The 61613-nt window shown below is 35.5% G+C and overlaps 1 protein-coding gene and 1 pseudogene across 3 annotated transcripts; one reads left to right on the forward strand and one right to left on the reverse strand.

Moving 5' to 3' along the window:
* Positions 1 to 17529: 17529 nt before the first annotated feature.
* On the forward strand, positions 17530 to 35559 carry LOC110106190 (annotated as a pseudogene).
* A 2253-nt stretch (positions 35560 to 37812) lies between these two features.
* Positions 37813 to 60399, reverse strand: LOC110106191 (SNARE-interacting protein KEULE). 3 transcript variants are annotated; one of them, XM_020835974.2, is made up of 6 exons: positions 60259 to 60399; positions 60081 to 60158; positions 38998 to 39194; positions 38813 to 38903; positions 38652 to 38741; positions 37813 to 38227 (listed from the first exon to the last, which is right to left on the reverse strand). In XM_020835974.2, exons 1-6 carry the CDS (start codon positions 60346 to 60348, stop codon positions 38174 to 38176), a joined length of 600 nt encoding a protein of 199 aa, XP_020691633.1. In that variant the 5' UTR covers positions 60349 to 60399; the 3' UTR covers positions 37813 to 38173. The 3 variants fall into 3 exon arrangements, with proteins under 3 accessions (XP_020691633.1, XP_020691634.1, XP_028556085.1); XM_020835975.2 differs by having other exon boundaries at positions 60081 to 60155; positions 60259 to 60393; XM_028700252.1 differs by lacking the exon at positions 37813 to 38227 and having other exon boundaries at positions 38652 to 38751.
* Positions 60400 to 61613: the final 1214 nt, after the last annotated feature.

Genomic DNA, 61613 nt, shown 5'->3' on the forward strand with positions numbered 1-61613 from the left:
GTCTCTAGGGCATCTGCGATAATCTGTCTTAGAAGTACGAGATCTTCGCCGTTGATCTTTTGATCAACGACCGAGATCTCGTTGTTCCACCGTTGATCATAACTGTGTGGCTTGTGTAAATCTTTCGCACCGCCATACGACGACATCACAGTCGTCCGTCCCGGACAGTGGAAGATCGGACGGTTGCCCCAACACGCTGACTCGGATTAGTAGAAAGTGAGTGGGACTGCCACCATTAATCATATGCTAATGATTGCGGTGCGGTGCAATCATTGACAATGATTGCCCACCGCCTCTGCATTTTTTTCCCGCCAACTCGACGATGCCATGTGTCCCACTCAATTGACGTCGACGATTTTAATTTAAATTAATTTTAAATTATTTTTTAAATCATATTTTATTTAAATAATTATTATAATTTTTTTATTAAAAATATAGGTATTATATATCAAAGCTTTTAGAAAATTATTTCCTTTTATTTAAAAATAATTTACTTTAAATTTATAATTAATTTATCATTTTAATTTATTATTATTTTATTATTAATATATTATTTTATATTATATGTCATTTATTTTAAAAATTAGAGTATTATTTTAATTAGCTAATTTAAATTAATAAATATATTCCCTATTCTAAACTATTTAATTAATATATAATTAAATTATTTAATTAATAATTAATTAATTAAATTTATTATTTTTAAAGTTATAAATAAATTTTTTTAATTATTTTAAAAATCAGGAAACTATTTTATTAACTTAAAATAATAATTATTTCCTATTTGAATTATTCTAATTTATTAATTACTTAATATGCTTAATTAATAATTTATTCAATATTTTCCTAAATTATAAAAATTATATTTTAAATTATTCAAAGTTTCAGAAGCTTTAAATTTATTTTAAACCGATTAATATTTTTATCATATTTTTAATAAATTTTTTTTAATATATTAAATTTCAAAAATTCATAGTAATTTTATTTTAAATCTGATTTTGACGTATAATACCTTGTTCTTTTTAGAAAATTATGAATTTTAATTTAAAGATATTTTTAGATATAAAATGTTTTTTCTATCATATTTTTTACATTATTTAAATAATTAATTATTTAGTTATTATTTAAATAATTATTATATTAATTAATTTGAAATTATAAATTATTTTAAAATTATTTTGTAACTCCTTTGGGTGGCTAGTGGATCTTCCATAAATATAAATATGAAATTTTTTTTTAATTATCATATTTTAAACTTATACATTTATTTATTAATAATATATGTATTTTAAGTAGTTTTAAAATTACGTATATTATTAAATCCCTAATTTTGGGAGATTCACTTTATAAAATTTTAAGCATTGATCACACATGAATAACATTCATGGGGGAAAGATTATTGGATGGTTGAGTACCAATCATCCACCAATCACACCGATAAACTTGTTTTATTGGTGTTGTTATTATCTTTTGCATGTTTAGGACACATGAGCATCTAGTTTAGGCCCTCCTAGATCCTGTGAATTGGTGTATTTTCTGTTCTATGTACTCCTTGCATTTTTCTTAAGGGTTGGTCTAAAACACTTGATTTTAAACCCTCTTAACGTAGCGACACTCTAAGGACAATAATTAAGGATCCATCTAATGAATTTAAAAAAATTCTAGGAGCTAGGATACATAACTTATTGATATGAAACTTTCAAAACTTAAACTTAGTGACATCTTAAACCTCCCAAAAGTTTTTAGAAAATTTTAGGATCTTTTAAACCCTTAATTAACAAACCCTAATTTAACCCATTAATTAGGCCCCAAAAACTTTAGAAAATTACCTATAATACCTCAAACTCTTCAAAATTTAGCCCTTAACCTTAGATAATTAGGGCTCTTTAATTGAACTTTAATATGAGCCTTAAATTAACTTTAATTAAAAATCACCTTTTTACCCTTAATAAATAATTAAAAATTATTAAAAATTCAAAATTTTCTCCAAACACTTGGGGATACTATTTTAGGTCATTTATGACCTTTGAGGGTGATTCTAATCAGTTTTGATTTGATTTGGAGCAAAACCCTAAAATGCCCCTTTATTAAACAATTTTAATAATTCAGTAATTGCCTAAAACTTCAAAAATTTATATCTTTGCCTAGAAAACTCCAAATCCAACAAATTCAAAGCCTAAATACTCCTTGTAAGCCCTAATATTTAACTAAAATATTAGAACTCCAAAATCTAACATGTTTCTAATAGTGACCTTTTGGACTCCCTTAACCTAGCACATAGGAGGATTCAGTACCTTCCAAAATATACTAATATAATTTAAACTTCTAAGATGACTACTCTAAGCATTAAAATAGACCCACAAACTAAACAAACTAAAACTTATCCTAATTCATTAATATTTAAACTTTAATTAAAATTTTTTTGGCCTACAACAAACTCTAACCTTAGGCAACTTGAATTAATTATCCTATTTAGGACCTATCCAAAGCCACACAAGTGTGTTACACACGCATAAAATTATTTTCTAGGGCATCACTTCTAGCTCTAGGATTATGGTCGGTGCTTTACTTTCCTTTTCTGCTTTCTATATTGTGATGCTTCATGTGTGGCACATGTGATTATTTGACTTGCTCTAGTTTGATTTATTGTGATTGCTGTGATATTTTATTATTGTATTTATTTCTTATGATGTAATGTGTGTGTTACACTACACATAGGTTAAGGCCACTTTTATACTAATCCAATCTTATATATGTGGCCACGCTCATGCAGTACTAAAATAAACGGGGCATTAATAATTAAAAACTTCAAAACTAACACTGCTTTCTACAGATGCTCCAAAGATTGCTTAGCCCCCTTTAAAATTAAAAGAGCATGGCCAAGTGTGTTTATCTTTTCTACATATATATAAATGCTTGTGATGTGATGCATGAATTGCTAAGATGATTTTTATTAGGAAAATCATGCAGGAGTCCGGGTCTAGATTTTCTTTTTTCAAATGTAATATAATTTGTAATTATTATTGAGTTGTGAAAGTCTTAAAAAGTCTAGCATTTCAAACACTCGGTATCCAAAGAGAATAAGAAAGGCCCCCTCTCGGGGAATATCTTAGTCATTTGGATACCCTTCCGGAGGACGAACCAAACAAACCTCAAGGTGATGATCCGAAGGGAGATGATCTGGAGAAGGACAATCCACCCGAAGACGAAGACTTGAAGATGAAATGCCCAATTTTTAAGACTTATGTCATTTATTAGGATTAGAATCCAAGATATTATTGGTGGGGCCTGACAACCATTACTTTTCTGTAGATTCTGGGTTGTACTTATACAACACTTGCCGTGGACTTTCTTATTTTACTTTTTCTAGATTTATATTAATGTGTTTACGTTGGGTGTGCTTTAGAAATTGTCTTTTTTTCTTAGGTTTGTTTATTGCATGTGCTTGGCCTGATTTTTTATTAGGCACTTTAGAATAAAATTATTTTTCTACTCGTAATTAAATCCTAAAATTTTAATAATTAAATAACATAAAAACTTAAGGACCTAGTGAATAGCCAGAATCATCCAGGGTCGTATGTATATCAATGCATTTTCTCTCTCCTTCTAATAAGACACCTCCCTGCCTCCAGGTAGTCTCGATAATCTAGCCTATGAGGATGAAGTGTCGGACTTGGGGAGGTTGAGACTTTTTTAAAAATTATTTTCTATAAGCCTATTTTTAAAATCTTATGTATACATGATTCAAACCTTTCAACTAGCACGCCTTGCATTAAAAAATAATTAAATTAAAACTTTAATTATATTAGCTTTATGAGCATTAATCCTACATAAGTCCAGGGCTAATTAGAAAACTCTCTAGACATTAGACCTACTTCCAAAAACTAAACTACTTATCCATCATTCATAAAGATTGGACTATTTAGATTTTAAGCTCTTAGGTGGTTAGTTGACTTTTCTTTTCAAGAAGGATATAATCTCAGATGTATTAGCTAGGACACGTGTGTTAATGTTGGGTAGAACACTAAACCCACTTTAGATCTAGGGTCTCGTAGTACGCCTAAATAGTGGGTAAGTTCATTTTCTTCAGGGACTATAAATCCTTCCTATCTACGTCATGTGGATGAAGCCACCTCAATCCTTTCTCTCAGTATGCTTTGAGTGTTTGAGTTTCTCTTCCTTTTCAATTACCTTAGTCCCTCCGGATGTTAGTGTGAACCATGGATGTTGACTAAAGCCACTTAAACCCCTTACTTTTCTTTTGAGTAGAATTTCCTAGTCTCCCCTTTATGTGCCAATCATCTTTTTGGGAAGAATAATATCAGATACTTATTTGAGAGTTTTCTCAGGCACTAGGTTCGAGATGTAATTAACCATGAGAAATGGAGATCCACCATCAAATAAACCTCACTCGAGCTAATGTATTGGGTGGGGGAAACATGTTGTTTTGATTAGGTTAGATATATTACTACCCATTGTGGTGCGCTGGCGAGAGCAGCTATCCTCAATGATTAGTCGTATGTGTGATTTAATCTGCCCTTTGATCGGCCCGATTACGAAGAGCATGGAGGCTTGCGATCATTTCTATCCCTTGGGGTGGTGCGGTCGTATACCCTCTGCACTCGACATCCCAGCGGTTTCCTTTCGAAGGTCCACATATGCTTTTTAAAAAATGCACCAAATCATTTGGCACATTCCTTAAAATATGAAATGAACCTAATCATTTGACTCATTCTTTAGAACACACCAATTAATTTGGCTTGTTTGCTTCATTTTAAATTTTAAAACTTACGTGCTCCTACTGCTAAAATTGTATATTATGTCCGCTCCTTATTAAAAACAATCATTTGTCGAAGGAGCATAATCCAAAAAAAATTAGAAAGGGGGCAAGATGCCAAATCATTTGGCAAAAGTTGTAAAATAAGAGAAAATGCCATTGATTCCGGTGCACTCTTCACACATGCATAAGTCGCCAAATGATTTAGCGTGTATATTTCGATCGACCCTGCATACATGCATCAAGAAGATGTTACAATTCAGGAGCTAGACCATGTATTTTTATGATTATAAATATTATTAGATTTTTATTTAATTTTTCATGCTCTATATATTGCATATTTGTTTGTGTGCAGCACTAACATTTCAGGTTCAACATACACAAGATCATCAGAGAATCAGAACTCAAAAATGGGTTATATATGTTAGGTTTGTTTAAAGGAGTATGTAATTTTATTCTTTCTTGAGTCAAATATGTTATTTTAGCAATCATGTACACTCAGGGGAGTAAAAAATAAATATTTTACTTTTTCTGTTAATTGTACTATATGATGAGTTAAAATAGAAATTAATAAAAAATTTTAATTTAAATAAAAAAAATAAATTTGAATTATAACTATCAAACGTTATGAATTCTACATCATATTGGATGATTAGCTATAACCATAAACCTCACCATGAATATAACTTGCCTAAAATAGATAAATTTGAATTTTAAAATTTTAACTATTCGTATTGTACGAAAGAAATTCGTACTGCACGTTTTTTTAAATTATTGTCTAATTTATGTTAGTTAACTAATGAACCAAATCAGATCAGAATTGATTATATATCATACTGTATGAATCACTCGAAGACACTCTGAATGATATTTGGTTCATTCTATATGATCTGATATTTAATTTGATCTAATCATAATATACCACTGTTCATTTGTTGTATTGTTTTACTATTCATCATACAATACTAACAATGGAAAATTTATACTAATCATACTATATGAATTGGTTTTTTATTGTATGAATAGAGTTTATAGAATTTAAAAATTAAGATTTTTGAAGCCCATTATTTAAGATTTCTTAATAGACTTTGTAAGCATCTTTGACAGTCTAAGGATGTGAGACTTTTATAAGTGATAGTTTGAAGAGAGGGTCTTGAGCAAAGGAGAAAGAGGTGAAGTTGTGAGAGAGGGAGAGGATCCTTGTGGGTTTAAGAGAGTATGAGAGGGAGCCTTCACATGGTTGCTCCGACTAATATCAACCTTTGTTCCTCATTGAGTCACAGTTTGTCTTGAGAGAAACTTCATGTGGGATTACCGTCGGAGCTTCCGGCGGATTTAAATACGTCGATATCTACTACATTTTTACCTGCGTCATTTGAGATGGAATTGTTACAGCTTACTTTCCTATGGAATAGGCGCCGGTAATGTTTCGATGCTTTGTACGCAGTTTATGCGTTGGAATATGTAAGCATATCGTATAATACGGCGCATTTTATTCCAAAAATATGCGGCATATTTACCAGCGTATTATATGCTGGTAATTTTAAACACAACGAAATATTATCGTCGTAAAAGACGTCGGAAATACTTCCGACGTCTTATCCGCCAAAAATTCCGCCGGCAAAAGCCCTATTTCCAACTCGAGCCCGTCTAGCTTACTATTTTATTCCGCTGTTTTATTTGAAGTCTCCACTCGGCTTCATCGCCCCACCATAGATCACCGCTGCAAAGCCTTTCGGACTTCCACGAGAGGTCGCCGCCGTTCACCGCCTCCGTCACTGGTGAAAGGAATCAATTTTCGGGAAAATCCACCGTGCGTTTTGAATTTTTTCCTTGTTTTTCTTAATATAAATTTGCATAGAATGGATGTGCCATGGTGTTTGCTTTTTGCTGATGATATTATTCATGTTGATACGAGTAGAGAGAGAGAGAGATGATGGAGTAGACCTAGTGAGGGGATTGTGACTTTGGGCAAGCAAGTCGTTAATAAGACTACATGTTTTAGATAGTTCCGAAATGAGTATATACGTGATAAGGTTGGAGTAGCTCTCCATTAGAAGATAAGATTAGATGAAAAATATTTTAGAAATTCCAAAACTTTTATAGATAGTTCCAAAATGAGCATATACGTGATAAGGTTGGAATATATACGTGATAAGATAGTTTCATAATCGTAGGTCACAATCGTCATAAATCGCAAGCTCTCAAGACCCAAGAATTGAAAAATAGAGCTAGGGCATCTAGGAGAGTCACTATATTGGAGGCTTGGGATTGGACAATGGAATGACTAAAGGCAGTTTGCATTTTTAATCAATCGAGCTGCTCGATGAATCTTCAAGTTGATTCAGGCTCAACTTGAAATTGAACTCATATATTATACAAGCTCGATTAAAAAGCTCAAACTCGAAACTCAATATGATTCAGGCTCAACTTGTAATGTTTATGTTTATATTTTTGAGTATTTGCTGATGTTGTTGAAGTCTGTGTTGTGTAAATCTGTGTTGTGGAGTAGTATTTGCTAGAAATATTTGTAATTGTTTGCAGGTGTGGAAATTTGATTGCTGCCTGGGAAGAATTTTTTTTGTTTATGCTACAGGTTTTAGGCGGATAAATGGCCGATAATCCACTAGAAATGACGATACAATGAATTCCTTACTCGGTTCCGCCGTCTGTATTATGCTGGTATTTTCAGTGGATATTGCGCTGGTTAAATCCGTTGTTCATGTTTCGGCGTTTATTCTGTCGGTATTTCCGGTGGAATGTTACGCCGATAATTTTGGCGTATTTAACTTCAGAATAAACTAATGAAAATCGACATAACGGGCGTCTATTGTTTCGCCGGTAAAGCACCAGAACGTACGCCAGAACGATTTCCGGCTTATTATTTACGCTGGAAGAGTTTTTCTGACGCGTGCCAAACCAGCGCATGAAGTTCCGTCAAAAATTCGACGGAAACATTCTCTTTCAATCCAATTTCCATCTCACCGGTGTTTTGTCCACCGATAATGGTTGGTTTTCATGTAGTGTACTTTGCATCAACAAGAGGGTGAAAGTGATTTGGGCTACTTTGCCTCACTGGGATGGTGAAATGGATTCAGCTACTATGTCGCACCAAATTGGTGAAAAGGATTCTGCTTCTCCATCGTACTAAGTTGATGGAAGTGATTGTGTAAGGGTTTCTCTGCATTTCTGTGGGAGGCTGGGAACTAAAGGAGAATCACCAACTTATTATTGCAATACCCAAAGAGGACTCTTAGAAGTGGATGTAGGTCAAGTTGATTGAACAAGTATAAAATATTGGTGTGCATCTACTTTTTCTTTCCGTCATTTACTTTCTTGTGTTGTACTTCTCACAATTTTAATTTTCACAAATATGGGTTAAGCACTGTTATCTTTGAGATACAAAATCTTTGTGTTTGTTTTAATATTTAGTCTTTGTTAGAAAATGAAATAAAAATAAAAAATATTTATTTTTCTATAAAAATCAAAATAAAGAAATTATTATTTATTCTTACTATCAGCTTCCACGTTTTAAAGTTTGAATTTGGTTGTTTAAATTTCAAAAGAGATTTTTGAAAAAAAAATTTAAAATACCATTTCACCCCCTCTTGTTGTGCCATTTCATAGTTCAAATGGTTTCACAACTATCCATTGAACTTTCAAAAGAAGCAAAATATTTTGGTGTAATCTTCAAGTGAAGAAGAATATGCCAAAGCCGTTGGTGTAGTCCTCATAGCATCTCGACCCTCCACACTCGTAGAACTGTGCATGACTCGAGCTTTGGTCGGCCGTAATGGGGAATCTAGTAGGCTAATTTGGATGGTTGGCGTTAGTTATGCCAAAATTAAGGGAGAATTATTTAGGCGATGAACGGTTGATTCAATGCTATGAAGAGAGGGAATTTTAGGGATCAGAAGAACTCAGATATGCAAAGAAGATTCAGAAAAGGCAACAAGGTTTAGCTTATGTTAGTAGGTTAGTTTAAGTATTTTGTTTAGTTTTTGTTAGAATGTTTTGTAGATTTTTTTTTTTTGAAAGTTAACAATATTTAATGAGATAATGTGCATTTAATGATGTAAAACTTTGAGAATAAATAGTATGTCTCTTTTTAGAAAGTTCATAATATTTCTCATTTTTTAGTAAATAATATTTCCACAATTGTATGAGTATTTAAAAATTTCAAATGTATTTGCACATTTTATTCTGAAATATCCTTATGTTGTCCAAAAACTTTTTTTTTTATAAATTTTCATTTTATTCTTTGAGATTTAAACGTAAAATTTTGAATACTAAAGTATTCAAAATTTTAATTTGTTTTTGTAAATTTAAAATTTCTTGATGGCTAAATGTATTTATTTATTTACATAATATTTAATATTCTAGCTCGAGTGTTTTAATATGTGCATTTAACAGTACTTAACATTTGGATTAAAATAATTTATAATAATATACAATAATAAACGAATGTGTGCTATTATATGAACTTCATCATTCATTAGTTTGGTTAAATATTAGGTTTGATAATGAATGTTTTAACTGATGGTTGAATATAGTAGGGGTTCAAATATAGCCTTTTTTTTACATGTGTCGACATGTAATCTAAAGTATACACTTTCGTAGAATGCTGTGTTTCCTTCTTCTTTTTGGGTGGAGAACTGCAAATTTTGTCCAACTCCACTCCTACTTACATCGGTGGAAGGAACCATCCAATTGAAATAAACATGATTTTAGTTCTAGAAGAGCTTAATCTTAGAACTATTCGTGCACTACGTCTCAATCACACCTACCATATAGTTAATATTGTATGTTGGTTGCAAAATAACAGTGAATATTCTGCCATGTATGTTACTGATGATTACATTTGTGAGGAGGACTATAATTATTTATGTCGAGCCTGAAGAGATACCCACCATCCATACAAACATGGAGGACTTCGCTTTACTCAATCTCCATGAAGTGGGACTCAATCACTATGAAGTGGGACCATCTTCTAAAAATTTATAGATTAGTATCAATGACGAAAAGTCATATTAATTTCCATAAATTGGTCCACAAAATAACTTCTGCCAACAAATAATTTGTTATCCTTGCCTAGGCTTATCCCCTTGTCCCACCGAGGTGTATTATAGATGAATGTTCAACATTAGCGACAACTTAATGCCCATTAAGCCAGACTTTCAAGGTCGACTAAGCTTAAGTGAGCACCAATTGCATGCTATAACTTTTTGAAGAGGTCATTTCAGTGATAGAGATCAGCCAACCTTTGACTTAACTATAAGTGACTACTTCTCTGGCGCCATATCATTTCAGCGATATGTTGTTGAGGATGTGCATGTGCAAATTGAAGAACATGATAAGGTAGAAATGTTGATGATCACAACTATCAAACAATGAATAGTGGAATAAGTGATACCCCGACCAGTGGTCCAAGTGGGGATGACACTACCCCTACAACTAATGATCACAACATTGCGATGCCTTTCCATCAATAGGTTCATGACCATGCAATCCAAAATCTAGAATTTTTGGATGCTATGGCTGCAAATAACAAATTTAAAGCATAATTAACACTCAAATGTGGATTTTCATTAACTTAAAATCAACTCATTACAAAATTCATGAATTATTGCACAAGAAGTCATTATAGCTATCATTGGTGTATTTTGGTAAACATAGGATAAAAGCTTGGGCTATCTCATATTTGAGGAGGATAGGTGCATAAAGGGACTACTATAAGGGATAATGAATCTAGAGAGAGAAAAGTTTAGGGGGATGGTTTTTAATCAAAGAAGGAGGAAGAAAGAAAATATGAAGCTTTTTATTTAGTGGTTGTAATCTGGTAAAAAATTTTTGAGAGAGAGACAAAGAGACAAGAGGGAAGGAAAGGTTATCAGATGGGAGAGAGAAGAGAATGGAAAATATGATATATGCTCTAGGTTCCCATCACTTTAAATTGTGCGGAAGGTAGAAGAATCATACAAAAGTCATGATCATGATTAGATTCAAGGCAATGTTGAACAAATTCATTTGAAAGGGGGTCAGATATGGGTCGATCGCATATTGGTGTTGATCTGGTTTATGGAAGTCAATTTAGTTATTACACCTAATGCCTTGGACTATTTTACAGGGTAGTATGGTAAGGCCGCATGTAGCAACATATTGGAATGTTGATGTTGACTAGGTAGAGATCATGGGGTAGGATTTTAAGTAGTTCCCAAAAGAATGATGCCTTAGAGATTATTCAGAAGAATAGTACTATCTTGGATTATGGCATGAATGTGGGTTACCAAGATGTGACATGTTATTTATCCTCTAGCATTGTTAGATGAATGACCAATATCATACAAAAATTGATCTTGGTTAGGTAGATGCTATGACTAGTTTCAAGTAGAGGACCATATAGCTAAAGTTTTCCTGGGATGGCCAACATTATATTGAAGCTGAGGAGATGGTCAATTAAGGTTACCTGGTATTCTCTCTAGGTAGACAAGGAGATGGGAGTCAGATGATAACAATTATAATTGATGCCATATGTAGAGTCGTGATGATTCCATGGATAATGTAGGATTTTTAGGGTTATAAATGGTAAGAGGATCATAAAGAGAAGGCAGACATTATTGATGTGATGGATTATGATGGCATGGTGGAAGCCTTAGACTGGTGAAGTGGTAATTAGAGTTCAATATTGTGGGGTTATTGGATGAAGCCATGAGGTGAGTATAGGGACGAGATTATTTGGTAGGGATATATGGAAATGAGAAAATACGTATGGAATCAAAAGTCCTTGGCTAAGAGGGTTTGTCTGGAAATATGAGGGGTTGGGATGAAATAATGCTTCATGAGAGGTAGGCTAGTAGTTATGGAAGGTTTTGGATGGTGTTCTAGGGTTGACAAGAGATTTTATATGGCCTATTAGTGTTGGGGTAAAAAGGAAAACTGAGAGCTAGAGAGATAGGGAGTGAAAAACACAAATAAATAAAATTTTGGCTGACCAATATCTAAGAGGTTGGATTTATCACCAAGATCTATGGGACACCTCATAAGCAATACTTAAAAAATCAATACTGAATCAAATATACTACATGATGCCCTTATGTTTAGAGAAATAAGTACAATTTATATTAATTATTCTCTTTAGATATTTGGTCACTAAGAAAAAAATGAGTGTTCCTGAAAGCCATTTGATCATGTGTTTGTGTTGCAATACCAAAATTTCCATAATATTTCATGTACAAATAAGCAACAAATAGTTTGACTTTTAATGGAATAACCTTCTTTGTTGTATTATTGTTCATCTTATGAAAGCTTTCATATTGATATAGATTGCTGAGATGATATTATTCACTACAGAAATGGATATTTTGGAATATGCAACTAAATATGATATCAATGATTTCAAATTAGATATTATTATAAATATTTATTTCATTCTGACTAGGCCATCACAAACTATTTATTGTATATATAATATATTTAACCTCTAATCATGATAGAAATTGATTAAAACTTTTTTTTAAGTCTACATTCCAATTCAAAAAAGAAATATAAACTTCATAGCTAGTATTTTTATCTTTCTAATCATTTCATCATGAAATAAATAGTTTTTACACTTATTTATTGAATAAAGTTAAACATCTCCATTTATTTGATGGGCATTTTTATGTACGTAGGAGTTTGAAACTATAGAGGAGATGGTTTAAGCGATGTTCGAACATGGTTTAAATCATATTTGAATATGTTTTGAACCTTGTTTATGACATTTGAACTTTAGTTGAGGACCGCCTTGAACCATGGCTTTGAAACATATGTTTTTGTCCTAATAATGCTCAAACGCTAAATATGGTGTTTGAAACTTGTTCATTTTTTAGACCTTGAATTTCCTTAAAAAATTTTAACACTTATAATATATGGTCATTTAAAGAAGCTCTCCATGAAGCCTTATGACACATGCTCATTTTTATGCGAAGAAAAAGATGTTAATTGAATGAGAGATATGTCGATAACTATTGCTTTAAAGCTTTCACAAAATCAATAAAAATCTATTCTTTATATTGACATCACAAATATTTGATCATAGTGACAGGATGTCATCTCTCTAATACAACAACAGTCTGACACCGCACACATGTGTGACAAACACCACCTGCTGCTAATGGCATCACCACACTCAAATCAACCATATTCTACATTCCTATATAAGAATGTTAAAACAGTGTAATAAGATGATGAATGAATATACAAAACCTCAATTATTGAACCATCTACTTCTCTCTGTTTTTTTAAAACTAGTCCAAGTCTTCTCTCTTGGTGTGAGAGCTTTAAGCTCCACATTCCTTATATCCTAGGTCTGCTATGGAAAATTAGGAGTCCTCAACCATATAGTTAACTCCTCTCTCTGCTTCCTTGGTTGAATTCACCATACATTCTCCACTCAGATTCCTCATGTCTAACATCAAGCTCATAGTTAATATTCATCTCAACAATAAAAATTGTACAATTTGGAGACTTCAGGTCTACAACGTTTTTTGATAAATGGATTTGAAGGGTATCTAATTGGCAACCAAACTTGCCCTTTCGATCCAAATCCTTCCTCCACCAACACCACATCAGCTACTTCAGATTACCATCAATGGCATCAATTGATTAGAACTTGGTATCTTCCCTCTTCTCCACCATATCTCCCTTGATTCTACTTATATCCTCAATCTTAATCTCGTTCACAAAATCTGGATTACCCAAGAGAAAAGATTGCAACTAACAAATAGTTCTGATGTCATACAACTCAAGAATGAACTTCATCACATCCAAATGGGAGATAACACCATGAATCAGTATATGGCTCAAATCAAAGCTTTGGTGGATAACATTATAGTAGTTGGTTCTCAATTAGATTCTAAAGGCGTCATCGTATACATACTAAATGATTTACCTTACACGTACAATTCATTCAAGATAGCCATTCATACTTCCCTCAATCCCATTAACCTAGAGGTCCTATACTCCTTGCCCTGCAGTGAGGATATCAATATTCAGACTGAATTATTGAAAGACACTTCAGCTCCAAAAGACAACCTAGCCTTATATTCATCCAAATCTTAATCAAATTGAGGCAGATCCTACCACCTCAACCAGCTTCGCTTTTCTCGAGGACATGGAACTTCCTCCAAACGTTCACTACCCTCTGATTGTGGATCAGTTCATCCCACCACTCCAAAACAAACTTGCCAAATCTACTATAAACTAGGACATACGGTTGCATCCTGTTGCCATCGATGCAATTTACAATATATTCCAACCAGCTCTTGGACATAGCGTGCTTTGCTTATAAATTCTCAATCAACTTCAACTACTGAATGGGTGCTCGATTCAAGCGCCTCATTACATCTAATAGCAGATGCCACCAATATGTAGTAATTACATCCTTACCAAGGTACTAACATAGCTGGCGACAACTCTTTACTCATACACCATAGTGGTCAAGGAATCCTGCCTCTCCCCTACTCACACCGTAAGCTATTTCTTCACAATCTCCTTCATGTTCCCTCTTTATCTCACAATCTCCTTTCTATACACAAACTAACCTCCGAGAATAGTTGCTCTATCTCATTTGATGCCTCTGGATTCATCATCAAGGACCTAGATAACTTTTAAACTCTACTTCATGATCGTAGCCATGACGGTCCTAATCCAGTGTCCAACAGCAAAGCTCTACCCCCCACAACGTTCCATTCCAACCTTAACTCCACAACCTTAACTCCAACTCTTATGTCATGAACACCATATCTAAAAGAATTCCATCGCTATGTATTTCATCCACTTCTTTTTTATGCAAAAATTAAAATGTGGCCAAAAGCCACAAATTATCATTTCCCACAAGCTCTACTCATGTTACTACACCTTTAGCTCTAATTCACTCTGACGTTTGGGGTTTGGCCTCGATCTCATATATTAATGGATATCGTTACTATGTCATTCTTATTGACGACTACTCTCACTTCTTCTCACTGTTTTTAATGCGCACTAAATATGAAACTTTATCCAAATTTCAACAATTTTTTATCATGGAAAAATATCTGTTTAATAGCAAAATTAAAATGTTCAGATCTGATGGGGTAGTAGAGTACACGAGCTATAACTTTAAGAAATATTTACTAAGTAACAACATAACACATCAATTAAGTTGTCCCTATACATTAGAACAGAATAGGTTGGATGAAAGAAAACACAGACTCTTACATGATACCACTTGTACTCTTCTTCACGCTGCAAACCTTCCTCTCCACTTTTGGGTCGAAGCTCAACTCACTTCCAATTACATCATCAATTGCTTACCCACAAAAGCTTGCAACCTTTTTTTTTATTACAAAAGCTTGCAATCTTCAAATTCCATTCAAACGACTAAATGGCCATCTACCTACCTACACCCATATCAAAACTTTCAGTTGTTTATGTTTTCTGTGGCTCAAACCTCGAACTCTTAACAAACTCACACCATGATCACATGAATGCGTTTTCCTAGGATACTCTACATCACTCAAAAGGCTATCACTATTTTACATCCAAACTCACAAAATTCATATCTCTAGACATGTAATATTCCATGAGCAGTATTTCCCAAACATCTTCACTACTTTACCCCAACCCCATCTTCAAACAACCCTTTAATTCACTCAAACAATACACCACAAATCTCCCCCTCAGGCCATTCAAATCACCACCCATTATCCTTCGCAGAATAGGTTCTACTGATACGTCATACTTACAAAACTTCAACTTTACCTCCACCTCATCATTGCACTCATCCCATGCAAACCCGTCTCAAAATAGGAAATATAATGCCCAAACAAATCTTTGATCTTTTAGCCACACCACAAATAAATCAAACACTTACATGCTATACTCAAGCGGCCAAACATCAGTATTGGCATTCAGTTATGTCAACTGAATTTCCTATATTTCAAAAATAAGCCACATGGTCATTAGTTCTCGCTCCCACAAATAAGTTAATACTTGGTTGTAGGTGGACTTATAAAACCAAAGTCAAACCTAATGATCAAATAGATCGGTACGAAGCTCGCCTAGTTGCCTAAGGTTTCAACCAAAAATATAGTATAAACTACAACGAGGCTTTCAGTCCTGTTGCAAAAATACCTACAATCCAAATTCTACTCACAATATCCCTTCATCAAAATTGGAATGTTCTCCAATTGGATGTCTCCAACACCTTCCTGCACGGAGACCTCAAAGTGGATGTCTACATACAACAATCACCAAGATTTACTGACACACAATTCTCCAACTATGTCTGTAAACTTCACAAAGCTCACTATGTCTTAAACAGGCTCCAAGCAAATGATTCAAGAAATCCACCTCATTTCTTTTCAGCTTTGGGTTCATATGCAGCAAATCTAATCCATCATTACTCATCTAGCTTCATGGCAATACTCAAATGTATCTACTCATGTACGTAGATGACATGCTTATCACTAGAAATCATCAGCCTACAATCCAAGAACTTCTCTCCAAACTACAAACATCTTTTTCTTTCAAGGAGTTGGGACCGGTCTCACTATTCCTGGGCATATAGATCACTCAAACAAAGCAAGGCTATTTCTTCAACCAAACTCATTACGCTAGGGACCTTCTCAATGCATGGGGCTTCACCAATTATAAACCATCTCTCACACCAATGTCTCTTAAACCATCCAAATGCCAGCTAGCCGATCAGCAACTTTGTTATCCAACTTTATACCATAAGCTAATTGATTCTCTCTAATACCTCACCATTACAAGACCGGACATTGAGTTTTTCACTAATCAGAATTGTCAACATGTGCATAATCCAACAAACAACCACTACCAATCCCTCAAGAGATTACTAAGAAACATTCAAAGAACACTTCACTCTGGTCTTACCATAGTGCGCAATGATCTTTAACTCAGAACTTATGCGGACGCATATTGGGTAGATGATGCTTTAGACAGGAAATCTATAATTGGATTTTGCACATTTCTAGGGACCAATCTAATTTCATGGAATGTCAAAAAGCAAGCGACAGTTACAAAATCTTCTACAGAGGCAGAATATCAATCCTTAGCATATGCCACATCCCATATCATCTAGCTTCAACGATTAATGGCAGAATTTTAAGAGCAGCAAACCGCAACAACTACCATATACTATGACACCACTTCAGCTTTGACACTTGCAAATAATCGGATTTTTCACGGCATGACAAAACACATAAAGATCTCATCTCCACTACAATAGTAGTTTGACATCATACATATGTGCGGCACACACCACCTATTGCTAATGTCACCACCAGACTCAAACCAATCATATTCTACGTTCTTATATAAGAATACTAAAACAGTGTAATCAGATGATGAATAAATATATAATACCGATTGCTTCTGTCTGCATTTCTAAAATAAGTCCAAGTCTTCTCTCTAACCCCTCGAAGCTGGTTCCTCCATTGGACCCATATCGCCCAGCTTCAGCCCGAGCACTATCCTGGACCCCAATTCACCCTTTATCGTATAATATCAAGAATCTGCTCCAGGATCGTCCAGGACGATCTGGATCGTCCTGGGATGATCAGTGGAAATTTTGCTCCAGAATGTGCCCAGATTTTGCTCCAGGTGATTTTCTGTACACATCGTCCAGGTTAAATTAAAAAAAAGCCTAACAGATGACGCATTTTTATTGGCGACCGAACGGAGAGATGGTTTCGGTCACTTGACCAAATAATTTGCCGCCCCATTGCATCTGCTCCTCCGCTGCCGCCTCCCGCCTCCGTGGTGATTGTTTCAAAGAAGCGCAAGCCTCGATCGGCCGAGATGGTGCGGGTTTACTCCCACAGCGAACTGGACATTTTTATTTTCGGGACCTCGTTCGACGGAGTCGGATCACTTTCGGATCGCTCAGGGTTCTCATTCTCCGCGACAATTCGAGAGGTGAGGGTTTGGGTTCATCTGGAAAGAAGACCGGTGCTGACCTAAAGGCTGCGGCTTTGATGAACGACCGTGGTATTTGGCTGAACCGCGACAAGAGGATTATCGGTTCGATCCCAGGGATCGATGTTGGAAACGTCTACTTCTTTAGGATGGAGCTCTGTGTCGTTGGTTTGCATGGGCTAGTTCAAGCTGGAATTGACTATGCACTGGCGAGCAGGAGCAGCAGTGGTGAGCCTATCGCCACCAGCATTATCGTCTCAGGTGGATACGAGGATGACATGATGGTGGGGATGTTCTTATGTACACTGGTCATGGTGGTCGGCACAAGATTTTGCATAAGATGTGCAACAGCCAGAAGCTTGAGGGAGGAAACTTGGCGCTTGAGAGAAGCATGACGTATGGGATAGAGATACGAGTGATTCGGGGAGTCAAGTTTGATCAGAGCCCTACGAGAAGGGTTTATGTCTATGATGGACTGTATAAGGTTGTTGATTTTTGGATGGATTCTGGAAAGTCGGGCTTTGGTGTCTGTAAGTACAAGCTTTTGAGGATTAAGGGGCAAGAAGAGATGGGCAGTGCAATGCTTAAAGTGGCGGTAAGCTTGAGAGTTAATTCTTTTAGTGTGAGGAACAGTGGTTTCTTTTGCAATGACATCTCAATGGGAAGGGAGAGTCTCCCTTTTTCGCTGTACAATGACCTTGATGATGATCAGCATCCTTTACACTGTGAGGACTTAGCTCGGCCAATTTATCCTTCAGCTACCCCGGACAAGTTTGATGGTGATGGAATGGGTGGGTGTGAATGCAGAACGAATTCCTCGGTGAATTGCTATTGTGAGAGGGAAGTCTTTGATCTATGAGTGTGGCACAGCGTGCCAGTGTCCCTTGAGTTGTCCAAATCGAGTAAGCTAGAAAGGGCTGAGGCAACGGTTGGAGGTGTTTAGGTCCAAGGAGACTTGATGTGGTGTTCGCTCATTTGATTTGATTCCATCTAGAACTTTCATCTGTGAGGTCAGTGAATTAAGTTTCTCTATAGTTGTCTCAATGGCAAGTAATGTTGCTTGCTATCTAAGTCATAGTTGCAGCCCAAATGTTTTTGTGCAGTTTGTTCTGTGTTTAGGTCCAAGTAATGTGACTATTTGTAGGTTTAGATTGATTTCATACACTAACGACTTCTTTTTTCCTCCATTGAATATTAGTTCATAATTATTTGTGTTGGATCTAATGTTATTCGTGGAAAAATATTAAAATCCTACTAGAAAAATGAATTGAGCCCAAAGAGTACACGGGTAGAGAGACATTGGGTCTCAATGATCCCTTATGGTGAATCGATCAACAGAGACCTTGATTGAAGATTATTCAATGAGAAGAGAAAAGGCCTCCAAGGAGAATCTTAGAGAGAGTTCGAGGTAGATTAGTAATGATGAGTTTTAACTAAAATTACACGGTCACACAATAGACTTCATATGGTTATGTATGACTTGTGACCCATAATTTTTAGAGGCATAATCAGTGTGATAGAATAAATTGCATAGTGCTATTACATAGGAAACAAATAACTTGCACTCGATGTTGCTACTTCTATAGCGAGCAAGTTTGGCTTGTAGTTCATTGCTGGTTCAGAACTTTGGGAGTTTTAAATTATGAGAAACTACCATTAGGAAGTTTTTCTTGCAAGAAACCCTAGTTTGAGGTTGAGTGCTTGAGTTTCTTAAGCAAGTAGCCTTGGAGAGTGGGATACTTAGCAAGTCTTTGGATGAGTTTGATTGCTCAAAATTCAGGGTTGAGTAAGACTAATTCTTCGACGACTTTGCAAGATTTCATCCAAGGTGACTTGAGACTTTGGACAACTTAAAGCTTGGCAAGTTCTAATTTATAAGTGGCTCAAATCGACAATCAATGACATGTTGAATTTAGGCTCGCAAAGAGACTTGGGTGACTTAGATGAATATGCTTGAATCATTAACCACCACTGCCCATATCCTGTCGAAATCTTGCTCAAATCCCGCTCAAATCTCTGCAAATAGTGCCGTTTCAGAGCAGAGTACGCAGATATCCAGCATCTTGATCGTGCCTCTATTTGATTGATAAAAGCGAAGATAAGAGGGAACCTTTGTTTGGTTACGCACACGCACTACCTCTTCTTCCTCCGACATCTCTTCTCTAACACACAAACATTTGATCGTCTCTCTACAGTTCGATCCCATCCCTCTTCTTAGCCGACATCTCCACCTCCGCCTTCGGCCCTTACCTGAGTCCATAGCTCTCTCGTTCACCTTCTGCTGTGCCAAACCCTCTTCTTCCTCTCCCGTCCAAACTTCTCACCTCGCTCACTGGTGTAAGATGGATCAGTGGCAGACAATTGGGAGAGGTTTGAGCACCTAGCCAGTCGGGTGGAGCGATTATTAGAGTTTTCTTTGGAGGGAAACTTCATGAAGGGGCTTAAAGCAGAAATCAGAGCGGCAGTGAAAGTGATGATGCCTTGTGACTTGGGAGAGGCCATGAAATTGGCTCAACTGGTGGAAAATCAGATGAATTTAGAGAGGGGAACCATGAGTAATAACTCAGGATGCACTTACAGGATGACGACTACTCATTTAGCACTAAGGGTCCGACATCAGGAGGATTTCATGAGACCATCAGGGAGAAGCCAGTGGGAGGAGGGAGTGGGAAAAATTTCAAGATGCTAACAGAGAAGGAGATACATGAGAAGAGGGCAAAGGGGTTATGTTTTCGGTTTGATGAGAAGTATACTACAGGGCATAGGTGTAGGGATTAAATTCTTCAGGTTCTCACCGTTTGTGATGATGAGGAAACTGAGAAGGGAGTTGAGAGAGAAAGGAATGACAAGTTACATCTGGATGTGGTGAAGGTTTCCCTGAATTCAATGATAGGATTCACTTCGAATCATACGATGAAGGTGAACGGGGAAATAACAGGCATGGAGGTGGTAGCATTAATTGATAGTAGGACTACCCATAATTTCATTTCCACTCAAGTCGTTAACCAACTGGGAGTGAAATTGATGGACACTAGTTGTTATGAGGTGATGATGGGTACATGGAAGGTGGAGAAAGGCTAGGGGATTTGTAGAGTGGTGTTGACCATCTAGGGGATTCAAGTAAGGAAGGATTATCTCCCACTAGAGTTAAGAAATACTAATGTCATCCTGGGGATGAAGTGATTGCAAACCTTAGGAGAAACCAAGGATAATTGGGAAGCACTGATGATGGAATTAATGGTGGAAGGGAGAAAGGTTATTATTAAGGGAAATGCAGGGCTATCCAAAGTCATGACATCACTTAAGACCATGGTTAAAGACATACAAGAGGTGGGGGAAGATTATCTAGTGGGACTAAAAAGGCTGGAGGGGATTAGAGGAGGAGGAAGGGGATGTTTCTCTTTTAGTGCAACCCTTAATTCAACAATTTAAAGAACGTTTGTCATCCACCTCAAGGATGGTCACCGTCACAGGAACACGAGCATATTTCTACCTTGAGGACAAGGTGGATCTTTGGGAGGGGAGTATTGTTAGACCAGCCCAGCTGGTCCACACACGACCGACCCAGGCGAATAGAGGTTGAAGTTCCGCCTCTCTCACAGAGGTCGAGCGGATCACAAAGATACACATAACATTTTAGGAAGGATTTTTGAGAAAGTTTATGAGTGAAATTGAATTTAGGGAATGTTTAGCGATTTCCTTTTGAATTATATGCATTAAATAATTTGTTTTTCTAGGGTTATGACATCTTGAAATTGACTGAAATTTGAGATATCTTAGATTTAAGTTTTCTTTTGGGTTCTAGCGGTGTCTAGAGATTTGGGAGAGAGAGATCCTCCTCTCAAATAGAGGATCAATTGTATCTTGCTACTTTTTTCCCTTTCATCAAATAATATAAATTATCTAGTGTTTTCGAGGGTTTGTGTGGATTTTTGTAGAGAATTCTTGCTGTTTTCTGAAGATTGAGTGGAAATACTTGAGATTTACAAGTTTTTCCTATCAAAACCACAAAAAATTTTCAATAAGGGGATGTAGGATATGATTCATGGTTCACATAAATGTGTTAGGAGCATTTGATAGTCCAAAGGGCATTACTAGCCATTCGTAGATTACTTCCTTAGTTTTAAAGGTTGTTTTTCACTCATCACTGGGTACTATTCAGAGTTGGTGATATCCACTTTTCAAGTCAATCTTGGAGAAAATTTTGGCACTACTAAGCATCTCTAGCATATCTTCAAGTCTTGGGATAGAAAACCTATATTTGATTGTTATCTTGTTTTTAGCTCGACTGTCAACACACACCCTCCAAGTTCCATTTTTTTTTGGGGTAAGCAGGGCTGGGGTAGCATATGAACTCATGCTTTCTCTTATTAATCCTTTAGTTAAGAGTTTAGTTACTTGCTTGTGGAGTTCTTCATGTTTAGTAGGACTCATACGATAGTGAGGCAGGTGTGGTAAATTTGCCCCATGTACAAGATCAATATGGTGTTGGATATCTCTTAGAGGAGGTAAGAAATCAGGTAGTTCTTCAGGAGTTATGTCTTTAAATTCATTGATTAGAGGTTGATTTTTTTTTAGGAATTTGTGTTTACTTCAATCTCGTTTTCTACCACAAGATAATTCACTTTGGTGTCTTTGAGTTCATTTGTATTGAGAAGCAATTCAAGATTGGGTGACTTTGAAGTTGTTTGGACATATTTTGTGGGAGGGTCAGAATTTTTTTTTGTGATATAGAGTGAATTTCTTATTTTCTTGGGTCAAGGTGTAAGTGTCACAACAGGAAAATAAGTCATTACCGTCGGATTTTTTGACGGTTAAATATACACTGAAAAAGTGGTGGAAAAATCGGCGAAATATTCACCGGAAATGTTACGGCGGCATTTCTGGCGAAATTACCATCGCTAAAATACCGGCGAAAAATTCGGCGGATTTTTGCCGGCATTTTTAATATTCCGACGCATTTTTCGCCAGTGATTACCGACAGAATTACCAGCGTATTTTATGCTGGCTTACTTAAACACGACAAAATAATACCGTCGTATTATCCGCCAGTAAAAGTATTGACACATTACCCGCCGAAAAAATGCCTGTAATTGCCCGATTTCGAGCGGTCCGCGCCTAGTTGCTCATTTCCTTCCCTCTCTACTTCGTTCTTCTTCGTTCTTCTTCGTTCCTTCTCACTATTCGACTTTGCTCCTTCGATGACGTTCCCTTCTCGCTATTCGGCTTTGCTCCTTCAACAACATTCCCTTTGTATTGCATTGAAAATGGGAGTTCGCTTGCTATGAAGGTAACTTTCTCCCTTCGCATGTTCGATCCTTTGATGATGTTCCCTTCCTGATGGATTGGAAGTTACAATTTTTTTATTGGAAGCAGGAGCTCACTTGTTGTAAAGGTAACTTTCTCCCTTTCTTGAGTCGCTCCCTTTGACAAAGTTCCCTTCCTATTGGATCGGAAGTTACGCCGATTGTAAGCAGTAACAGGATCTCATATGTTGTGAAGGTAACTTTCTCCCTTTCGCCCGTCATTGTTGGACTTCGCTCCTTTTGACGACATTCCCTTCATGTTGGATAGGAAGTTACGACATTTTTATGATTGGAAGCAGCAACGGGAGCTCGCTTGTTGTGAAGGTAACTTTCTCCCCTTCGCACGTGGCTGTTCGAGTTCGCTCCTTCGACGAAGTTTCCTTCCTAGTGGATTGGAAGTTATGATTTTTTTATTGGAAGAAATAACGGGAGCTCACTTGCTGTGAAGGTAATTTTCTCCCTTTCGCCTGTCGTTGTTCGACTTCACTCCTTTTGACGACATTCCTTTCCTTTTTTGATAAGAAATTACGACATTTTTTGATTGGAAACAACAACGGGAGCTCTCTTGCTGTGAAGGTAACTTTCTCCCTTTCGCTTCAATGACAAGATTATAAAAACCCTTTCCTATATAATTAGTGAAGTTGGTCATCATTTTGAGGTTGGATTGTAAGTTTAAGCGATGGATATTTTTAATTCATGGTTGGTTTTGAGTTAGAAGCTCTATCATTGTGTATGTATTGGATTAGGTCATGGATTGTATCTTATTGATACGTTTACTCCTATTTTGAGGGAATTTTCCATCAACCGCAGCTTTGATTTACTATGAGATTTGGTTTTGCATTTTTGGTCGTTTGGCTGGATTTAGCTTAAATCTGCTGAAATTATAATACTGTTATTGTAATTGATAATAGTAGAGAGGGAGTTGAAGGTAAAATTGAATTATAGACATGATATGAAATTATCATATATGTGAGAAGGTTGGAGTAGCTCTAGTGGAAGATAAGATTAGAAAGAGTCACCTTGGTTGGTTTGGTTACTTGAAATGTCGGCCTTCCGAGCAGGCTAAGACTCTTTATTTTTTTCTTCAATAATTGTTATAATATTATTTAATATATCCATATAATATGTAGGTTATATTATGGATATCAGAACTCAAATAAGTTGGATGTATAATCGATTGAAGCAAGGACGAATGACATTAACAGATGAGTTCATTAGAGGGGTGAATATTTTCGTTCAGACAACTTCTAAACTGCTCAACTTCATCTTAGATGGAATGTTTTGTTGCCCATATTCTAAACATAAAAATAAGGTGCACCTAAGCCCAGATGACGTAATTGTTGATTTATATCGCCGAGGCTTCATACCAGAATATTTGTATTGGACTTCTCATGGTGAGTATGAATCATATTTTGATTCTCGATGCGACCCATCAATAAGTCCTACATATTTATGAGTTGTTGCATGCTTTCCAACAACCAATATAGAAGGGGTGCATCACTCACTCAGAGTTATCCGTTGCTATTTAGATATTAAACATCAAGACAAAATTAATGTCCCCCATAAATGTTTTAATCAATTCATTGGACTGCTCAAAGAAATCAATCTGATAGATAACATAATTCTTACATATTTATATCGAACTAAGAAGTTAGTTTCCAAGTTTGGTTTGACATACACAAAGATAGATTGTTGTGTCAATGGATGCATGTTATTCTATAAAGATGATCAATCAGAAATTGCGTGCCGTTATTGCTACCCACCGAGATTTAAACCAAAATCTATCACGAAAAGAAAGCTGAAGGAAGTACCAGCCAGTAGTTTATGCCTATACTGCAACAGTTATATGCATCCATGAGATTTGCTGCACATATTAGATGACATAAAGAACATATCTCACAAGAAGGTTTTATTACACATTTGTTAGAAGCAGATGCTTGGAAACACTTTGACCATACAAATTCTAGCTTTGCCTCATAATCAAGAAATGTAAGATTAGATTTATGTGTAGATAGTTTCACTCAATTTAGCTAGTCTACTTCACCTTACTCATGTTGGCCCATGATATAGACATTAGAAAGTCAGGCCAGAGGCCACTCTAAATTGGTGAGAGTGTGTGGGCAGAGTTGAACAGTGCTTGGGGTATCCTAGACTATAGTAGGAGGAGGAATCAAAATAGACAGAATAGAGCTTCTAATGTTGGGGGCTTGGGTAGTTCCCTTCATACTAGAGGTTCTATTCCACATACTGAGCACAAGAGACATTTGGTAAAGAATTTTAAAATCTTTTAATAATTTACTTTAATAAAAATACTAATATATGTCTATTATAGAAAGAGGTGCTGGGTAGAGAATTGATTTCTATTGAATTGCATAGTCATATCCACAAGTAGCTGGAGGATCATCAATGGGTTGACGAGTGTGCAAAGAAAGCCTATGTAAGTATATAAGTTTAATTTTTATGAAGTTATGTATAAATTGCTTAAATTTTTATTTACTTTCATACGAAGAGTACACATGTCTTTGAGAAAGCCAGGTTGCAGCAGGTGAAGGTTCTTCTGGTGGATCAGTAGAATATTTTAACTACCGCACTTGCTCGCAAGAGGTAGGAGGAATGCAGCACGGCAGAGTCTACGGTTTAGGCTCGTAAGGCTATGCATGTGAGGGGCAGACATCTACTAGCTTCAATTTTTCACATTATACACATAGTCTTTATATAGCCAACAAATAGTTTCCCTTACGACCAAGCTAGAATAGGTAAGAAAAGCACAAGTTGATTGGCAGATGCAAATGTAGCAGCAGCAGCTGGAGATGCAGTAGCAGATGCAAATGCAACAAGCTCATATGTTAGAATAAATGCGAAAGATGGGAGAGCAGATGAGTATTGAGAGGAGTACTCAGCTGAAGAGAAAACATATTCAGAGTAGATGTTATTTATTTATTTTACTGATGTAGACATATGTATTTATGTGGTTTTGGACATATTTTATAATGAATACTCTTGTTGACATTTGCATCAGTTGAGGAGGAAACATATTCATATTCATTGATGATTATCTTCTTGTTTATGTTTATTATGTACATATTTAGTTATTTGTTATTTGGACATGTTTTATAATGTAATTGGTGATGTTATTGATCAGAAGTGGATGCATGAGTGTATACATTGTTGTATTTCTTTTATATGTAGGTTTAATTGTGGAAATCAATTTTTAAAGGGAAGAAGGTAATTTTTTTTGTTTATGCTATAGTTTCCCAGCAGATTTTTTGCCGGAAATGCTGCCGGTAATATGATACGGTGGCATTTACGACAGATATTGTGCTGGTCATTTCTGGTGAAGATTGTGACGGTAATATATGCTGGTAACTGGGCGTCGTTTGGTTGTGACAGATTTTTCGTCGGTATTTTTGATGGAGGATGTTCGCTGGAAGTACTGGCGGATAATACGCCGGAATATGACAACATAAACACCATCATTTTTTCCAAAGTTTATGCCAATATTATGCCAGAAACTCGATGTTTTTCCGACGATTGAATTACCGTTGGTTCCATTTTCATCAGAAATGCGCCGGAAACCTAGAATTTCTGGCGTATTTTCATTGTTACCGGCAGATTCCATCTGCCGGTTACAGTGAATTTTTGTGTAGTGTGTTTTTTTCTCCATTGTTAATGGTTTTATGATCATATTGCCATGGTCGACCCAGAAGAATATGACAAACCTCGAGTGGCAGAATGTCACATAATACTTAGTTTTTGTAAAATTTTTCAATTGAAAGGCTGACAAGGCATTGCAGAGTGATTGATACCTCTCCTCCTTCCTTAAACCATGGTATTTTGTAAGGCTTGGCAAGGGTTTTTGGTTAATTTCAATTTATCCACCATGAGTTGTGACACAAAATTTTCAGAGCAATCACTATTAATCATGAGGGTACATAATTTTCCTTCTACCGTACATGTGGTTCGAAAATATTTCTTCTAAGCCATTTTTCTCCTACATCTGATTTGGTGGTCAAAATCCTATGGATAACTAAATAATGTTCTCCTTGGTCACCTTTATGATCAATTGATTCCATCTTTTCCTCATTTTCTTCTTCCGATTCATCTTTTTCTGAATTTTCATGGCTTTCCTAGTGTTCTCCTATTTTATTATGGAACTTAGGTTACATCAAGAGATGAGCACAATGTATACAAAAGCGTATTCATAAGCAAATATGGAGATGGCAGTAAGAGGTATGCAAATGAACACAACAATCCGCCAGTCAATGTGCATAGAGAAAATATGCAATGAATGTAATTCACCTGGTAGTCAACATCAATGCGTAGATGGATACACCAACTTATTTGCAAATGACGAAGGCACAAGCAAATATGCACAATGCAACATAGGATGAATGCAAGCATCCACCGATGGTTCACCTACTAACTTTAAGAATCAAAGTGCAATGATATGAAAAAATCACTTGCAAATGACAATAATCTATGTGAAATACTTGCCTCAATCATGTTCACAAATAATCCAAGGACTACACCTACTTGCAGATGCATATAACAACCTACTATGAATATGAAGCCAGTAGGCAATGAATGCAGCAACTTGCCAATCAATACACATGAAGAAACTAGCGATGAATATAACTCAATCAGCGACTCAACTCAATATACGAATTAACACACTAATCTGTCTGCATGCAACTGAGTCTCTTATAGATATATGTAAGGAATATGGAGATTCATCGACGATTACATACCACAAGTGCAGTATCTCTATGATCCCCTTTCTATCAACATTAGTTAGCTTGTTAGCAAACACACTGAGCCACTTACACATGATAATAATGGATGTAAAATGGTTGCAAAGACACCCTCGAGTCAACATCATTTCAGCATCCAACATATACACAAGTATATTGTACACAGAGAGCATGCAAACACTGACAAGTGGCAATGAGGTCAGAGTTATAGATGTGGTAGTCTTCCTACGCACAACATCCGGCAACTTATAAACAAACTGATAGGAAATAGTTGAGTTCACAAGTAATCCAAGAGGAAATACTTTAGTTCGTAAGCAACCCTATCAATAATTGGTCTAAAATAGCGAGAAAAATAGAAATCTGGACGAAATCAATCCAGAAATGATAGATTGCGATATTGGAATTAAAGCAAAGCAAAACTCAAAGCAAGATACAATTGATACTCAATTCGAGAGGAGGATCGTCTCTCCAAATCTCTAGATAGTAGATCTAAAGCCCAGGACACCAAGGAACTCTCCAAAAGAACAACTCAAATTATGTATGTCCTAACCCTAGTCTCTCATCCTTTTTAAATACGGTATCCTTCCTAATAAAAAGCTTCCTAATATAATTTTATTTCAAATTGCCCTCATGCATAAACTGCCCCCTCCTCTCTCTTATTGCCGGCCAAGGAGGTGGGACCCACCCGCTTAAGCGGTGGGTTTAAGAGGAGGCAGCTTAGCCCGCCTCCTGTACGTTCGAACTGACCCCTCCTGGGTCGGTTTGGGTTGATTCGTAATAATACCCCATTCCCAAAGAACCACCTTATCCTCAAGGTGGAAATTGAGAAATTGATGTTTCACCCTCAAATAGGGTTCCCACGTGACATCATATTTCGGAAGGTTTTTCCACTTGATTAGCACTTCTTTAGCTCCGTCTCGTTTCTAGCGAACCCCCATTAACTCTAAAGGTTTCAGAATCACCTCTAAATCTTCCGTGAGTGTCGTCGATAAATTTGGGTTACCTGTATAATCTCGAATGACTCTTCTTAGCTGGGATACATGGAAAACCAAATGTAAAGTCGCCGTTGGTGATTATTTCAGTCGGTGCGCTACCACTCCTATTTTTTTATCCAATACCTCATAAGGTCCAAAGTACCTAGGGGACAACTTCTCATTCCTCCTATTGGCGATGTCTTCTGCTTGTACGGTCAGAGCTTTAAGAACACCCTCTCCCCCACTTTAAACTAGATGTCATTCCTATGCCCATCAGCTTGTTTCTTCATAATCTATTGAGCTCTCAGTATATGTCTCTTCAGCTCTTCTGGCACTCAATCCCTCTCCTCCAAGTACTCCTATACTGAAGAAACTAGAGTACTACTACTCCCAAAGTGCACCAAGTGGGGAGGATCCCGTTTGTACAACACTTTGAATGGGGTCATTTGTGAAGTAGAATGAAAAAAAGGTGTTGTACCAGTACTCTACCCATGATAGCCACTTAGAACATAGCTTGGGTGCTCTGTCACAAAGCATCTTAGGTTGGTCTCCAAGCTCCTGATGCTTACTTCTGTTTGGCCATCCATCTGTGGGTGATAAGCTGTGCTCCTCTTCAGAACTGTCCACTGTAATCTGAAAAATTTCCTCCAAAAGTGGCTGAAGAACACCCTATATCTATCTGATACTATCGCCTCTGGTACTCCATGTAATATAACTACCTCTCTGATGAAAGCTGAAGCTACTGTCACCGTTGTGTAGGGGTGTCGGAGGGAGATGAAATGTGCATACTTGCTCAGCCTATCCACCACCACTAAAATCACTATGAAACCTTCTGAATGGGGAAACCTATCTATGAAATCCATGGATATATCCTCTAATACTCGTCCCGGTAGAGCCAACGGCTATAGTAGTCCTTCTGGTGACATGGCTAGGTATTTGTTCCTTTGACAGATCTCACATATGGATACCATCTCCTCTACATCTTTATGCATGCCATTTCAGTAAAGCTCCAAAGCTAGCCTCCTGTATATCTTCTGCACTCTTGAATGGCCCCCAACCGCGCTCCCATGAAATTCTTGGAGTAAGTTTGGGATGTGAATCAAAGACCGGGGCATCACAAACCTTCCCGATATAGTACTATGTCCCCCTCCAATGAGTACCCTAGGTGGCTACCCTCTTCCTTCAGAAAACCTGTCTTGATTTCTCTAAAATCCTCATCCCTAGCACTTTCCTCTTTGATGGCATCCCAATCAAACATCAAAGGAATAGATAGTGCCACTGTTTGTAGCTATCTCATATATATGGACAAGATATCTTCTGCCTTATTCTCCACTCTTGACCTAAATTGAATCCTAAGCTCCCACCATGAGAACTTGAGGTGATACCTTTCACAATGAAGTCAATTGAAGGGGATTTAAGGACGATAATTCCTAAGAGTAGGTTTGAGGCCTGTGCTAGGATTGCATCCTTTAAGGTGGTAGTAAGATGTCCTTCATCAAAAGAGGATTATAATTTCTTTATTTTTGTACTTTCTTTTGAACTTGTTGTAATAAATCCTTAATAATTTTTTTTCGTAAAATGTTTATGAAGATGGGCTTATAGTTTACTTATTATTTTACTTCTATGCTTGACGTCATGTTTTTCAAGGTGACAATTTTTGTGGAGTTGTCCTTTTGAAAGAGCTCAACAACTTAAAGTCGGTTCTTCAGTTTAAAGTTGTAATTTTGTTTAGAAGTCATATGTTCTTTGATAATGATGTTGACACTTGTTGATTTTAGGTTTTAGTGATAAGTTGACCTTTATAATGATGTTAGCCTTTGATTGGGTCAAAGATAATGTGTCACTTGGACTTTCAAATTGATAAATAATAATTTTATTCTTGATTTAGAATTATTTTAAGCACATCAACAGCTATCATGAGAGTTTGACTAATATGATTACAAGGATCTGACTTATAGAAATTAACATCTTCCATATTATTTTCTTATAAAGTGGACTTCCTCTCCTTTATTTATTTATGCTCTCTTTGTGTGTTCTACATTTTCTCCTTAATCATTAAGCACTTCCTGTGTTATCTTCTTCTTCCTTGATCTTGCTCTAGTTATTATTATAGAGATAGCCAGTTCAATTATCAAAAGTTTGGTGTTTCTCCTCGGTTAGCACCATTTGTGTCAAGTTAACATAGGGGTTTTAAAAGTTTGGGTGTTTGGATTGCTGCATTTCTAATGTAGTGTATTTTAGAAGTGAATTTGGGATTCACCTTCTAGTTTATTTTGAGAATATTTAGAATTCACTCATTTTCCAAATACACAGTAAAGTGATGCCGGTTGCCGGTTGCCTGTTGCCGATGCAATTATCATTGTCATCACCACACAACGTTTGTCGCTAGCCACGTCCGATCAACTATTGTTCAAAATGCATTGCTACTTAGCATTCCCTTGATTTAAACCAAATAAAATAAAATTAAACTCCTACATTATAGTATATTTAACCAAATAACTAAAAATTATTTTCAATATTTTGTTTTTATTCTGCATTCCTTTTTTCATGAAATCAAATAACTCCCAAATAGGAATTAAATTTGAATTCTTCTATCAAGGAGGCAATCATGAAATTCTTGTAAGAGCTGCATTTTGGTGAGACTTCACTATGAGAGCTTTAGAGGTCTGTCAATTCCCTAACAGTCAAACATCAATTAATGTTTTTTTAATAGCTACTTTAGACTCAATTTGCAACTACCATTGTTCCCTGAAACTATCAAGTTTCTAATTTTTTCGGTTTTGTCCGTCCTTGGGTAATGCTAAACTCCTTTCACGAGTTTCATTTTTTTGCATAAGCCGAGGGTGAAGTGGATCATTAACCTCTTAAGAAATATGTGTTGTGAAAGGTTTTATGCAAGCTATTATGTTTTCTTCCAAATATATCAAGATGGATGGATTAGAGAAAAAATAAAAGGATTGAAAAAGAAAAACCCCTATCATGTTGAGGAGGTGGAAGTCGATTTAGGGGTAGCTGGATAAGACTAGACTAACCATGATCTTAAGAGGCAAACTCCTTATGCCCAGTATCTCTATTGATGAGTACAATAGTTCATGTGATTAAAAAATTATATATTAGATAACATATTGTACATTTTTGATAAGGTGATCTAGGCGACACTTGACCTTAAGACTGTTATGATAAGTAATTCTTTACTTATGTGTTGAATTTAAAATTTTACTTTTATATATATCGAGTTTTATTATGTTGTTGTGACTTCTTTTGTATTTTCATATATACCTGGTATTATTTGCTAAAATCAACATGGTCCTAGGGACAAATGTCAATTTGAGTGCCTTCTTACTTGCTAATAACAAGGAAGGTAATCTTGTCTCTAAGGCCAAGAAACTAATGAAGTGGTGATAAGTTGTCCTTGACATTAAGGATGAAGAGGAAATTTGAGAAGTCGAACATCCAATAATTCCATTACTTGTTCCTACGATTTTAACACCATCAAATTCTTCTATAAAATAAAAAGATCTCCCATTGCCAAAAATTATTCCAATGGCAACCTCTCTCATTAGTAGGTGTCATGAAGGCTGTCGTAAGCCTATTTCTAGGGTGGAGGTGCCATCGCGAAGGAAGAGTGTTACTATACTCTTTGAAGCCAAAATTGATTCAAAAGCAGGCTTGTCAATTTTACAAAAGGCAAAAGACATTTTCCCAAAACATATACTGTTTTTTGAGAATTTACGACATAAGTTGAAAGATCAAAGATGGTGCCATGTTGAATTAGATACAAATTCATTCGTTTGATCTTCCCATATCATAGGGTGAAGCAACAAGGAAATCGAATGGCGTTGAGGCTAATATGAAGCAAGAAAGGGCAACAAAGAGAATAAGCCTATGGTCCATCCGTTCAACACTTTCAAACCCAATGAGGAGGAAAAGGGCAACATACATTTTTGTTTTATGGATCTTTAAAAAACTATATGCCTGGCTAGTTTGTTGTTGCCCATTTATCCATTTTTGTGCCATAGTACTTGGGAGCCAAGGCTTTTTAGAGATTTTTTTATACATTTGCATCCAACATGCATTGATGCTTCCCTTTCTTTGACAACCATATTTGAGCATTGCCATGTTTTGGGTCTTAAATAAAACCTTATCAATGTTAACTTGCATTGTTGCATTATACTTTAATTCTAATGTTTTTGTAAGCATTTACATCATCAAATTATCTTTGAAAGCTCCCTCCACCATTTATATTCCTCCTTTAGATTTGTGACATTTGGAAAATAAATAATAAATTCTATAGTTACAAAGACTGCATGTCCTGAGTTAATCATATTCTTCCAAGAATGCGATTCTTATAATGTATAGCTTAGTCATTTGAAGTCTGTGACTTGCACTTTTTTTTTTTTTTTAAGTCTGTGACTTGCACTTAAATTCTTGTTCATTATTGTTTTTTTAATTAAATCTTATTCTATCAAATTGCATTTAAGCTTAGTTGTTTCATGGTGCGTATTAGTAATATAATGAAGATCATAAATTAAAAATACTAAACCAATTATCTGTTTTTTCTTGTTTGCCTATTAAATACTCTCCACGCTTTAAAGGTAAATTCATCAATTTTGTATCATTTAGATGCCATCTCATTTGCGCCACTAAGTTCACAGAAGTTTGTAGTTATAAATCTTAAACTACAATATTTTAAAGAGTATGTAATCAAATGCTTTTAGTTGATAAGAACACAAATCTTAATGCATTCGTTGAGCGTCCTGTAGGGGGGCAAACTTGGAAGTCATTATTGTTTCGTCTAATTTACACTATCTTTCTAGAAGTTTGCTTTTGCATCTACTTGGAGAATTTCTTATTAACGTGGCCTCTGAAAATTCACGCCCCGGCCTCCCCGTGCTTTTGGGGAGTTTTAACAGATTAAGTTCCGAGGAAAATTTTGGGAAGGCAGATTGGGTTCGTAGATAAAACACTACCCAAATCTGCACATCCTCATCACTCATGAAATCAATGACCCATATCTTATAATAATTGACGAACGTACTTTTTTTTTTTGATATTAATACTTATCTATTGATGAATGCGCTATATTATCATATTTTTGTACTATACAATCATTGAGTTAGTAACCGTTGGATGAATTTAATTGGCCGGTATGAAATTCAAAATGCCTTCGTGCTGTATGAACACTTATTTGTATAGTACGAATCTTTAGTTAAGGGTCATACCAGACAACTCAGGACAAACGCTTTTACGAAGATCATTTAGAATAATCCTAATCGTATCATATGTTTTGAATACTTTTTTTGATACATCATCTGTATGATTTGTTTGAAAACTCTATTAAAGAAGGGGGATTTCTAAAGGTTTCAATCACTCAAATCCTTTCTACTCTCATCCACTTTAGTTCTAGCTTTAGCTTTTCATATGGCCGATAGCAAGAGAACCCGTTTGCTTCAAGGGAGCTCCTCTCGTCATCTTGTTGATGAAGGATTTCAAAAAATTGAGGACGAATCTGCATACCATCATTTAAACGAGCCCACATCACGCCTTATTGCATCCTAAACAAGCAATTCTCAATTATCAGATTATAGGCCTATTTGTATCCACCACTATGTTAAGAGACCATTTCCCTTCAACTCTGAACTATTCTTTGAATTCATTGTGAGCTTTAGAGTGAGCATTGATTTTTTTTTTCTATGAACTCCTATGTCTATAGGCATCTTGTAGAAATAACCAAATAGGACATTACTAAATATTTTCATCTTTCTACGAAGGGGTTTAACCACATAACTTAGATCTAAGAGTGATTATAATTGAACCACTATCAATCCAACCCTTTGGAAATACTCCCTTAAATCAACACCAACCTCTCATGCACTCACTTAACTAGAATACTTGTATCATCTAGCTTATTCTTTGTATTTATATTCTTCCTAAGGCTGAAGATAGAGTAAATATCACTCAGACTTATATTTGTCATCACATATTCATCATGTTTGGCACTCTATTTGATGAATTTCACATGATCCTTAGCTATTTTCAAAATTTTACTCCCATTCGCCAACCACAACCCAACATAATCAGAACATCGCTTTAGGACACCTAGTAGCTTATATCTTAGATCCGAAATACCAACTTCTATATCCTGCACTTTTATATATATTCCCATTTATCCACTCATATGGTTTCTTCCATATTTTTTTTATTGGCATGAAGGGGACGAGCCCGAAGAAGATATAAGTTCAACGAGGCAGGGGGAGACCCCCAACACCACCACTAGCTCCAACGCTAGTGGCAGCACTTGCTCACCAGTTTTAGGCCTACGACTTGATCGTGGAATGACTTGACCACCTGAAGTTACAATCAGCCACACAGTATTAGGAGGATACTCATCATTGGGAGTGGCTTCATTAATATCACATGCTTTTCCAGTAGTAGCATGAGCTGCATCAGCAACAACACCAGGAGATCCAACAGATATATTAATAGCAGTACGACCAGCTCCAGCAGCACCACTAACAAATTCGATAGCAGCATGAGGTAGATCGAGCTTAGCTAGTTTAGCGACCCATTTTTTGCCATTAACCAATATTTCTAACCACCACCTGATAATGGGCCCTTTTACTTCTAGTGTGTGTTTGTGTAGTTTCTATGTTTTCTTTTTTTACTTTTGGTTGTACTTTCTTTTCTAATTAGTTGTCTCGCCTTTTTGGTGATATCAAAAGAGAGGAAAACGTGTTTGGTTTGGTTGTACTTGTTGATATTTTAATTAGTTTAATTTTTCTTTTCATATGTTTGTGCTTTTTTTATTGTTATGTGTTTAACAAATAAATTTTTTATTAAATAAATGATGATTTTTTTTTCACTCTTAGTTTTTGAAATAATTCACTTTGTGAGGGAGAGATTATGAGAAAATACAACTAACTTGGAAATTCAACCAACATTATTTACCATTGTAATAAAAGGGGGCAAATTTTTTAATCCAAGATCTCGAGCTTGTGATTTTGATGATAGTAAATATTATTAATTATCTTTTTATTTCTCATAGTATATGCATTGCATATCTACTCTTGTACACACTAATATTTTAGGTACAACTTACACCGTGGCATAAATGATCAAGACTGGGTAGAATATGTTTGATACTTTTATAAGAGTTTGTATTTTCATTTACTTATTTTATATTTGATATTTCTTGATTAAAAAGTCTTGTAAAGGTGCATATTAACTTAGTAATCGTGCACATACACACAATGAGTGCAAAATAAATTTTTTGAATTGGTGTAGATCATACTGTACGATCTTCATCGTACTATAAGTTCTATTGATTAGAAATTAATTAAAATGACTAATTTTGGAATTAATATTTTTTGAACTAATTATACTATATGTACAATATCATACAAGATGATCCATTTAAATTGAAATCTTAGCCACCAATCAGATTTAGGTAAGTATTTTAATTTGAATTGTTCATAATGCATAATATTTAAAATACTACCTAAATTAATCCCTATAATTAGTCAATCAAATTAAGATTTAAATAATATGGCTGATTGTATAGTACGATGTAGATCATAAAAATCTTATGTGAAGGTGAATATAGTATTTTAAAATAAATGACGGAAAATAGAAAAGCTTGAATCGAGCTTGAACAAATTAATAATAAATGAGCTCAAATATGAATAAGTATTTACTCGGCTCAGCTCGATTCGTTTGAAACCCTAGGTTGAGACAGGATTGGAGGCCAGTTCAAATACCTTTTAAATGAGTCCGAAGAGAAGAGCTCAAAGTAAGACCAAATAAAGTGCTAAACCGAAATTGTGTTCTTTTTCTTTCTTTTGAAGTTTTTTTTTATAATCATTATTATCTAATTATTTTGATGGTGTCAATTTACAGTCAAATATTTCTAATTTATGATGTTAAATTTTATAAATACAAATTATTACTTAGATTGATTTTAAATAATCTCATTTAGAGCAAATGTGGAAAAAAGTGCTGATCAATAGATATACATTCTGGTTGTAAAGTTGCAAAAGGTATCGACTACTGGTTCAAAAGATTTATATATTAGAATATTTCCGAAGATGTTCTAAATTATTAGATAAGATAATTGATAGTTAGCAATCTCCTGCCGACTACAATCTTTTTGACTATCATTGCCCTGCCAACTATGATCCTTCCGACCACCGTCACCCGCCAACTATAGTTCTTCCGACTACCGTTGTCTGACTACGGTCATTTTGACCTCTGTTGCCCGACTACAGTCCTTCAGACAATTGTCATACGACTACAATCTTTCTTACCTACATCGCTCTCTGACTATGATCATGCCACCTAACATAAAATTATGAAATAGTAGATCTCTTAAATCTAATTAGTTAACGGTAAAGGAATGGATGGTAGTATATACATAAATAAATATATTTAAAATTTATAACTTTGAAATAAAATTTTAAGATTAATACAACTATTTTGATTATATGTTAGGTATTAAATTAAATTTCAAAATATTAATTATTATTAATTAACTATAAATTTATTTACATGAAAATTAACTAAAAGAATATATATTGATATAGGTATTAAAACAATAGATGTAGAGTTTACGGAGTGAAAAAAATAAAACAATTTGAAAAGTGAGGAGAATACACATATTTCTAAATAATGCTTCTCCTAAATTAATTGCACAAAAAAAAGCTATTTAATTATATAATTGTTATTGCAACTTCATTCACTATTAAACTCTTTTGTAGTAAACAAACAAACAAACATACATATTATTGCAAAATGTTGTTATATTAGTAAAATTTAAAAGTACGATATACTCCACTAAATTATATTATAACTAACCCCAATTTTTATATAAATAAATATAGAAAGTGTCATCCAAAATGACTAAAATAAGTGAAGAGGAGAACTCGAACCGCCTGATACAAAGCAGAATTATAACAGAAGAGAAATCATTATAATCAAATTAAGAAAAGTATGTAAAAGTATTCATACTAACCATATTTGTCTTTACAGCAAAAAAAAAAAATTCAATGTATGCTGCATAACTTAGGGGAACCTGATATAATAAAAATATTTTTCACACTAAGTTGACATAACAAGTAACAAAAAATGCAGATAATGATTTAATTATGTACCTAGACAGCTAGTCTACACTTGGTGCCACCGTTCATTTACATGTATGTACTTACTATTTACAGGTTTAAGTCATGCAAGCCATTATCTACATCATGGAGACTTCTAACCGGATGATACAATTAAATTAATCATGAATATTGTGAGATATATATAATCTAAATCAATAATAGTCAAGTGAGATAAATAGAGTGATAGGGCAATTAGGATGAGAAATTTAGGGTTCCAAGAGTAAAAAGGTAATGAAGACGCACGCATGAATTAGATCTGAATGTCTTCCAGGGAAATTTCCTCAGCAGAGAGCAACTTCAATTTCTGCAGTTACATATCAGTAATGGTCAAATAGTTAGCCGTACCATTCCAATCACATTAAATTCCACGGTAGAAATATTCAAAAACAAAAGACATTGTTTCGATCTACAATTAAACAAAGGAATTAATGTTCTGAATGAATGTTCACCAGTTACCAATTTATTTTGTCACTCAACGCAAAGGCAACTCAAACTAAAATAAGCCCCATAGTAGAGTGATAATTCTAACAAACATGATACAAAACATTTAACCACAAAGCTATAAAAATTGATCCATTATGATGATCCAAATAAGAAATTTTTAAATTCAAATAAATTTTAACAATTTTCTGGGCATTAAACTCAAATAACAACGCCAAACTTACTAAGAAAAAGACGCTATCACATTTCAGTAAGTATATTATTGCAAGAAGATATCCTATACTCACCGTAATAAACTGTGCAGGATCATCAAGGCTAGTTGATCCAAGAATAATTTCCCTCTTAAGTTTTGTGGTGAGTTTATGAGCTACACGAAGCTGTTAAAAGCTATCTCAAGTTATGTGAATAAAAAAATAAATCTGTAAAACTAAAAATCATAAATGATCACCTCAGATCGTGTGGCTCCACCAATAATAAAAACAAAAATGCGCTGGCCCATCTTTTTGAAATCGCTCGAGGCATGCCTAAGAACGGAATCGCTGCAAAGGAACAATATAGTTAATGCCATGAAGTAGGATAAAATTGTGAAAAATAGTGGACTACAAAAGAATATGTGTTAGAAGAAGTGATTACCTAGAATATCCATCATCAGAACTACGAGGCCTAGCCCATGTGGCAGTACGCCTGGACCTCATAGAGTGAGCGGGGTGGCCGTCATTTGCTTGAATTGATCCAGTATTCATGGTTCCATGGAATGAAGGGCTTGGATCATTCATGCATTGATACTCGTTCCTCGGTAGATCACCCCTGCTAAGCTTCTCAACGAGTTCCTATAGTAAAAAGAGATTTTGGGATTATATGCAATAGTTATTCAAACTGAATATATTAGTCATTCATATATTTGATCCACAAAACTTTAACTCAACTGCTGATCCAAAAACAAAAGATGATAAAGTGATTTATCGTCAGCTCAAATTGGATCATGCTAATAGAAAGTTTCAAATAAATCTAATAAGATGTCGTCATCAATGTAAGGAAGGATATGGAAGTGCAAATAGAAAAACAAATATTTCCAAATTTAATAAATCGGCTTTAATAAAAGTATTATTTATTACACATGTACTAACTTTATAGAGCTATATGAATTTAATTTTGAATGCTTTGGATGTTGACCTCAATACTAGTGGCGGGGTCCTGTCGACCATGCAAGATGAGTTAAAAAAAAAAATAAAAAAATAAGAGCGCGGCGTCGCGCGTAACTCACCCGACACATGTTAACCAAAAAACCTAAATTCCTGAAATGGCCACCGTTAGCAAAACAAAGAGTCGGTGTGTCCGGAGCAACATAAACAACTATGAACGACACCAATACTGATTGAGATTGTCGATAGGCAAAAAATAAAATTTGTGCAGATGCGAATTGATGCAGCATCAGCGTGCATGAACGACAACAATGATGTGACAATGATGCCGATGCACGATTAATAAAAAAATCCATATCAACTTTATATTTAAAATTAATTACAAAAAAATTAATAAAAAATCTAAAATTTAAATAATTAAATCCTAAAATACCCCTCACATAAAACTCACTCCCTCATAACTCAACGGACCAGTCACTCACCCTCCTCATGCACGAAACACACGCATGGCCTCTCTCCCTCTCGGTTTCTCCCTCATGCATGCCCAGCCTGCCACTGCCAACACCACCATAGGTAACTTCTTCACCTCCTATACTTTTCTTCCTCTTCTTCTTCTCATTTCCTTCTTCTCCCTCAAACTCTATTTTCTTCTTATTCATTCTTCCTCCACCATTTCCCCCTCATTTTTTCTTCTTCTTCCCCTTTTCTCTTCTCCTTCACCTTCTTCTTCCTCCTCCCTCAAAAAAACAAAAAAAAAAACCTAACCCTAAAAATTAAATTTCCTCTCTATACCTCAAAATCTCATACCACCTTCACAAAATAACCTCCCCTACACTTACGCCTCCATCAACAAGCCCCATCATCTTTCACTTTCTCTCTCTAGACCTAGAAAGAAAATTTTCTCTCTAAAAATAGAGAGAAAATTCATAATTTCTCCTTTTAAATACCTCATTCTTCATCTCAAACACCTCCTCCAACCCTTATTCTTCTTTTCCCTCTACCTAGAGAGAATAAAAATTCCTTTCCCTTTCCCTCTCTAAAATTGGAGGTAAGACTGCATATGAGTCAAGCCGAGCCAATTATGTGAGTATTCCTATTTGAGTTCATTTATCATCAGCTTGTTCAAGTTTGATTCGTGTTTGATTCGAGCTTTATTGTTTGTGTTCATGTTTGTTTGTTTAAATTAATGAGTGTTCATGTTTGGTTCATGTTCGGTTCGTGCTCACTTCATTCTGTGCTTATTGAGTTTTACACAAACAAGCCTTAACGAACTATAAATGAGCTCTACTTCTAGATGTTCATTAACTTAACAAATGAACTTTATCGAGCCTCCTAACAAACAATTACATCAAGCATGTTCATGAATATATTTAACAAATTTTTTTAAATTATCAAACTAGTATGTTCATAAACATATCGAATGATTATTCTTGAGCTATCAAATAAACAAGTTTATGAACATATATAACTAGTTTTTTCAAGCTACCAAATGATCTCGTTCACGAACAAGTGATCTATGATTCATCTTATATTTATTCATGAACATTTTAAACAAACAATCTAGCAAATATGGACTAGAATCGAGCTTATTCATAAGTTCTGAATCAACTTGAATTGAGCTTTTATCGAGTTTCTTATTGAGCTTAATGTCGAGCTTGTTCATGAGCTTCAAATGATGTTGTTCATGAACATAAATGAATCAAACACATTAGTGTTCAAGCTTGTTTTTTTAAGAATCGAGTATTTTAAATATTGTTCAAGTTTGTTTGTTTAGTTAATTGAACGATCACAAACAAGCTTTAATCGAGCTGAGCAACGAATAGCTCGTCAAACATTTGGTTTTCTTGCAACCCTAATTGGAGGGAGAGATTTTCTCTCTGTAACATTATCCTTCTCACTACAAACACATTCCTACACCTTTCCCATCAAAACACAGACCAAATCCCCTCTTTCCCTCTCTCTAGCCCCCCATTGCAATATATGTATATATATATATATAATAAAATATTATCATAAAAAATAATATTTGTGCATCACTGGTCTCATACGTCTCGTCACCATTGTCTCACCATCGCTGCCTCCATCGTGCATCTATGGTATAACCCCGATGCTAGCTATTTTATAATTTGCTATGCATGAAACAAGTACTTGTGACCGTTTTATTAGCGAACAGGGAAATTTATATGCATAAAATAAGTACCCCTGATCGCATTTATTAGCGAGCAGAGAAATTTGTATGCATGAAATAAGTACTTGTGACTACTTTTATTAGTGAGCAAAGAAATGCTATGCTTTATAAACATGTACTTGAAGATCAGTGACTACCTTTATTAGTAGGCGGGAATAAAAATTTCGGCCACAGTATCACCTGACACATACCGTGACTGCATTTATTAGTAGAGGAAAAGGCTTAAGCACACCCGATGCAGCCCCCTACGCCAGGATGACGCTCGGGTGTTACTAAAATTTATAATACAATAATGACTAGACAAGATTTGAAGTGAAATCTACCCTAACTCTTAAGTCAAAAAAAATTCATGACATTCTAAGTTCTAAACATTTAGAACAAAAATGAACAAAAGAATCACAACATAACAAAATGAACTTACAACAAACTAATAGAACTAAATTGCTCGCCAATACAAAAACTAAAACTTCTCCCTTTTAGCTCCTAGCTCACGTACACACTCAACTCCTTTAGCAGGATTCCCTATTTATAATCCATAAAATTGATTCCCTTATAATACCTGCTAAACCAAACACAAGGTACAAAATGACAAGAGAGGAGTCACGGGTCCACAATGCTTTAGGTAGTGTACACGTCAGCTGTTAAAGTCAGGAGACTCATACATGCCCCGTGAATGTGCCATACACCCCGTAAAAAGTTGCCTTTGAAAAGAAATAAAATAGTACACTGTTACGTGTCACGGGTTGTACGATCCTTAATTGAATTGAGCTTGATACACCAAATAATTGAAAGGGGATGTCACCACACAAATACGCTGTGCAAATGCATTAATTCCCCACACAAATACATCATAGTATTGCCCAACAATGAGACATGCATATACACTATCTAATATATGATTACATTATACAAAATGTACTGAAAAGCGTGCACCTGCATGGGCTCTAACGAGCACTATGAACATAAGCATCACATCCATGAATGCTGTGTGGGCTATAAAAATGACAAATCTTAAGATTATTGTAATGCACACATCTTAAAAAAAAAAATTGAAGTACTGCATGGGCCCTGACAAGTGTGACATATGTACACGTGATATCTGAGGAAGCTGTACGGATCAAAAAATAATAATTGAATTTTAAATATATCGCTCTAAAAAGATGCAAACATACATTATGCAAGTAAAAAAAATGACACGCATGTTATTTAAAATGAAATATGAACTACCTGCATGTGCTCCGACAAGTGCATTGCGCTTATAAATTCTTGCTTGAGAATGCTGCGTGGGTCAAAAGTGAACTCAAGTTTAAGTATGATCCTCCTCTTTAAATGGATCGAAGTTGACATGACTTGAACTAATATGAATAAATATATTGTCGTAATGCTGACCAAAGTATTTTATTTTATATGTTCATATTAAGCCTTTAAGACATTTTATAAGAAAAATTCATCACCAAAAATATAAACTTTCGGAACCAGCGCTCGTTGAATTAACAAAACTATTAATTTTATACATTCATATTACATCTTCAAGTTCTTCTATGAAGAAAATTCACATATGAAAATACATATTTTGGTTCTGATATTTCTACAATAACTCAAATAATTGGGAGCCGAACTCGATTCTCTATTGGCAAGAAAATTGAGTTGACAAGGTTTAACTAATGAATGAAAATACCCATAAAATTTTCATGATGGCCGTGTTGAAATTTAATATCAATCGGAAGAGTCTCTATCTTTTAAACGCCCCTAAATCTCAAAATTATTGTTAAAGAGCTTTGATTTTAATAAAAGTTCAAAACTAAAAAAATCACTAAAATTTATGATATTCAAGATGAAATAAATCACTTAATAATTTAAAGCGAAAATTCATCTACCCTTCGCAACAGCTTATCGAGATGGATAAGTTTGAAAATCACTTCAGTTCACAAAGAGCGAATGTCTAGTCGAGAATATCACTAGAATTCAATTTCAAGCCCTCATAACAATAAGGACGTGACACGTATCCTCTAACTATTGGTTTCACCGCCAATTGACATCACAGGTAAATGGTATCACTAAATTACAGTCATGGACAAAGCATATTTGTTCTCCAATGGCTCTAAATCCTTGAGTAATGAATCAATAGGGTATAATCGGTAGGAGAAAAAAGCCTTTGATTAACTAAGGCGGACTCAAATTTGTCCCATTAGGCAAACATTCACCCAAAGTCTATAAGATACCCTTATATGAAGCAACCTATGGCTGCATAAAAGATCCTTTTATCAGGTTGTGTGATGCCACATAATTTAAATTGAAAAAAAAAAAAAATCTTTTATCTTTTAATAAACAACAACCGGAGCTATCAAATTTCTTTATCAATATAATGTCAACATAAATAAAATTATTAATTAAAACAACAATATATACATCTGCATCATTTCACAAAAAATCATATACACTACTCAGAATCCATATAATAATACAATAATTACTATCTCGAGTACAAAAGAATAACTAAAATAACAAGAACCTAAATTTGAAGGATCATAATCAATCTCTTAGCCCTGCTCTCTTGCATTGACCTAAAATTATTTAAACACATATAATAAGCTCAAGAGCTCAGCAAACAACCAAATCCTGCAACTAAACTCAAAGCATGAAAAAAGAGCAATATGCACATTAGCAATCAAATCACACCAATAGTAATCACATGACCATGAATAAGTGCAAAAATAGTAATTCTCACATGCAGATATAATTTAGTTAGTTTGTAGTATAAAATTCATGTAATTCCTTTTGGAGTTTAAAAAATTATAGAAATTATCCATAAAATAACACAATTTATTTAAAATTTTTTTGATGAAATCTCACATGCAACACCCCCACTTGTATTGATAATGTCAATTTTTTAAGGATTTGCATCAGTGCCCAAAAATTATAAAAAATTTATTGAAATTAAAGACTACAATATCTATGTTATGACGAAGACAGTTTGTGATTTGAACTTATAATGACTCCTGAAAAAATTATTTGCCTAAGTCAAAATACGAGCTATTACAGGTTGGGTCAACTACCTCCTCTAACTAAGTAGACTAGGGGCCATGATTGCCTAGGACGACAGAACCATAGGATTTTGATCATCATTCCACCCACCATTCGCTTTAAGTGCGTGGTGATAAATTTTTAATTTTTAATATCTAATTTTGCTACTACTATACGTTGGATACTATGTATCTGTTCAACGACTAACCTTAATAGAAAGTTCTCTTTCATTATCGGGAGGGGTAATTAATTATAGAGGCTTGCGCCTATAGGAAACTAGAACTCAAATAATAAAGTCCTTGCAAAATGAAGGCAAAATCTTTGGGTAGTGTCTTATCAAAAAGTCCAATTTGCCTTCTGAAAATTTACCCCGGAACCTAAACTACTTAAAACTCTCCTCGCCGACTAGAATGAAAGGATTGCGGAGAGGCCGGGTAATAATATTTCTAAAGTATACACGCTACACCGATATATTCCTTTTGCAGTAGGATGACAAAAAATATTCAAGAGTATTAAAACAATTTCAAAGGCAAATGGGGTGAACTTTTTTAATATTCTCAATATGTCCCACCACTACTACCAATTCTAGTAATACTCATTCAAGTTCAGTCTCTCTTTCACAAGAAGAATATAATCAACTGCTCTAGCATTCTTAGTTGACCATTTCAACCTCCATGTCTCTTCACGTTCAATTACAGTTACCAATTCTAGCACATCTTGGGTTATAGATTATTCTACTTCTTGCCATATAACAAATAAAATTTATTTTTATCACTTACCATGGTATCCCTTCTACCTATCATTATTATTGACGAATCTCCCTCTCGTATCTCTAGAACAAGATCTTTCTGTCCCTCTTGAGATCAGGCAATTTTATGTAACCATTTGTCTTTGTATTACTTTATCAAATGTCACAAGCATTTTGTAGATTTTTATCCTTCTCATTATGTTTTTTAAATCTCAACGTGAAGAAGAAGATTATGGGAGCTACTGAAGTTTAAGGCATTTACTATCTTCGTGATACTGCCTTTAATACCTTGTCCTCCTCCACAATTTCATTTTATCAAAGGCATTATCATCTATGTTATCATCCAGACCAACTTTAGGATTTCTCTTCTACTATCTCATCTACTTTCAAGTATGAATGTCAATCTTGTGAATATGCTAAGACTATTGGGTCCCCTTTCCTTGGTTTAGATTCTCTCATAGTAGTTCTACATGGTTCACTAAAATATTTGAGTACTAAATCATGTACTCATTCATTTGACCTTATTGTGTTTCTTTCATCGATGACCACACTAGGATTAGGTTTATTTGTTAAAGTATTGATAAAAATTTCTCCCTATATTCAAATAATTTTATCAAGAAATAAAAAATCAATATTGCATTCAAATCAAAACTCTTCATATTAATAATGCTCGTGAATATATAAATCTCCACTTCGCTTCTTCAATGCTGATAATGATATAATACATTAATTATCTTGTTCTTATACATCACAAGAAAATATCATGTAGTCGAATAAAATAAGTCGAGAAATATCTAGGAAAAGATCTAGCCTATTACAAACAAAATCAATAAACACACAATTTTTGATTATGACGATGTTAGATATGTTGAGGATCAGATGTCTTCTTCAAGATAACATGTGTTTATGGGTCAAAATATCGGATCCTGAAGAAGTACGAAGCCAACTGCTGCATTTAGATATAGCGTTGAAACTAAATATGGGGTCATTGCTCATACTGCGTGTAAGCGTTGAAACTAAATATAGGGTCATTGCTCATAGTGCGTGTAAAATAATGTAGGTCCAAACTCAAGTACAATAATTTAACTTCCTTATAATAAAGCTTACGATTAATAATTGTGATTATGAGTTCACTATCTATAACAAAATTAATCAAGTTTTCCATAAAAAAATTAAAAATATTAAATGAAACAAATATATTAAAGTTGATTATCACTTCACCGGCAAGAGATATTATTGATGAGAATATCCGACCTTGGAGAGTCTGTTAGAGGCGTGGCCGACGATCTATGGCCACGATCGCACCACTTTATTTTTTATTATCATTGTATTAGAATTAGTTATTTTTTTTATTATTGCATTTTCCATTTATACCCTCACTTGAGAGCTTGTCATGTGTAAGCCCTAGGGCCATGTTGGTCTTTTATTCTCTTTCATTGTATGAGGCTATTTAAAAGCCACTTGCTCTTTTGAGATTAATGAATGTTATTACAAGAAATCTCTGCACTTGCGTGATTGGGAGAGCTTGAGAGTCTTGGAGAGATTGAAGTCCATAGGTGAGGGCATCGCAACACCCACCAACCGCAAGAAGCGTCCGGATTCGTGGTCGATTTCCCCTACTCCTTTCCTCCCCTCTCCCCCATCACAAACCGCCGGCCATCACTTCCCCTTCCCCTCTCTTGGCCGAAAACCCTCACCTCCATTAATCCTAAGCCGTCCACCCCTCCCCTCCTCCCTCTCTCCCGACCGAAAGCCACCACCCCCACAACTCCGACTGGCCACCCCTCTCCTACCTCCAAACCGTCGGCCCAAGACCCCTCCCCTTCCACATTGCCGGCCAAAGCCCAAACCCCAACCGTAATCCAAATCTAACTACCGGCCTCACCTTACTCCCTTGCCTCCAAAATTTAGATCCCGAGTTACTCCCTTGCATCCAAAATTCATATCCCGAGTTAACACTCTCCATTTATTAAACATCTTAAATTAGGAAAGCTATTGATTTAAATTTCCAATCAATTAGAATTTGAAATTATTTCCTAAAATACGATGATATATTTTTGTAAAGTTACTTAAATTAAGTTCAATTAAATTTCAAATTGAATTTGATTTAATTCAATCATATCCTATTTGAGATTCTTGATAAGGCAAGCCTTAATTATTGATGCAGGCAAACTAGAAAGAAAAGTTAAGTTGGAGAACACAAGGACAAAATAAAAACTAAACTCGATTTACTTTTAACTTGCAAACATCCAAATAAACAGCCAGATAAATGAAGTCAAATCAAATGAAAAAAAATTATAACATAAAAATGCTATTCTTAGAACAACCGTCAAGCAGTTTGCTCACATGCAACGAGAGTAAGAAAATGTATGAAAATAGTGTTTAAGCTTGCAAACCAAGGGTCCACCATTGCAAAAGGGTCCTACGTCCTACCAAACTCCTCCGACAAATGTCTCCCAAAATCAGCCAACAAACAACTTCCAAATGCTCTAGAAGAAGGATACAGATGGACTGGAACTTGCGTAGAGAAGAAGAGATTAGAAGCCCAAACGAAATAGAGAGGAGGAAAGGGGGTGGAATAAGTTCTCAAGCTTTTCCAAGAGAAGAAACCCTTAAGGTTTTTAGCAACTTCTTTCAAGTTCATCAACAAACTTTCCATGACAAAATCCTCTCATATATATAGTTAAAAAGGGGAGCCAAACAGCCAACATCAACCTCCAACCAAACCAATCAGGTAAGGAGAAAAAAAAGGGCCAAAAGACACCACAACAACCCCCAAAATTTGACAGAAAACAGGAAGGAAAGCCACGGGAAACACAACCAGGGAGCCAAGGGAACACAGCCAGAGAGGGACCCGAGGAGCCAACACAGAAAACGGGACAGAGGGAGTCACGGGAAAGCAGCCAGGGAGAAAACCGAAAAGACAACCAGCCCACAACAATAATTCACAAGGAAGAAACCAAGAAGACACAAGAATGGGAAGAAACAAGCTCCAATCCATATACCTTTATGAATTTATGAGCTAGGAAGTACAATTACTCCTCCAAATAATGAGCTAAATTTTAGCTCAAGCATTAATGAGCTAGCACCAAGTAGAACCTAACTTTTTTAGCTCAAAACCAAGCAGCCAAAGCCCAACCCAAGAGCAGCTAAGGCTCAAACCGAAATACAGCAAACAGCCCAAAAGACAAAAAGGGCTCAAATGCAAGCAAACCCAAGCCTTGCCATGCCCAAGCACATCCTACCATGATCATTGGATGTTCTCCATCATTGCATAGTTTTAAAAATATATATATAAAACACAACTAATATTGTTCAAATTATATCAAAATAAAATAAATCAAAATATAAATGCATCAATTCTTCTCTGGTGGGAGAATCTCATCTCCTGATGAGAAAGCTTCCACAATCTTTTTATAAAGATCCGGATGACGTTTCTTCAACTCATTGGCATATATCCAAGTACAGTCTGTCAAAGGACGATTCTTCCATTTTGCCAAAATCCTCATGTGCTCGTCATGTCTAGTTTTAGTAATTTTAACATCAATAACATCTTCAACCTATTCATCATTATTTAAAACTGATGTGGAGAGTGGCAAAGTTTCAATTTCCACATGATCTTCAGAATTTTCTTCATATAAAGAAAGGTAAAAAATATTAAACACAGGAGAAATGCCAACAGTAATAGGAAGATCCAAGAGATAAGCATTTGTGCCTAATTTTCGTAGAACACGAAAAGGCCCAAATTTTTTCCTGCTTAATTTTTCAAAAGTACTAACAAGAAATCGTTGGCGACGAAAGTAAGCCATAACCAAATCTCCTTATTTGAAATAAACTTCCCTCTGATGTTTGTCAGCAGCAGATTTGTATTTAACATTAGCCATTCAGAGTTTTTAAAGGACTTGTTGTTGGACAGTTTTAATATGGTCAAAAGTTTAAGAAGCTTTAGCACTAATTTTATTTGGCAAAGAAAAACAATTTCTATCTAAAGTGTGAGATATAGGCTAACCATAAATGATTTCAAATGGAGTTTTACCAGTGGAGCGGTTAACATAATTATTATATGCAAATTCAGCTTGGGGCAAATCAAATCCCATTGGAATGGTTTTTCTCCAGCAAGGCATCTCAGTAAATTCTCTTAACTTCGATTGACAACTTCTATTTTCCCATCAGTTTGTGGATGATATGCACTGCTAAATTGAAGAGTAGTTCCTAATTTTGCACAGTGTTCTCCAAAAATGACTCAAAAATCTAGTATCTCTATCCGAAGTAAAAGTGCGAGGAATATCATGAAGACGAATAATTTCTTTAAAGAATAAGTCAGCAATATATGAAGCATCAGAAGTTTTCTTGCAAGGAATAAAATGTGCCATTTTGCTAAAGCGATCCACAACCACAAAAATAGAATCAAACTTTCTAGCAGTAACCGGCAACCCCAAAACAAAATCTATAGGGATATCCTCCCAAGGTTTTTTTGGAATAGACATAGGAGTATACAAACCAATATTTTGAGAAGTTCCCTTAAAAGCATGACATATTTTACATTGTTTTACTAACTTAGCAATTTGTTTTCTCATATGAGGTCAAAAATATTTCTCCTCAACCAAAGCAATAATTTTTCCTTGCACAAAATGTCCACCCAATCCCCCACTATAAAGTTCATGCACAAGTTGCTCTCTTAAAGAAGTTTTCGTTATGCAAAGTCTAGATCCCTTAAACAAAAACCCTTGATGAATAACAAACTAAGCAGAAGAATCAGTTCCATAAGCAAGACAAGAATCCCAAATACTCTTAAAATCAGGATCACTCGCATAAGCATCTTTCAAAAAATCAAAAGAAATGATAGTTGAGTAAACAGTTACCAACAATGAGATCTCCTGCTTAAAGCATCAGCTACCTTGTTTAACACACCAGTTTTATGTTTAATATGAAAAGTATACTCTTGCAAAAAAGAAACCCACTTAGCATGTCTTTTATGAGAGCCCAAAAACATAATGCTTCGTGATCAGTATTTAAAACAAATTCCTTTTGTATCAAATAACATCTCCAGAATTTCGAAGCTTGAACAACAGCATAAAATTCCAAGTCATAAGTAGAATATTTGGATCGAACATCATTCAATTTTTCACTAAAATAAGTAATAGGTTTTCCCTCTTGACTAAGCACAGCACCAATACCAACATGAGAAGCATCACAATCAACTTCAAAAATATTTTCAAAATTTTGCAAGCTAAGAATGGGAGCTTGACTCATTTTTGCTTTAATGACTTCAAAAGTTTATTCAGCCTGAGGTGTCCACCTAAATATCCCCTTTTTCAAATAATTAGTAATAAGAACAATCAGAGAACTGAAGTTTTTAATAAACCTTCGATAAAAAGAAACAAAGCCATGAAATTCTCTCACCTCACTTATGTTTTTAGGAGTGGGTTAGTTTTGAATTGCTTCAATTTTTATCGAATCAACTTTTATCCCCTCAGCCGAAACAATAAAACTAAAAAATGTTAAGCTCGAAGTCATGAAGGAACATTTTTTAAGATTGAGGTACAGCTTTTGTTCCCTTAGAGTTTGCAACACTTGCCTCACATGATTAAAATGCTCAGAAGGGTGAATACAAAAAATCAAAATATCATCGAAATAAGCCACAACAAACTTTCCAATAAAAGGTCTCAAAACATGATTCATAGTTCTCATAAAAGTGCTCAGAGCATTCGAAAGCCCAAAAGGCATCACATTCATACAAACCTTCTTTAGTTTTAAAAGTAATTTTCCATTCATCCCCAGGTCTTATTCTAATTTGGTGATACCCGTTTCTCAACTCAATTTTGGAAAAGATTTTAGCACCGCTTAACATATCCAGCATGTCATCCAATCTAGGAATAGAAAATCGATATTTAATGGTGATTTTATTTATTGCCCTACTATCCACACACATTTTCCACGTTTCATACTTTTTTTGAGTCAATAAAGCAGACACAACACAGGGACTTAAGCTTTCTTTAATCAAACTCTTTTCAAACAAATCAGTCACTTGCTTAAAAAGTTCACAATGCTTAGTTAAACTCATCCTGTAATGAGGAAGGTTAGGCAAAATGGCTCCAAGTATTAAATCAACATGATGCTGAATCTCTCTCATCGGTGGCAAACTTATAGGCAATTCCTCATGTGATATATCAGAAAACTCATCAATTAAAGGCCGCCTTTCTTTAGGAATTTAAAGAATAGAATCAGTTTCCTTTCCCAAAACCAAGTAAGCTACCTCAGAGTGTTTCAAATCATTTGCATTCAAAAGCAGTTCATGAGTGTTTATTTTGGCAACCTTGTTATTTTTAGCAGGTGGTCAGGCACATGTTTTTTAGGATAAAGAGTGAACTCCTTATTATTTTGAATCAAAGTATAATTGTTCTTTTCTACGTTGTGAATGATTTTGTGATCAAATTGCCAAGGTTGACCCAACAAAATGTGACAAACTTTAACTTGATCCTTAAAAGAACCCCCAATTGTTAAGTTGACATAACATTGCTTTATTATAGGTACTTCACCCCCTTCTTTGAACCAAGAGATTTTATAAGATTTGGCAAGTGGTTTGGATTTTAACTTTAGCTTATTAACCATAAGTTGTGACACAAAATTTTCTTAACTTCCGCCATCGATCATAAGAGTGCAGATTTTTCCTTCGACCGTACAAGTTGTCTTGAAAATGTTTCTCCTAAGCCACATATCTCCGTTGTCAATTTTAGTCGTTAAGACTTGTCGTATTACTAAAAGCTCTTAACCTTCATCTCCCTCAACATCAATTTTTTCTAAATCAATGTCATTTTTAGGTTCAGATTCGTTTTCTTCTTCTTCCTCTATTTCTTCATCGTTTTCAATGAAATTGTTTCTTGGTGTGTTATTTTTTCTACAAGCCACAAAAAGATGACCATAAAGCCCACATTTATAGCATGACCCAATTAATCTAGGTTGTTAAGAAGGTTTAGACCCCATAATCCCCTTTCTTTTATCCGCAATTTGATTTTCAAAAGACTTAACTTTCACACCCGATGTTCTCATAGAAGTTTGAGATTGATTTTTAACCCCGCCAATTGCTCGTCGTTTATATGTTTTCGTTATCTTATTGTGACCCCTTTCCCTTTGATGTTGTTTTTCAAGTTTTAATGCCATAGGACACGCCTCATCAGTTTTAATTACATAATGCAAATTCAGTTGATGTTGAATTATCCACTTAAGATCGTTGATATACCTTGAGACAGTTTTCTCTTCAGACTCATCTAAATCATTTCTTGATTGAAGTTTGTAAAATATTTCAGTGTATTCTTTCACAGATTGAGTCCCTTGTCACAAATTATTAAATTCTTGAAAGAGTGTTCGTGTGTGATCAGATGGCAAGAATTTCTCCCTCATTTTTTTCTTTCATTCGTTCCCAGTTTTGTATTTTCTCTTTCCCACGCCTAAGTCTATTGTTTTGTAAGTTTTTCCACCATGTAAAGCATGACCATTGAGTTTTAAACTTGCAAATTTTACTTTTCTGTTTTCAAGAATTTCTTTCCAATCAAAGAATTAATCTATTTTTTCTATCCATTCAAGGAATAGACCAGGTTGTAATTTCCCCTCAAAGTTATGAACATCTATTTTAATCCCATAATCCCAATTTCATTGTCGCCTATTTTGATTCCTAGGAACTTCTTCTTCGCTTTTAGATGTTGGGACATAATGTTGGTTAACGTTTAGATTAACAAGAGTGTTAGCCATTTCATTCATCCGATTTTGCAAATCCGCTAACTATTGCATCATATTTTGCCAATCCCCCGAATTATTAGCCATCTTAGATTTAAAAAAAAAAGACTCACCAACCAATGATATTCTAACTCACTCTGATACCAAACTTGATGTAAGCAAACATGAAAGAAAAGTCAAGTTGGAGAACACAAGAACAAAATAAAAATCAAACTTGATTTACTTTAAGTTGCAAACATCCAAACAAACATCCAGATAAACGAAAAGTCAAATCAAACGAAACAAAATTATAACATAAAAATGCTATCCTCAGAACAACTGTCAAGAAAAATATATACTAGATCAAAGGCATGACCATTACCCCAACGCGAATATTCCACTAATAAAAAATATCAAGGTTGATGCTCCAACCTTTGATGGTACCCTCCATCCCCAACTATTCCTATACTAGATCAAAGGCATGGACAATTTTTTCAAATGTACAACATCTCTGAAACTAGAAAAGTCCGATTTGCTAAAATGAAACTAATAGGTAGGGCTAGTCAATTTTAGTCCAATTTATAAAGTCTAAGGGTATCCCGTAATAAACATCCCATCACTGATTGCCCTTCAATGAAGTGTGAGCTCAAGCAGAAGTACTTACCTCCTTTGTCTTCCCTAGGCTCCTGGATAAATGAAATAGGCTAACCTAAGGCAACAAACCGATAAAGGAATACATTGCAGCCTTTGACGATTATCTAATTTGATGCAAGGGGGAAACCTCTACTACCCCCGTTCAAATTCTGTCTATGTTTCGTACCGAGTTGCGTGAGGACCTGCGCAACGAACTATTTGCCTGGAACATTACTACCTTAGAAAATGCCTAATTGTACCTTGAAGAAACCTATCCCTAACATCCTAGTCGACTACAAGATTCAAGTTCTTCCTACCAACCCTCCAGTGGTTCGGCCCCTCATCACTCCTATATACAGCCTAACCCTGGAAACACTACCCAACCAACTTCTGGTCCTTCCACATCCCGTCCTGACTTTAGGAGTAAGCCTCCCAAGTCAGATACCCCTAGTTCCCACCCAAGGACCAAGTGCTTTCGATGCCAGGGGTATGGGCATATCTCCTCTCAATGTTCTAGTCCATATAAAATCACTATTATTGAGGAGATCACTGAGGAAGAACTTGAGCCCGAGGCCGACTAAATTCACCAAGTTGAAGATGATGGTGAATTCTTTGAGGAGGAGGATGACACTGCTGTCGTCGACTATATACAAAAGCTTGACCCCTCTCCCATCTGCATGGTGAGATGTGCACTGTCACAACCCATTTCCATTGATGACTGGTACAGGACTTTTATCTTTCACACCTACATCAAACAAAGATAAAAACTTTAAGGTCATTATGTATAGTGGTAGTTGCATTAATGTTGTCTCCTCCAGCATGATGTCAAAGCTTAATCTATCTATCGTTCCTCACCCAAACCCTTATAAGGTAGCCTGGGTCAACACTGCCTTAGAGGCGAAGGAGCGAAGCCTTATACCCATCTCCTTCGCTGAGTATAAGGAGAACGTGTGGTGCAATGTCCTTATAATGAATATTGGATAAATCATCTTAGGGCGTCCCTAGTTCTTTGATAATGATGTCCACATCTAGGATTGTTTGAACACCTGCGTGTTTGAACATGCAGGAAAGAAGATCAAACTTCTGCCTACACAGCCTAGGGTTAGGGACAATCCCAAACCTAACCTAGTCTAACCCAAGAGGAGGCTGAATCTTGTGACCTCCAAGGTCTTGGATTCTTTGATTGCTCAAGGAGCTCCCCTATGCGCCCTAGTTTGCCGTGAGACTCCCAATGAGTCTGAGGAACCTATCCCTCAGGAGGTCCAACCCATACTGAGTGACTTTGCTGATGTCTTCACCGATCAATTACCTCCACTTAGAGACCTCCCTAACCTTCCCCACTATCGTATGAACCCCACAGAACATGCTGAACTTAAGAAGCAAGTGGGCAAGCTACTGCAGTGGGGATTTATCAAAAAAAGTCTTAGCCAGTGTGCTGTGCCAGCCCTCCTTACACAATAAAAAGATGACACTTGGAGGATGTGCGTTAATAGCCGTGTTATTAATAAAATCACTATCAAATATTGATTTCCTATCCCGAGGTTAGACGATATGCTCGACATGATAACAGGAGCCACTCTTTTCTCAAAGATTGACCTTAAGAGTGGGTACCACCAGATCTGGATCCGACCCCGTGATGAGTGGAAAACTGCCTTTAAGATCAAGAATGGTCTATATGAGTGGATGGTCATGCCATTTGGGTTGAGTGATGCCCCAAGAACATTTATGAGAATCATGACCCAAGTGTTATGCCATTTCATGGATAAGTTTGTCGTTGTTTACTTTGGCAACATCCTTATCTATAACCAATCTGTAAGTCAACAATTAGACCATCTAAGGAAGGTTTTTGAAGTCTTAAGGAACAACTTTATGCTAATCCTAATAAATGCACCTTCCTTGTTGACTGAGTCATTTTTCTTGGATTTATCGTGTCTGCCCAAGGGGTCTCTGCAGACCCCGAGAAGGTGAAAGCCATTGTTGAATGGCCTGTTCCTCAAAATATTCGGGAAGTCTGCAGCTTCCACTGTTTAGCCACCTTATATTAGAGATTTATTAGAAACTTTAGTACCATTGTGTCTCATATCACTGATTTCCTCAAGAAAGGTGATTTTCACTGGACCCCAGTTACCACTAAAGCCTTTGAGGAAATTAAGACACGAATAGTGGAAGCCCTAGTTATAAGACTTACTTCTCCAAAGTCTTGAAAGTGACCTACGATGCTTTGGGGATCAGAATTGGAGGAGTCCTGTCCCAGGAAGGTCACCCTGTTGCTTAGTTTAGGAGAAGCTAAATGACATCCGACAAAGCTATTCCATATATGACAAAGAGTTCTATGCTGTGATCCAATCCCTTTGTTATTGGCAACACTACTTACTCACACAAGAGTTTGTTATCTTTTCGGATCACGAGGCTCTTCCTTAGATCAACTCCCAGAAAAAGTTAAATGCTTGTCATGGGCGTTGGGTAGAGTTTTTACAAGAATACACTTATACCCTTAGGCACAAGGCAGGAATTGAGAATAAAGCTGCTAATGCTCTCAATCGTCGTATGATTACAACAATCAAGAAGAGCCGAAGTTATTGGGCTTGAGCGAGTAAAAGAGGACTACTTGGAATGCCCCGACTTCAAGGAGACTTACTCCTTATTGTTCAGATGCAACATACGCCTTATGGGTGATTTTCTCCTTGAGGATGGCTATCTTTTCAAAGCTCAGAAGATTTGCATCCCTCGCACGTCCCTTAGGGAATTCCTCGTTTGGAAACTCCATGCCGGAGGCTTCACTGGACACTTCGGTCATGATAAGACTATAGAAGTCGTAGAGTACCGCTTCTTCTGGCCTAGCCTGAAGAAGGATGTTGGTAAAATGGTCAGTAGGTGTCACACTTGCCAATTGACCAATCAACGTAAACAAAACACTGGTCTCTACACTCCTCTTCCTGTTCCTAGCTGTCCGTGGCAAGATGTTAGCATGGACTTCGTCCTAGGCTTGCCCAAGACTTTTCCTAGGAATGACGCCATTTGTGTTGTAGTTGATCGCTTTTCCAAAATAGCCCATTTCCTACCCTGTTCCAAGACATCCGACGCCTCCCATATTGCCAAACTGTACTTCAATGAGTCGTCAGATTACATGGTTTACCCAGGACCATTATATCTAATATGGATGTAAAGTCCATTAATTACTTCTAGAAAACTCTCTGAATGAAAATGGACACTAAGCTACAATTCTCCACAGCCTTTCATCCTCAAACTGATGGCTAAATTAAAGTGATCAATATAAGTTTAGGTAATTTGTTAAGACCCCTAGTAGGTGAACATATTAAGGATTGAGATTCCAAACTCCCCTCAACCAAATTTGCCTACAATAACTCTGTGAACCGCACCACTGGTTTAAGCCCTGATGAAATTGTTTATGGGTACAAACCTAGGAAGCTTTTAGATCTCATACCCATGTGTTCTAAGTATAAGATTTTAAGTCTACATCCTCATTTGCATTACATTTGCATGAACTATATAAGAAAATTGCACGCCGAATTGAACAGAGTAATATTAATTATAAACTTCATTTTAAACGAAGATTTAAAACTTTTGAGGTTGGTGATTCAGTGATGGCACGAATTCGTCCGAAATGGTTCCCATAAAGAACTGTTTAGAAATTACATACTAAAAGTGTGGGATCATTCAAAATAGTCAAGAAAATTAATGATAATGCTTACATGGTGGATCTGCCTGCAGAATTTAATATTAATCCCTCTTTTAACATAGAAGATTTAGAAGCCTATGAGGGTTTAGAGTTTAACCCACCAAATCCACTGTAAAATGAGCCTTATGTGCACCCTGTAAGAACCCAAGCCTACCTCCACTCCCAAATATTCTCAAAATACCTACAACAGAGAATATTGACAAGATCCTGAGTGATGATATCATTTCCACAAAAGAGGGTGGATGAAGGTGTTTGATTAGGTGGAGAGGTAAGCCAGAGTCAGAGGACACCTGGCTAGAGCGCGACGAGCCTCAACGGATTGATCCATATGCATTAGAGATTTATGAGCGGATACATACTCGATAGAGTCTAGCTCTTCCCCCCCCCCCCCCCCCCCCTTCACAAACCGCCGGTCATCACTTCCCCTTCCCCTCTCTTAGCCGAAAATATAAAAACTAAGAAAAGAAAAAAAAAAAAAAAAAAAGAAGAATATATAAGAAAATAAAAAAAAAACAAAACAGCAAAAAAATAACATAAAAAAAAAACATAAAAAGAAAAAATAAAGAACAAAAAAAAAAAGTAAAAAAAAAATTATAAAGACCCCACACTGCCATTACTCCATTAATCCTAAGCCGGCCACCCCCCCTCCTCCCTTTCTCTCGGCCGAACACCACCACCCCCACAACTCCGATCGGCCACCCCTCTCCCACCTCCAAACGTCGGCCCAAGACCCCTCCCCTTCCACATCGTCGGCCCAAGCCCAAACCCCAACCCTAATCCTAACCTAGCCGTCGGCCTCACCTTCCTCCCCTTGCCTCCAAAATTTAAATCCCGAGTTAACACTTTCCATTTATTAAACATCTTAAATTAGAAAAGCTATTGATTTCAATTTCCAATCAATTTGAATTTGAAATTATTTCTTAATATACGATGATCTATTTTTGAAAGGTTACTTAAATTAAGTTCAATTAAATTTCAAATTGAATTTGATTTAATTCAATCATATCCTATTTGAGATTCTTGATAAGGCAAGCCTTAATTCTATTTCCCAAAGCCCCACTTCCCCTAGACATGCCGCCGGCACCACCCCCCTTCCCTCTCTCTTCTTCATTAAATCCCTTCCTCTTAAGCCTCAATCAATTCTCTCATTAAGGAGTGTCTTTCCTTTCCCTCCTTTTGTTTGAAATTCAAATTGCAAAAACCCAAAATCCCTCCTAATAAAATCTGAAATTACTTTTCAGATTTTGGAAACTTCCCCTCCCCTTCTCCATTACCCGCCGGCCCCTCTCTTTCTCTCCTCCCTTCCTCTTTGCTTTTGCAAGATAATTTCCTCATTGTTAATTTAGGGATTTCTCATTGAAAATCCTTCGTGTATGCTATGCTTGAATAATTGATTATTTTATGATCTTAACTTCTAGTTGTATGACTTGGCCTAAGCTAGTTTTCCCCCTCTCATTTTTTTTCATTGTTTAAATCGCTATAAGTTTAATATTTAATATTGCTATCATTCAAAAGCGTGCAATTTCTTATTTAATATTGCCTAAGCATTTAAGTCCTACATCATATATACTCTTATTATAAAAGATCACCACTCTATATCTCTTTAGTGAAGAACAATTAGTTTGTATCTTTATCATGGCTTTGAGACTTATTTTTTTTTCAGTCATTGTAAAAAGGCTGAAACATATTAATATATATGCTCCAGCTAAAAAGAATTATTATCATAGAAAGTGATGGATTAAAAATATACTTTATTACAAAACTATATCCTCAAATAAAAGATATTATCCTCATTATTATCTTCCTTTTACATACTTCTTGTTTGCCTATATATAAGCATTTGTATTTAATAAATAGGATATTACAGAAAGGCTTCTGTCTCTAATGACTTCCATGTGATATGTAATTTTACTACTGCTAATGGAGCAACTAGAAATGTCAGCTTGCTAATGACTAAGTAATCGCTCATTAGATTATTAAGGCTTTAAGATATCATTCTTCCGGAGGTTTTTAAACTGATTAAGTTACGTGTAGAGCAAACTTGTGATTATTTATTTGGGTGAAAATTTCATTAGCAAGCTCATCATTATTTTGCAATCCTTTTGTTGATATTAATTTTATGCTCTATGAAGGACAATGATTTTATCTTTCATGTCTGATTTTTGCGATGGACACATCTTATAAGATGCAAATTATGAGCTTATCCTCAACCTTGGAAGCAAGATAAACTTCAAATACATAACGAGAACTCACTTCCTATTATTAACATTTTAAGGACGACTGAACCTTCTCAATAATTTTGTTAAGTTTGTATTAGAGTAGAATAAAAAAGCCTTAATACAAGTAACTTAAGATAATTTAGCTTGTTGCTCAATCCTTTGCTGCTATCAATTAATGTTGCATGCTACATGTAGAGGCGCACCATATTTCAAAAGAAAAGCAGTAAAACAGTAAGAATATCTAAATTATACCCTATATGTAAGGCATATATGAATTTTCATGTCAATTGTTTAGGCATGACTTGAAACTATAAAAAATGAAATATGTGAGGCTAATGATAGTGCATACCAAAATTATAGGATAAAATCTAGATAGTTGCCATGTTTCTTCTATATCACTCCGACTTTTCCTTGCTGCATGTTTCTTCTATTAACCAATGACATGCAAAGCACAATATCAATAACCACAAATTGAACAGAAACTTCATAAGTAGTCGCAATTAGTAATTTAAAAGTATGGTGCTCACCTTATGAACATCAAATTTGAGTGAGAAACCTCCAGATGTTTTTTTGCTCTCTGGTAATGTCAAATATCTCATATTATGAACAGCATTCATGTCATCAATTGATAATCTTGCCAACTGAATAGAAAAAAAAATCTCATTGAAAATCTCTAAGGGATCTACATGAAGTATGCTAGCAACGAATAAAAAGAGATTCTTCTCTGAATTTGCAAAACTATTTTATCCGGAAAAACCTTAAAAAATGAAATGTGATGCCTTTCTAGTATGCACTAGGAACTAGGGAATATCCTTCAAACCCCTCTGAGCAATAAAGAGGATCAAATTTGCAAAACATAATATCTAGAAAAAATTGCTAAAGATGCATCAAGATATTGCCATGGCGAAAATATTTAACACTTTTTGGTTAAGAAGAAATTTTGAAGGTTAAACTACATAGGTTCCAATGTCAGTGCAAAAATCATAGATAAATAATAATAATAATATTACAATTCTAATATAAGAGTATCAAAGTTTAGGCAAATTATTGGGTCAGGTGACCGAAGAAATCTCTCCGTTCGGTCGCCAATAGAAATGCGACATCTGTTAGGCGTTTTTTTAATTTAATATGTTTGCTTTATGTCTTGTCAGAGTTAGCGACCCGACCCGATAACGCATTTCATTTGAATTCCGGAAAATAAAGAATGGAAACGCCGCGTATTTTATTTTCAAGCGACATTTTTACTGTTACTCCAGCTCTGGTAAGCGCTCTCGGATTCCTCCAATACCTTCGGTTCTGCATTAGCTTATTCCTGCCGGAGGTAGACGACGAGACTGTAGAAGATCATCAATCAGGAAGAGGTATGGTTGCGCCTAACTTGCGCTTTCGTTGCGTTTAAATTATATGTTAAATTTTAGGGTTTGGTTTAGTTATAATTTTTACATTGTTTGTTTAATGTAATGTACTGTTCAAATGTTTATTTTCTGTTTTTTCACGTTTCTTTTCTTCGTAAATGGGCGAAGCTAAGGATACGAAAGGTTTACGCTTTCTGCTAAATTTTAGTGTTTAGTAATAGTTGTATAACTAGCATATATGTTCAATGTGGTGTTCAATTTTTGTTTTTTCTGAATTTAAACCTTCTTTTAAGCTAATTAATTATGAAATGTATTGTTGCGCTAAGGTTGTGCTAAGGTTGCGCTATGGTTGCGCTTAGTTTGCGCTAAGGTTGCGCTAATGTTGCGCTAAGGTTGCGCTATAGTTGCGCTAATGTTGCGCTAAGGTTGCGCTATGATTGCGCTTTAGTTATGGTTGCGATATAATTCTGATTTTTTTTTTTGTTATAGATGAGGACTCCGTATAAAAGGCCAGTAACATCTAGATG

The sequence above is a fragment of the Dendrobium catenatum genome, unplaced genomic scaffold, assembly GCF_001605985.2.
Source record: "Dendrobium catenatum unplaced genomic scaffold, ASM160598v2 fragScaff_scaffold_1477, whole genome shotgun sequence".
Classification (NCBI taxonomy): Eukaryota; Viridiplantae; Streptophyta; class Magnoliopsida; order Asparagales; family Orchidaceae; genus Dendrobium; species Dendrobium catenatum.

What these genes read in the sequence shown, in the direction of transcription:
- LOC110106191 (XM_020835974.2), bottom strand. Translation starts at nt 60,348, where the DNA reads ATGAATGCTGTTCATAATATGAGATATTTGACATTACCAGAGAGCAAA. An exon ending in TCAAATTTGATGTTCATAAG is followed by an intron (nt 60,159 to 60,258) that starts GTGAGCACCATA and finishes ATTGGTTAATAG; the next exon opens with AAGAAACATGCAGCAAGGAA. An exon ending in GTGGAGCCACACGATCTGAG is followed by an intron (nt 38,742 to 38,812) that starts GTGATCATTTAT and finishes AGCTTTTAACAG; the next exon opens with CTTCGTGTAGCTCATAAACT.